Raw genomic sequence first — 72089 nt, forward strand, 5'->3', positions numbered from 1 at the left:
GATACATATCATACTATCTTTCTCACCGCCTTTAAAAATACTAATCTAACTACTAATCTTGATAAAACTATGCGATTATTCTACAACTGTATTTACCCAATTATGTTGTATAAGAACTCTAACATTACTTGTTAACTTCTAACTTAACTTTATTAAACATTCCCCGCACTAGAAGGTCATTGTATTACAATAACTCGACAACAAACATCATTAGCCCCTCAAGAGTCCTTCACACAGAACAAAGCTGTTCAAATCATCTGTTTAATAACAACAGACGTTCGCAGAAACAGATCACGTATTGAACACGAAATTCATAATCGCCGATTGAACGCAACCCCAAGGAATTTGTAAGGGATAACGCGAAACCAGGAGGTGTTTATGATTTTATGATGCTACTTCATTCTCGAATATGGTCGTACAATAACGATAAAGTGTTACGACCTATCCGTGGGAGAAAAAATGTCGCACTCCTTTATAAAGGCAGGCTAATGATATTTCAGTTTAATAATGTGAGACGTCAATTTAATAAAGTTATTTGAATGTTTCTAAGTTAACTATGGCATTAAGCTTGTAGAAAAAAAAGGGTAAGGCCAAAATTATTGTCTTTGTGGCAATAATAATGACAAAAATATAGTTTTGAGTCCTCACCAGTTTCCAAATTTATTACGTTTAGAGGTAATGCAAGAATAATTTAATATTATTTATTAAAATTTAAAAAAAATGACGCCTGTTACTATGAATCAAACTTATACTTACTAGTGAAACGATAATTGTAATTGTATGATTTAAAAAATATATATGAATTTAAATTTTAGCATAACTTGCCTGCCCCAAAGAGCATGCTATTGGAATTAACATTGAATTGGAACTGAAGTGGCGATTTATATCACACTTAGGTATCGAAGGTACTAGGCACATGCCATTATCTCGCCATCGCATTAAAAAAACAGCAACAAAAGGTGTTCTCATAAAAGACTTGTCAAATATAATTCAAAGGCAATTCATATTTAAATAAATAGAGGCAAGAAAAAATTACATAGATGACTATCTAGAATAAATTAGTAATTTTAAGCAATGACTACACTGTACAGATAAATGACCAACGAACGATATCTGAAATTAGATCTTATATGATTTTTTGGAACATCTACGAAAATAAAAAAATACTTGTAACAAAAACATATTCAGAATTTTGAAGATAAAATTTTTCTAGTTGTTTTTATAATATAAAACTTTTGTCTTTTGTATATTCAGACCGAATATAAAAAGTGTAAAACTAAAACCGATTCTTTACCATTTATTACAGTTCTGAGGCGCCTATAGCCAGTTGCGCTCTCCGGTCGGTAAACGATCTGTGGGTTAAGCAACCATTGGCGGGGTCATTCCATAGATGGGTGACCGCATAGTGGTATTTGAACTGGGCGTCTCCGTGCTTCGGAGGGCACGTTAAAAGTCGGTCCCGGTGGTTGTCTACTAAGATAACAGTCGTTAAGCCACGTCAAAGGCCTCTGGGGCGGCTTGAACAACTTTGACACTAGGTTGACCACTAACCATACGACAAACAACAACAACAACAGTTCTATTAAGATACTAGTTGACATGAAGTTCAGGATAACCTAGACTTTTGCCTGGATATATTTATCACCTTGTCAGGCTTGCACTATAATTCTACAGTACACGTGGAAGAGTATACACACAAATTTATTTTCAAATTAAATTCTATAAAATATTGCAACGATATGCAATATTATGGACACGGGACAAGTGTACCTCAGCTGGGATGATCATAAAAAACTGCGTCTTAATTGCATAGCGACCGCCAACGTTACGAAAGAAATCCTGGAAACACGAAAATAACTCGAAATTTCAGGAATTATTTGCAAAAAATTACATCTCTATATGTACACTTATAATAAATTTAACTTAAAGCAATTGGTTGGTAGCATTACTACAGTTCCCTTAAATGCTCGAAGAATAAGTGAAATTTAAACCAATGCACCTGCAGTCAAATGTATTCACATGGCATCTCTGTCGATTCATCCGAAACGTTGACGTAATAGACGTAATCAACCGCATCTAGTTAAATTGGAAGCTATGCTCCAGACAATGGTGCACTATAGTTAGATGCTAATATTACATCCGGCATGCAAAGTACTCCGAATATGATACACTTCAACAGTTCACAATACCGAATATCAAGACTCACCTTACATATTTATTACTAGCTAGAACAAAATTTACTATGAGTGTAATTATAAGTTACGCAAAGTACCAACAAGATATATTTCACTAGAAGACTAGAAGTTACTGAAAATTGGTACCTGTCACCACCACTGAAACCACTAATAACATGTTCTCGACTTACTAAATCTATTAGTCATATTTATTAGTAAAAGCGATTATCGACTTGCCCCATAAGGTCACGAAAATTGTAAGCGGTGACCCCAGATGGGCGAGGGGCGAGCGAGTGCGAACGCGGCCGAACAAACCAGGGAACTCTCTTCAGTTGTGTGACAGCCGCCAACGACGCCGGTCGTCCGCGCCGCGACGCGACTTCAACATTACGTATCTTCATAACTCGACATCTCGACTCAACTCGCCGATTGAAATGTTAATTGAAACCGTGTGTGAGTAAAGTGCTTACGGCAATATATGGAAGGATAAAAGCTCTGTGATATGTGATGGAACTGTTTGTTTAAAAACTTAATGAGGATGTATGTCTTATTGGCAGCTGTACTCAGTTTACTTATAAAAGGTAATGTCTATGGGAATGAAGTGTTGCTAATTACAGATACAACATATAAATGGATTGTTCGGGCAATTATTCGCGATTGTTTTTCGCTATCAAATGAACAAAATAAACTTTTTTTTATCATGTTGCAAATTATTACCGACGATGAACCAACAATAAAATAAAATTTCAAGCTGCGTACTACTCTCAAATTCCTAACTAAATTAACCATAATTTATTCATGAACTGATGCAGAGTCGGGTTAATATAAAAGGACTAAGGCTATTCATCTTTTAGCGACATCATAAGAAAGCAGCTGTTTTCATAGCTATGAAAAATAAGCAAACAAAACAAGAATAGGCTCACTTTAATAATTCCGTGTTTGACTACCCTCAGACTGGCTGACGGCTGTAATAGCTTAAACGACGTTAAAGAACTAGGGCATCCGTTTAACGTCTTCAATATCCGAGATTGGAAAATAAATTTTAGATTAAAGTTTTGTGATTACGGTAGCTACAATAACCCTTTCTGTAATGGAATAGGCTGAAAAACAAAGTCCATCAATGAAATCATCTCTGTATCTTTTATCTAGAGGTCCTCTAAAAGATTTATTCAGGCCAGGCCTCGGGCCCGGGTCGCTAAAAGCAAATTGAGCCTTAAAAATACAAAGTGTATTTCTTTTTTAATTTTATTATGGAAATCACTAAGAAGTCTGTACCATAATCGATATTCAATTTATTGCGACCCGTTTCCTAACTATAACGTAAGTACGAACTTGTTAAAAAATACTTAGGTCTACTTCTTGATCAATTTACATAGTTGGCGACAGGGAAACAAAGTTAACTCATATTTATTCCGTTGTCGTCCATAGTTTTTCTTTGAGCGAAATATTCTGAACAAAATCTTAAGTAAAGGAACTTTCAAATTCCTTTTACAGTTCATCTTATTTACTGGCTATTTAAAACCTATAATATGGCCAATGTTTATTAATTATTTTTATAAACTTTTTAGTCTGTGAATGGGGTAATAGGCAACGATTTACCTGTCTTTTCTTAAACCTGGGCGTTGAACAAAAAAGTTCTTGTTGAAACATCAAGCTGTTTTCAAGTCGCTCAAACTTCGTCCCTGACAAAGCCAACTTTTGGCGGTTTGTATACGTCTCATCGATAGAGGTTTTTTTACATTTAGCTAGTTTTATGGCTTACGACTAAATAGTCTGATAGATTATCGAATTGATTAAGTTACATCAAATGTATGAAAATATGTAATTGTCAAAGTTCCACCTACTATGCTAACTGACTGATCAGAAAGGTGAAACTGGCAATTATCCTTATTTTCAAACTTATTTGTTTTTTTTAACACATAACTGTCCCACTGCTGGGCCACTGAGGGTTTCCTTCCGAACGAAGAAGGGATTAACAAATACTCGTTTAAATTCTTTTTTTTTTGGAGTTTCAGTAATTTTGTATTTGCAATACGTTATTGAGTATACTATAGTTTTGTTTTATTATTTTCTTCCGTCCTGAAAAGCTAGTTGTAATAATACTTTAAAATATTTAGTAGAAACATATGACATCCATATTTCACTTGCGATGTAAGGGTCCATGTAATAAGGAGGCGAGCCAACTGCCACACCGGGCACGGTTCCAAGTAACGCTAGAGGTTTTCTGACAGTTATACGAAGATAGCTTTGCCTGCTCCGAGAATCAAACCCGAGACTTAACTTTACGAGCTACTAAGGACATTAGAGTCAGTCTGTTTTGTCTTATTCGGCTTAACTGTTTAACTATTGCCTGTTATTTGCACTGATATAAGAATAGTGAATTCATTTTAAGAATCTATTAAAAGGTCTACCTTTTAGAAATCATTGCAATTTTGATGTTTAATGTTTTATATTTATTTATTTACTTACTAAAATCAAAAGGTTCTGTACTCAATGTTTGGTATCATAATGAACACATACGAAAATCTTAACTTAACTCATGGTAGTGAACAGAGACCAAAGAACGTTTATAAAGACTCCACAACGTGTGTCATTATTATGATATAAATGTTTTAAGACTAAATAACTTAACAAAACAATTTTAGAGAAAGCTTCTTTGGAAGAGACTGGAGACAATACTAGTGAATCCCTGTGTTACTAGGATTCACAATAGTGTCAATAATTTAAACAGTTAGCCTTTCAAAACAAAGCAAGAAAGAACATGAACTTACATAAAATAAAATATATAACAAAATTCATAAACATTCATGTCATAATATCACGGATTTAAATTACAATTTTTATGTTTATTTCTAACTAGCTGACCCGCGCAACTTCGCTTGCGTCACATAAGAGAGAATAGTTCATAATTTTCCCCGTTTTTGTAACATTTTCCGTTGCTACTCCGCTCCTAATGGCCGTAGCGTGATGTTATATAGCCTATAACCTTCTTCGATAAATGGACTATCTAACACTGAAAGAATTTTTCAAATCGGACTTGTAGTTCCTGAGATTAGCGCGTTCAAACAAACAAACAAACAAACAAACTCTTCAGTTTTATAATATTAGTATAGATTATTATTTACTTTTTATTAATACAATAGATCAGGCATTTCCTGAGTTAGCAAATTTTCAAGACTCTTCTACGAGTATATCTCGATCCTGTTTAGAATTTTAATGTTGTCAAAAGCAAGCAAGTTAAAGTAACGTGACGTCACGTCGCTTTGCTTTAAAATAGCCAGATAACCCATTGCTCGGGATCGTCGCTCCCAACTCGAGCGAGATAACAAGCGATTCGAGTTCCAATAGTATTATCATATTTTTATATCCGGTATCAAATTGAAGTCGCATGATTGTGTTCTGCATTTGATTTAGTATTTGTTATATGATACGGTTTACGCAAGGTATATTGTTAAATTTTATAGATTTTGTCTTAAACAATCACGTCGCATAATTTTTTTTAATATCATTATTAATTAATAAGCATAACTAACGAACTAAAAATTGTGTGCTGAGAATGTTCAAGACAACTTTTTTATAACTTAAAAAAACAACTAGCAATCATTATTCTTTTCTCTATATTACATTTTCATCAAATAATATTTCGACGTGGCGCCAAATATAATAAAGGTAGTTTTCCATCACCTTTCCTTAACAGTAGTATAATAGCAATTCCTTGAAAGTGTGATAATCAGACTGACAAATCTTCCATTTACAGTATCAACATAGGATGTATCATGTTTTATATCGGCATCTAAAAATAAATGGCTGCCAGCTTGGCTGTGTGGTCTCGATTAAGAATAGATGACCCGACTCGGGCGATATGAACGCAAACTAATAGATTATGTCAGGTCTAGGAAATGCAGTTTAAAAGCCTTTTGCAATCACCCACTCTCGTATAATTGTTATGATATGGTTTATTGTTCTCGCTATATTATGTTCAATGATTTACGTATAACGATTTTTCCAAGCTTCTCATGGTACATAAATTGTATTCTGCTTTTTGTGTTAGTTGTGCGGTTTGAGGATATAAATATTGCGTATAAGTTCCTAGAGCTAGTTTTGTTATTATAAATATTTTCAGTGTTATCTTTACGAAAGCGTTAACTAATTAAAACTAATTTTTTGATCACGTTAATGTACCTGTGTTTGATAATATTCAAAAACTTATTCTTTATTAATTCTATTAAAATTATTATAATTAATATTTCGACTCCCTATAATACGGTACGGTACTTATTACCCCGCGAAATCGTTTTACGCGATCTAACGTTTAAAATGATATTTAAAGTGTACAGTATACTATATTTAGCAACTTTAAATACCAACACTGGTAAATTACCATTTTACAATCTAATTATATTAAAAAATATATTTGATATAAAAATATTCTTCAACTTTAATACTCGTGTGTTTAAAAATATTGAATTGATGTCTCGTTTGTTATTTTGTTAAATAACAAGATATGACATTATTATTATAATGTTATAATATAATGTTTAAGAGAGATAACCTTTACGCAAAGGTTAATTATAAATAAACTTGTACTGAGTAAAGGGTATTTAACAACATTATACTTCAACAGAATATATTTTATATAATACTAGCTGACCCCCGCAACTTCGCTTGCGTCACGTAAGAGAATTGGTCAAAATTTTCCCCGTTTTTATAGCATTTTTTACTGTTACTCTGCTTCTATTGGTCTTAGCGTGATGATATATAGCCTATAGCCTTTCTCGATAAATGGGCTATCTAACATCTAAAAGAATTTTTCAAATCGGACCAGTAGTTCCTGAGATTAGCGCGTTCAAACGAACAAACTCTTCAGCTTTATAATATTAGTATAGATATTAAAATGAACTATTTCAATTCGAGGCAATAATGTTACATATTATTTTATATAACAATTAGCTTATACCCTCGACTCCATATGCCGAAAAAACCCTCCTTTGCGTTGCATAGTTACGTATTAATGTAAAAGTAAGATATATCGTAACCTGAGAAACAAGCTTTCACATTACCAAATTATATCGAATACCGTTCAGCTGTTTTCGTGCAAAAGAAAAATAAACCAACTTTAACATCAACAAAAATTGTTTTGACGAGGTCTTACGTGTTTTTGTTCTACGTTCCACGCTACTCATAAACCATCATACATAAAAAAAACTTATAACTAATTGCTATCAACACTAGCTAAATATGAAAGTCAACAGTATGGTCAAGTAAAATGATGTAAGAAAACTAGCGCGCATTCGAAATCTTGAATAGTAGCCAAGTGGGCTAGCACGTGACCAATGTGATGGACTATAAAACTCAAGTAAACGAGATAAATGTATAATAGGCTAATAAGGCTATCTATTCAATTCAAATTCAAAATATCCTTTATTTCGTAAACTTCGTGCAAAGCTAATAGTAATATGTAACATCTTATTTGACCGTTTTGGAAATGCTGGTTGCTGGTGAGAAGAAACGGCAAAAAACTCACGCCTTGCTCTCTATTTTAATGTCAATGTATTTCATGCAATTTTATATTGATGATTTACTGTTTGCAGTTTTGACAATAGCCAAAAAAGTGCCAGAAATATTATATATTTTTATGAAGTGAAAACATAATAAGCCCTACATACATATGTACACATATAAAATTAATTTCATTAAGTACTTCACAGCGAAAAGGCAAGACAACATCAAAAGATTTACCCGAGTAACTTAATCTGTATATTCGTCTCAGAGTTTGTACGATATTTCTTTACATGATCTTTGAAACTTCAAAAGCTTTGAATGTAACATTTAGTAAGAGTCTGCAACTAGACAAGTCAAGCGAGAACGTTCCGAATTACCTCAGGATATTACAGGGCGGCTTTAAACTGTTACAAAGCATTTTAATGTTGATTATACTAGCTTCACTGAATTGACGTCTTTGTTAAATTACCTTTGGCGGATAAATAGGACGGTATTTTCGAGAAATTGTAAGAAACATTTATTTGTTTTTTCAATTCTTCTTTCACGCAGTGTAAATAATGAACTTTGTAGGGTTTTAATACCCAGTTGAGTTTGTTATCGTTACATGCCGTAATGCGACTTATAAATATCCTACTTAAATGCTGCATAAATAAATAGCTTACCTTTTTAATTAATACAGAGTAAAATATAAATAACGCATATTCTGAAAAGCATGCCACAATGTGATTCACTACGAGTGCATACTTGATAACTTAATGTCTACCAGATTGCATCGCTACGTAGCAGTCGTGCATTTGCTACGAGCTACGTGCGTAGCGCATTGAATATTCTACGCGTAGACAAATCCGCTACGCTTCGCGTAGCATGAGACACGAATTTTGTATTACATAAAAATATCGTCAAAATAAAAGGTAGCGAATCTGGTTTCGCAATTAAGAACTTTTCTTTCGCTTTTATAGCGACGAAGAAAGAAATACGACTGCAAGGCGTTTTTATTTACATCATGAATTAATAATGATTTGGTGTTTATTCAGAGAGACAACATTCAAACAACTAAAAGTGCCGTGAAGTCACGGTGTTTAACAATAAACCACAAAAACTTATGACGCTCGGTCTCTCCCTTGAAAGTTAGCTTGTCTTCGAACTTACGACGAACTTAATTAGAGGAAAAATAGGAGGCGAGGGACTAACCTTTTTGTTTAAACTAGAAAATGTTTAAAATCTCTACGATTGTTTTAGTTAGATAAACTAATTTAATACGTTTGAGTTTTTTAAATATCATTACAAGTTTTACAATAAAATGTGTCTTGATGCTGTTCAAAAAAGTTTTAAGGTGAGAATTGCAGACCAACAAAAATTGTATAATATCAAGAGGGATGAATTTCTTGTAAGATTTTCAAATTGAGACTAAAACAGTTGAAATGACAAGTCCGTGACGTAGTACAAAGCTCGTAACACAATAATTGTGGTGCAGTGCAGACGTAGGCGTACCTTAAGTGGAGCTAAAAGTATGAAGGAACTAGCGAACGAGCACGACAACTCGCTACACCTCCCACTAATTAACCGACTTTAAACAATAAAGTTACCTTCGTGACGTCTTCGTATCACCAAGTTGAAGGCGAGAGTTTCAAAGATTAAACAGCATAAGTTTGTTAAGGTTTAACAAGGTTTCGCTTCTGTTACTCCCGAATGATTGTTGTAAAGTCCAGTTTGCTCACCTCCAGGGAAATAAAACGAGATGGATATATTTGCAAAACGAATCTCTCTTTCGTCCTCTACAAAATTACAATATTTTATTAAAGCCCCCACAGTTCGTTGTTTGGTTCTCGAATTAATCTTTCAGACGTCTAACTTTTAGATTTTCTACATGACTTACTTTCCAAGTTGCAGTTTTTCTCATTTCTTCTTGTTATATCTCGTGTTAATACTTGATAAGATTGTTATAAATTGCTCTGGTTTAAATTATATATAATATTTTATGCGTGTGATGTATTAAACAATTTATTTCATGTACTCTATGATATTTTATTCAGTCTTAACTAAACAACAACAATCAAGAGCAAAATTTAATAAACATGGAAGCTATTTTACTCCATGATAAAAGGTAGTGATAGAATGCACTTACCTTTTTGTTCATAGTAAAAGCGTTGGGATTTTTCACATGATGGAATTCATCGTTAACGCTTGTCAGAGTGGTAAAGGCAGCTTGAAAAATCTGACACAAGGTGGAGAATTCTAGGAGAATAAGTTATGATTTTGATGCTCCGTGACAAATCTTCTGTGGGTAATACCGACGTGAGAATATGTCTGGGATAAAGCCGAGTAAAAACCAGATGGATAGGTTTTCTTAAACTTTGACACTATTTGCGCACTGAGCTGAGAAATGTCCCGGTTGTTGTCTACGAGTGCATATTTGAAATCTATTACAATCACGGGCACAACACAGTTTGTACAGATTATGTCATGTTTGAAGGTTGATATGTGAAATACTATTATTTGTGCTATGGAGCTGCCTATTCGTTTATTAATTATCGTCACTGGTGGACTCGAGTTCTCCAAAAAAAGTTTAGTTACAGTTTCTTATATTACTAGTAAAACGCGGACTATGACATGAGTTAAATATCAGCAAAAAATCTAATAATCAAGAAAATTTCTAAAGTCATTAGATCTAAAAAAACACGTTAAAAACATTGCAAAACTAAACTAAACGTAGAAACAAAACAGATTAGATCCAAATTACAAGAGCGCTCGTACTCGAAAAACAATCACCGAACACATTTTCACTTACACACACTGAGCCATTGTAATTGAAAACTACTAAAGCAAACACACCACAGACACGAACAAATCAAATCGTTAGTAATTTAACGGCAGACGACAGGTAATTTATAAATCAAAGGTGAGGCAGAAACAGTTGGGAACAAGTTAAAAGCGAACTTCACTAAGTAAGTTAGGGCAAGGTGTGACTTGTGCGTGTTGTGCTTGTTCTACGACGGACTATTTATATTTATTTACCAGTCTGTTGTTTGCAAGCTTGCTGTTCTTGTGTACTAACTTAATGGTTTTGTTACTGTTGGTTTATGCTGCAATTTAGTACAGATTTTTTGACTTGATGTTTTTGACAACTTCCGCAATAAGAATTGCTCTTGTGTCGCGGGGACTTTCACAAACATACAAACAACTTGCACAAAGTACAAGCAGATCCGAAACAATTAATTGCTTCGTGTGAGAATCAAACCCACGATTTCCCGTAACCTTAACGTTGTGCTTTACGTACCATATTTTGCACGTTTTTAGTATAGCTTACCGAGATGAAGTCGCTTGCATGAAATATAATTTTATTTTCTATTTATTTATTCTATTTCTTTTTATTTATTGGCTTTGACCGTAAATTAAAAATATTTTTTAAGTAACTGTTGATTTAATTTATGACTAATGGATTTTAGGTTTACCTATCAGATAAATAGAGTGTAATTCCGCTTTTTATAATGTTCGATACTTGTTCAGAAGAGATGAAACCATAAATATTTTGCGTATCGAGAGTTAAGTACTTAGGCATTACTGTACGACATCTTTAGTAAGTAGTAGAACTTAAAATCTGATTCAAATTGAGTAACAAGTGGTTTGTAATCGTCTCTTGAACAGTGCATTTTGTGACAACGCATGACTAAAGACAAAATACTTTGACCCCAACTTGTTCCCTTGAAAGATACATTCAAATATGTATTTATTTCATAAAATAAAATGTCTTCTATGACAGACGTCGATTTAACACAAAATCTTTATAGATTTACGATATAAATGGTTTATGTTTGAATGTCGAAATGTATTTGCTATTTGATTTAGTATCGGTATCGAAATTGAACGACTTAGTATTTGCATACAAAGACATGTTTAGAACTATGTTAGAATATGACATGTTTGATTGCTTTGTACAACAGCTAAAAGGTCTATTACGGCCATACACGATCAAGTTTACTACAAGTTTGGGGTGAACACGTAGTACCAGTTAGTTTGCTTAACGTTGTATTGCTAACACTATTAATGATAATATACTATTTGTCTATTATACAAGAAAGCTTATTTTCGTAAAAATGTCTTGATAAAATAAACTAATTAGATTCTTTGCAACAGCAGTTATCACAATGACATAGTAATACTGTGGTACGAAACGTTATATCACAATCTACGAATTATTGTTACAGGTATGTTACCCATAATACCAATTGATAGCTTTTTATAAAAAATACAAAATGAATTTTTAGTGCGGCGGTTGGTAAAAAAGTCGTTAAACAGTACCTCGATTCTGTACCACTATCGATTACCGACAACCGGCTAGCTATCGAATTTTGACATTTAGAATGTACTGCCAAAATGTTTCCTACGACACCCGTCAGAGGCGCTGATCAGATTTTCATACAAAATTTCTCGATGACAGCTCGTTTGTCGGTAGTCGATAGTAGTAGAGAATCGGGCTACAGATTCTGTGAGTTGCCACAGACTATCATGTACAAAAGTTAAAATCGATGTTATTTTACAACAACGTACAATATTAACGACAGATGACAAAGTTGCACAATGAAGTAACAGGTTACCAGTCTGTCCACTTGTCCAATACAGTGATATCCCATAGCCGACACAGTTTACAACTTGCGTGAAATGACAGCCAGCTTATGCCAATAGTTTGTTCGCGTTTTCTGCTGTCTAGTACTTTTGTTGTGATCAATGTTGCTCTTTAACGGCAAAGGAAAACTTTGTTGGGTGTCTTGTGTTACTTGAGAGCTCTTGAAGGTTTAGGAATTTCAGTAACAGTACAAATGGTATTATGTTATTATCATTTTAAAGAATCAGGGTGGTGATTAAACTTTCATTGGATTAAGTATTCGGCAATTAACTTAGTTTATATTTTCACCTCATAAAAAATAGTAAAAATACATAAACTGGTAATTAAAAAACAATAAAAAATTATCGCAACTCGTGAGTGTGTTGTACCTTAAGCAATACGGTGACTCTAAACATCACAATTTAATATATGTATATCTACAACTTATAAGCAAACCTACAAATCGGCACCCGTATAAAAAAAATGTTATAAACCAGGGGCAAACTGCTCAGAAATTATTGTCCCCTGAGAGAATCGAATCCTTTACCCCAACCTCGAAGAATAGACCATTCGGTCTCCCCTTCATCTGATTTCTGGCTATGTAAAATAAACTAATATTTTGTCATCCCAAGAGAAAATATTTTGGAATCCAAATATACAATGAATCCTAAAATCCGGCAGTCCGTCGTACTAAGTTTATTTAAACATTTGAATTCTAAAACTGTTTACTTTTGCAAACAACGCTTAACACATTTGAAAGTACAACACATTCGAGTGGGATTAATTCTAAACAAATTCTACCCAGACATCTTGTTTAAGCTCTTTAGAATATAAAAAAAACTACTAGAAAAATACTCCACTTGGTAATTTTCTTGCATTTGTAAGACATAGAAGTAATATTATTACGCGAACATTTTAAACTCATTAAGTAAACACCGTCTGTTATAAAATTATCTTGATATTCTATGTATTTAATTTCTAAACCAGCCAGTATGTTTATTGGTCTTCAAAAAAACTATAATGGCAATAGATCTGCAACCTATTCTACAGTAATTTCTCATGTCTAAAAAGTCAAAAGTCATTAGTCATATTTAATTCCATGAATTATTTTACAACCGTGATTTTCAAGGGAGTGAATCAAGCAAAACTCATTATTCAGAAATTGTTCCTCGAATTGTTCGTGTGCATTTAATGTATTCTGTGATTCTGGACTCTGCAGCTAGCGAGTCCACTCATCTAATATTCTAAGTTATCTACAGAGTGAATTACAGAACGTACGAATACTAGGTACTGTACCTTTGTACAAATTTATTATGTATAAAACTGACATGACGTATTTACAATACCTGTATTCTTAGAACCTTCTGATGTTATATTTATTTTACTTTTTTATAACGCACTATATTTATTTTGTTTCGAAAATAAATACGACGTATGCAGTTACGAGTATTGAAATGTATACCGTGTCATATTTTCCCATTTTATGAATTACATTTTTAAAACAACTCTCGACGTGAAAAGTTAATTTATATATGAGCATTCTGACTATTTAATGTAAAGTTCAACCCATCTATAGCATTAAATATGTATCTCTGGACGTCTTTATGCATACTAATAGTTGTTCAAGTATTTAATTTTTTTTTTACTAAAGTAATCGGATGATAAATTGGCAAGCAGATCAATTCGTTTAGCTTGACACGTATATACTTTATAAACTTAAATATCTTTCCTCTCCAATAAAAATTTATAACAAAACTGTCGATAAAAGGATTAGGAATAAATACAAACTTTCATATACATTGAAGCTTCAAACACTTTTCAGTGTTCGTGTAACCGTGTGACGGATATCGGATGCGATTGTCAGTCGTATCGGCAGAAGAGCGTAAACATTTCAAATGTAGGTTGCACAAAATGTTTTAGCTTGGAAACAGAATATTTGCGTGTTTGTATTAAATATACGAAGGCTATTTAGTGGACCATTGCTGCGTATTGATATATCTGATACCATCGCTGTACGACACAATCGAAATAATGTATCTCGTATGTTTCTATGTATCAATGTTATATTAATTGGAAAGCTCATATCATAGACATTACTGACCATGATAAGTTAGTGCATCATACTTTCATATTTAATGTAATTTAATTGATAAGTGGTTGCTTGTGGTTATTTCAGCTGAACGTCTAGATTTTGCATAACCAACAGTAGTGCGATTCTCTACAGTCGGTACCATCGCACATCGAGAGTTTCACTTTTTAAATGCATTGAAAATATATACAAATAATTCGTACGGCACCCACTAGAGGCGCTGATTAGAATTGCACTCAAAATTTCTCGATCGCTAGCCGGTTGTCGGTAGTCGATAGTAATAAGAATCGCGCTACAGAACTACAATGTTAATTAATTGATTAGATAGTCAAATATTATTATAAGATAAAAATAATAAGAAAGATAAACATTAATTTATACAAATGTTCCTTTTACAAATAATATCTGTATATATATTTTATCTCTACAAAACATAAAAGTTAAAACCGTCAGTTCGATTTACGTAACACTAGTAGCTACAGAGCCAACGTAATTCTAACAATTTGTCCAGCCTTGGCATGTCGATAACAGATACGCTAAGCCAACAACTAGTGCACGTCTTATCGTCTTAGCGTACCTGGAACACGACGCTAGGCCATGTGGCAATCACTTCTAGGAAATACTCCATTAGCCACGTATAATATTACACTGCTAATTTCAGTAGTTTCGAGTTCAAAGCTTTATGTGGAAGATATATGACTACTGTTATTAAACTGATTATAATGGACTTCTTTGTTTATAATACTGTTATACATATAGAGCGAGAATTTTGTAAGTTTGTGTTGGGTGTAACCCTACCTAAATGAGCGTATTTTAAAAAACCTATAACAGTTTGAAAAACTGTTCTACATGGACATAAGCTATATATTTTTACATATAAAAATGAGTCGCTAAGCGCCAAACTTAAATACGGATCAACCAATTTGACTTATTGTTTTTGTATAATTGTCTATAAGAAACAGGGAAGGTCATTATGGATAGAAAAAATGCAATGAAAAATCGTGAGTGAAGCTGCGCGGGTCAGCTAGTGCTTGTATATTTGTGCACGTGGGGTGTTAGTCAGACTAACGCCGGAGTGATTCGCTTGTTAACGATAAATGTTACGCTTTGTTATAAGTCTAAGTTTATTTAGTACTTTAAGGTTTACGCTATTCCTAAACCGTTTATCGAACTTAAACTGAATTATAAAACATAATATTGATGTTCGAGTATTACTAACGATTACGAGCTTACCTTCGTGTTTAGTTATTGACAACTTTAGTTTGAAGAAAAAGTTTTTGTGACCATTCTATGTAATAATTATAGGTCGTGGAACAGGACAATTCACTAGAATTAGGTCAGTGGGTCGTTCTTGTTTGGAAAAATTAATTTAGCCTAAATTCTGGCCTTTTTGATTACTGATTGACTACTATTTGACTGTACTTTTTCTATAAAAACAAACACGATCAATCATCACACTGTTTCCCATTCGTTGTACCATAGTAGTTAACAGTGAGATACGATTACAGATCAAGCGACTCAACTTGTCAAAGGAACTAATTTAAGTGTGGTGCAAGTATCAACACTACTCAGTATTTGGCATTTCGACGAGAGAAGCTCTATTTTCGAGTTTATGTTGCTGGGTTAGTCTGTTCATGAAAACAGGAGTGAACACAATTATAAACTTAAATTCTAATAAGTAAAATAGTAAAAAAGGTACAGAGAGAAGAGTAGTAGTGTCACAGAGGCAGGTAGAGCCTTAATAACGCCACTTGCTACAAACTCCCTTACTTCATTTACAGTCATAAAAAATATCCCATGCGTACTTTTTAGTTTTCTATCTATGAACACGATACTTAAAAACGTTACCTTTGAGTAGAAATAATATGTTAAAAGTAAATAAGTACATATATATTAGGTCTATTATATAAAATGGCTGAAACAACGACAGTTTTATTCTGTATCCCTAGAGTAAGCTCGCGGTTTAAGAAATTGTCTATAAAATCCAGCTTTTCATTATACCAAGTCAAATTATAAAACGTAGTAGATAGCCGGGGATTGTATATTTCTATGTGAAATATAAAATAAACTTACGACTCGAGTTCTTTTATTTGCAACAGGTTTATGCTGATCTTTCTGAATACTTCCATTTTTTGTTTATGTTTGTATGTATTTATTTAAGTAACTAAACTAATCTCTTAAGGAATAACGCAAAGAATTAGGTCTTGCTTCTAACCCGGTTATATCATTATAATGTTTGAACCTTCCTGTAATGTAATTGGAATGCCCTTGGGTTGCTAACGCTATGACACTATTACTTCGCTGTTTTACTGACATTCCAACATCCAGGTCTAAGTAAAGCTTAAGTATTTAAGTTGTGTCGTTTCACTCGTTTTATTAGACGTGCCTGGATAGACAATAGTATCCGTTAAAGTCACATTAAACAGTATGTACCGGATAACTATTATGCTCGAAGCAATGGACTGGCAGCTTGCCACTACATAACCGTTACAACTTTCAAACAACGCGATACAATTCTCGTATATGTCCAACTTGCAATCGTATTAAGTTCCCTGAAGGGGAAAATTTATGCAAGAATAATGTCGGTTTATGTTGAATAAAGAAGCAATACGTTCTACTTTGTTAAAGTATTATTTATTAACCGGCTTGGGTATACCACTGCGGGGCGCAGGCCTCCCATGTTCTCGTTCCACGCACTCCTCTCTTGTTATCCAACATTTTTGGCTTCCTTGCCGAGTCCGAGTATTTTTGAGTTGCCTATCTGTACATTAAGTACATGACTAGGGACCAAAAATGACAATTAAAATTATAATAAGTCTTATGTCGACTGGAAATTTGTGGTACGACCGTTAACTTTTTATGTTATACAACTAAGTGCTTCCAGAATTAAACAATTTGTCACCAACAAAACAATTTAGATACCATGAGAGAACTAGTTTGGCTACATACAGAGCTCACGGTGGTCCATTTTGTACCGGCTCACACAGCTATCCAATCATGTAGAACAAGCTTTGTACGTGTTTTTCAATTAAGCTCCCTGTATCCAATAGCACTGACCTATATTTCTATTGATATGTAAACCTAGTAGAACTGCGAAACTTTGCGAGACTCGAAATAGCAAGGCTTTGAAATCCAAAAATAATCGCGTCCGTCTCCAAATGTCTTTGAAAACAGAAATTCGGTACCAACAAGACGTCATAAAAGTCTTGCTTCACGACGCTACGAAACGTTTTTATTTTATATGAGCCTTTGTACCAATTCGGAAGTAACTTGTACATGTTTAAAGTCTTAGAGAGTTTATACGTTGAGTCGGTTGAGTTGTTACTTACGAAACTAGGACGATTCATGAAAGATGTGGTACTAAGGAAATTCATTCTGTTTGTTTTGTTTATGAAACGACTGTTGTTTTGTATTACGAATATACAAAATATACACTAGCTTAGTGCATATTACCCGACATAATATTATAATAAAGCACATTAAAGCAACTATTTTAGCAATTCTAACTAATAATCAACAAATTAACAATATTGGCAATTTGCTCTCGAAAATGTATTCAAACAAATAATATAGTTTTGCGGTATATTATAATTGTGTATAATGTGTATACGGTTTATATTTACAATACACGTTTCTATAAATAGCTGTTTTCATTGTTTCAGAGTCATTACTATTGAAAATCGTTCGGGTGTCAGTGCCTACATACAGGGTGAGGGGGCAGCCAGCACAGTTCGAATGCGACTACGAACTAGGCGAAGATACCCTGTACTCAGTAAAATGGTACAGGGACAACGAAGAGTTTTATCGCTACATGCCCAAGTTCGAGTCACCGAAACACGCGTACAAATTAGAAGGGATCAAAGTTGATGTGAGTAGATACGAAGTTGTAAGACTATAAGACAGCGGCCATTCCTGTTCTTAATCACTTGACATTGTGTCAATTGCGAGGACCAACTGATGTAATTTGTGTTTTTGTTGACTTAAGATACCGACGGCAACAATCGTTTCTAAAGAAAATAACATTCTCAAGTCCATAAATTATTATATGTTCGATTTGCAATTAATACTAAAAAATCTGAGCTCTTTTGAGTTAAGTACTCATAAAGTGCTTAATTAAATTTTCAACGAATATGATTCTGACACACGTAGTTACACTATTAAATATTATGTATAAACTGACATAACATTTTAATGTGTTTAATTAAATAATAACTGTACATTTTATTTGTCCAACAATATTTTGTTAGTCAGCAGACTCCCTAGCCGCATCTAAATATGACACATTGTTTGGTTAAAATATTACAATTTAAAGTTTCACTCGGTACATAACGTAGTTTACTTTAGAAAATTAACGCTCTGTAACCGATGCCACCATATTTTGATGAGGTTAACCGCATCGTCTGTATACTCTGTTCTATCTTGTGAATTCCCTTTGTAACAATGAGAAGTCGACCAAAATGCGCCTACTTTAATATTCCCTTATTCTGTTATAGGTATTGCAAGTCATTCTACTCCCCTTAGTTTACGTAAGCAATATTTGAACAATGTCTAACTCAACCATCTTTTTTGTTTAACAAATAAGATTTATTGTTCCGTGTAAGTAAATTTATGAGTAAGTCAATACGAAATATTACCGATGTCAGCCCTAACAAGACGGAATATAAATTGTACATACAATGAAACTATCGAACGTTATGAAAGGCTATAAGGCAAATTATCGTATAATTTGAAAGGTTTTCTTTGAATCTCATTCTTTAAAGAGGTTATGTAGTCCGGTTATCTATTCGGGGAGCACAATAGGGTACGCCGACGAACACTGACAAAAGATCGGGATAGAAATGAGCCGAAGCCACACAATCCATACGAGACCATTGAGGAGAACTATCGTCTAAGCTAGTGGAAACGTGCTCAACAAAATTACTTGTACTGATTTAGCAAGTATTCCATTTTCCTTATTGATCAAGATATATGTATATTGTCATTTTGTTTGCCTGTTTCTAAGTTATTAAAGTTACCATAAAATACTTTGTTGTAAACAAAATATATTGAAGCACAACTTTATTAATATTCGTTAAAGATTACAATCGCAAATTATAGCCTACATGTTAATGCCTACGGCTTCGGAAGCAAGCCTATTATTCGAATTTCCGGAGAACAACTTTTAGCTTGACTTAATTCAAGGTGATATTAACGATTCTAAAACTTAATCCTGAACATTCCAATATATAGTACAGTGATGGAATAAGACTGTCGTGTGGAGGAATGGAATAAATAAAGTTTGAGAGTCAGAAGCATTTTAAGTGAGTCTTAAAAATCTCAGCGCTGAACAGTTTCGTCTCAGCAACGAGGTCATTCGTTAAATGGCACAACTTTTCTACGACTTCTAGCAATTAGCTCATTACACAATTTTTAATAGAAATATATTTTTCTCTGCCATTCTCAGTATAAAAAAAGGAAATTTTCTTAGCAATTCCATTTTCTATATAATTGAGAAATTCTGTGTGGGCTTATATAATAACGTCCATAATAATTTTAATGTACCTTTACCTCTTTGGAAAAAGTTGCTCTTTTATAAAGATAATTACTTATTTTGTCTAACCAGTTTGATGCAGTGTATAATTTTGTATAAAATCCAAACCTATGAATAAATCTCTTTTACCTACATGAAAGCGATATGAAAACCCGTTCAGTATTTTTTAAGTTTATCACGAAATAACTAACACACACATGCCGTCTTTGTTTGACTGCTTCCGTGGCGCAGTAGTTTAGGTCACCACACCTCTACCATTACGTTGGGAGGTCGTTGGTTCGATTCCCATACGGAACAAATATTTGTGGAATCACTGTTCCATGTTCGGGTCTGGTTGTACTTTGTGTCCGTTGTTTATATGTTTGTAAAAGTCCCCGCGGCACAAGAGCAATTTCTTACAACGGGAGTTGTCCTATTTAAAAAAAAAAAATCTGTAATTTGTATATTATTTGTTCATAGTTACAAAAGTCAGACGACCGAAGAGTAATCTTGCATCAGGTGACGCTAAAGTCAAGTGGCTTATATCGATGCGAGGTGTCGGCAGAAGCGCCGAGTTTTGCGTCAGCAGCCGGCGAGGGTAGAATGGATGTTATATGTAAGTATTATACACTAAAAACTAGCTTAAGAACAATACTTTAGAGACATTTGGTGAACTAGTTGATAGTTCTGGAAAAAAATATCTAAATCGGATCATCTGTTTGGCTACGACTTACGGCTACGGCTCACTAGGAATAACACACATGCAGACTTGGTTTAAAATTGTTTTCTATTACTTTAGTTTTATAATCATTTACATGAAGTAAGTCTCGACTCGTAAGTCAGATTAGAAAAGTTGATGTTTTATTTGACAAATAAATATGCTCATTAGTTTTGTGTAAAATCAATAATAAGTACAATGAGATGTATGCCTGATATTTGTCAAGTCATTGTATATTATCATAATAACGTTTATTAATGATGTTTAAATAATATTGATAATATTATTTGACTATTGGTCGTTATAACAATCGTCAACACCGAAAATAAATTGAATAAATGACCAAGTTTAATACAAAAGTCTTCCTTTTTATTTTGTATTCGTGTCTTTGTTAACTAAAGTAACTACATTCCTTTATTTATTAAATTTTCGAGTACAAACTCAATTTGTCTCTTTGACTCCAGACAACAAAAGGAAACCATTATTTCAATTTGGATTTTGTATTACAAACGCAGTAGTTTTATTCTGGGATCTAGCTTTAAGCAAAGCATTGTTGATATTATATTATTATGATTATAAGGGGCGCTATTTTAAACGGCTATTAAATTGCCGGCTATTTAATTGTTGTTTGTCATTCTTATTATTTATGTACAGACACACCATTTATACTGTTTTATTATATGTATAGATAATTATTGAACCTGTAAATAAAACTAATAATCTTGTCATACTTGAATAATATCAAGCAAGCAAATACATATTTTTGAATAAAATGCCGAACCATTATAAAAGAAAAAACGACAACAGAATTATTACGTAAAATGCTTCAACAACAATAACAAACGTAAGATCATACAGTTTATCAACGTCTATTCAGAACGATCAAATCCAAAGCTGACAGTTATGATTGCAATAAACGTTTGTATTTTTACACAGATTTACCGAGAGAGGGTCCAAGAATAACAGGCAACGAACAAGAGAACAGAAGAGGGGACTCCTTGTTCCTTAACTGTACGTCGGGCCGGTCATACCCCGCGGCGATACTCAGTTGGGATATTGATGGAGAGAAGGTACTATTAACATTGTTAATGTAAACATGGAAATATGTTTTTTTGTCAATATACTTAGGCTCTGTTATTGTTGAGGAAGTTTGATGAATATTAGGGTGATCGATGTTAAACATAACAATTTTGGATATTAATTTACGATCGTGGTTGGAATAATGTGATCTTTTGATAAACGATTATTTATTATTTGCAAGATAAATTAGTTTGGAAACAAGTTGATTTGAAAAACTTTAGAGTTGAGTTAGTTGAGCTATTAATTGTTTGTCATTTTAACAATCGTAGATCGAATGTATTCGAGAGATAGGAGGATAATAGAACTAGATTAGATTAGGGGGATTTAAGTAATATTAAAACGTTTATCGTCTTCGTCAACTAAAGGTCAAAGATACACAGTCATCAATTTTAACATGAATGGTCATATAAATATAACTTTATGCTATTTATTATAAAAATGAAATAAAAGAATAAAATTTTAACGAACATTCAGTAAGTGCCAATAAAAGTCCGTTCACGTTACGAAATTAAGCAATTTATTTGTTTAATTTACGACCAAGCTTTTTTAGATATTTAATGACGGACTTTAATATTTTTGATGATAAAATTATAATGCGCATCTTTAATTTACTGTGCAAGTTAATTAACTTGGTTTTCATTTTGCGCTGGTCGAAATACAGTACGGCGTGTAATAGATTTCATTACAGGCCAGAGATCGTTATTAATATAATTATTAGCTCGAACGCCGAGCTTCATCCTGATATTTGACCCTTTAAACGAGTTTCGGTAATTCGACCTCTTCTTTTATCCTAAGGTTTTTTCAAATTTTAACTTTGTTTGAATCCCTACACAGCCTTATTAAACTGCCGGGTCGTATTTATCTTTTTTAATTTCGCTGTAATTTGCGATTTTAGCAGGGCTCATTTTGTTTTTACTTAGAAATATGTGATTGGTAAAATGGTTCTATTTGTAGGTTCAAAGAAAATTTCCAAGAACGTAAAATACAAGGGTATTGCAAAGATTTGGCTATAGCAGATGTTGATCTTGAGTTTGACTTTTACCCCTAATAATTATTGTACAGCCCGAATTTCACTACACAGGAAATTCACCGATATAAAGGATTAAACTGTTGAGAATTCGACTCTGAATTGGTATTATTTTAGTAGATGAATCCATTTACAAGGTCCCTGCTCACAATGGTTAGTTAGCATGAAATTTATGAACAATTATCGCGTCAAATGTTCCGAATCGAAGGGTCTTGCACGCTCCGGACTGGAGTTCGCTCTGAACTACTATTTGTGGGCATCCCGACGTTGCTGTTAAACTCGAACCCGACTAATTACTGTTGACGTAAATACCGAAAATTTGAATGTATTGCACTATTAATGGTTTTGGCTTTGTTAAATTAATTACATTGTTTTTAGGCGATGTTAATATTTAAGTAAGAGTTTCCCTTTTATTAGTGGACACTCTAGCTACACTAATTAAAGGCTAAAGATAAGTTTGTACAAAGAGTATAGTGCCTCGATTCTCTACTACTATCGACTACCGACAACCGAACTGTCATCAAGAAATTTTGTATGAAAATCGGATCAACGCCTCTGACGGGTGTCGTAGGAAACATTTTGGCAGTACATTCTAAATGTCAAAATTTCGATAGCTAGCCGGTTGTCGGTAGTCGATAGTGGTAGAGAATCGAGGTACTGTTAGCATCATTCAGTTGAAATAAACAGGCAAATCTAGTAAAAGTTAAAATGGATTTGTTTAAGTATTTAATTCACAAGTATTAAAGGTTAAGGTTCAAGTATAATAAAAATCTATTTGCAAAATTAAGTAGAGAGTCATTCAAATAATAACTAAAACGAGGCTTAAAAGCACAACACTCCATTCCGTCCTTCTCAAAAATTGATCCATACTAATTGCCGTCCCAAAATCACAAAAATTGACCGATTCCCTTTAACCTCTACCGTCCGTTCATAAAGTCTAATTAAAACAGATTTCACAGATTACCAATGTCGGCACTCTAATTGGTTACGGCGAATCAATTGACCGAGGTTTATTATAACGAATTTATCATATCAATAGAAATAGATTCACTTTGAATGGGGCTCTCGGCGCCCCGTAGACGGCTTGCCCGCTTTGTATGCCTGTCAAGCCCAGCACAGGATGGGGGAAATTGTTATAATTACAGAGCTTGTTAGGCAGCTTTATGATCACAATAATGCAATGCTATAGGCACAAAGGCTGGTTGTCTAGTATTGCAAGTTTTTGTTTTGTAAAACTGATATATTGTATAATACTGTCTGAGAATAGTATCAAATGTTCGTCTTGTTTGCTTTTCTTGTCTAAGACTAAACAGGAAGAAAATTTAAACAAGTAAGAACAATTTACAACAGACTTATATTACTATTATGATAAACTTTAATAAAATTTGTATATTTGCAATTCTACCTGGTTTCAGTTAATGACACAACGTGACAGATATGCAAATACAAACACTAAGTTAATAACTATTAAACTTGTTACAATACCTATTATTATAAACTATGTAATAGCCAAAAAAAATAGTATGTAAGAGCAAGTGATAATTATTTCTAATACACATATACACATATTATTAGAAAAGTCATTGGTACATTGCCTCGGGTTCGTGCCAACTTAAACTGGCGGTTCTATGTAACATAAATTTTAATAAATCTTGTTTTTCGTAGGTCACGGACCCAGAGCTACTCGTAGAATACCCTCCAACGCAGCACGCACACGGGCTACTGTCAACAGCGTTAGGGCTCCGAGTACCGGTCGGGAAGACCATGCAAGTGCGGTGTACGGCAAGAGTCGCACCAGCCTGGCGGGAAGGCAGCGAGGCTGTTGTCGGGAACAGCCAGCTTGCTGACAGCAAAGAAGCTATGCTATTAGGTAAGTTACTATTTAGCTTACGTAATATATTATTCTCTTAAGAGTAAGTTGGGGGAAAATGCCATTTGTTACGTTTCCAAGCAATTCACTGTAAATTAATTTATTTGAATTTATAGTATCCAAGGAAATATTATATTTGTTTGTTTGTTACGTCTTCAAACCTCCAAGTCCGAACCAAATTTCAGTTTATGACTTAAAAAGAACGTTACGATAAAAAACAGCCTATTTATTTCCGCAATCAACGTTATTACTAATGTTTTGAATCACGTACATTAACGAATATTTTTTTAAACTCTCGCGACTTGTGCACATAATATTTAATGCAACAGGTTTTAAACGCGATTAAAAATTAAAGGTTATGATACCTTATTGACCACGGTCGATGCAATCCGATCGAAACGTCGAGTAAACAAATAAGGTATCTTAATCTTAATTTTCAATCGCGTTTAAGACCCGTTGCATTATAATATTCTTATACTACAACTATTATTCATTTATTTATTAAACATTACAAGCTTACAGTGTTCACCAAAGCGCTTATATGTTATTCTAAGTTACATACAACAGTTTATAATATACTATACTAAGTAGCACAAACAATAACAAATCAAAAATAACAATTATGTACAATAAAATTCTACCTTATCAACAATACACACACAATAAATCTTAATTATACTACTTTGACGTGGCTTGACGACTGTTATCTTAATTGACAACAGCCGGGACCGACATTTTACGTGCCCTCGAAAGCACGGGGACGCCCAGCTCAAATACCACGCGGTCACACATCTATGGAATGACCGCGCCAAAGTTTGCTTAACCCACAGATCGTTTACCGACTGGTGAGTGCAACTAGCTACGGACATTCAGTATAACGTCTTGAGTTTGTTGTCAGTTGTGAAATAATCAGTTAACTCCCCACGTTCTGAAGACGATTAAGCTCTCAAGAAAGCTTTCAGTAGCACATTCCTGACTAGACACTTTTAAGACACCTCTCGCGCATTTCAATTGCATCTCGGAAAGAAATGTGTTAAAATGTATCAATATTTGTTGATATTTCTACGTGAGTTATTTATTAATATTTTTATGAAGTGTTTTTGTTGTTGGGACAGGTAGTTTTTTTGGTTATAAGAAAGAGGTATATTTCTGCCAAACTATCCCTTTTCCAACTGGCAGTATTATTTATTAATTATTTCGATAAAAATATCATATTCTGATAATATAATAGTTCACAAATATTATTTGTTGCATTACATTGTTATTGTCCACTGTTACTCTACGTAGGTTAATTTCCATACTACATTAATCTCTATACAATGAATTAAATATTTACGGTGTTAAATTATATCTATATTAGTACTTAACTAAATCCCATTGCAACCAATGTTAGTTTTGTTTCATTTTAGTATATAAAATGATTTTAATCAATCATACGAATTAATGATTTTTCATCACGTACATAAATGTTTTTTACTGAAAAGCTATCATTAAAACTGGCTAACCATAAACTTAAAATCTCAATTAACCTTTCGAAACTTGATCACTAAGAATTGGAAGGGTTAAATTATAGGTAGAAACTTTATTCACTTGTTAGAACTTTGAAAGAGCGAAAATTCCTTTGAACAACATATCAATTGAAGGTGCAATTTAGAAAGGACACAAGTCATATGACTGTTCAATGAGATAAGCCCTTTTAACTCTGCATGTGAAATTTAGCTGAAAGAGCGCCTTTTAAAATGACTACGTCAAAAGTCTACTGTAAAATGTAAATATATATTTTTAATTCCAAGACGAGATTTTGTTTGCTTTGTTGTTTCCAATAGATACTTTATATCGTTATTGAATAAATTGGAATCTGAACTTTGCAATTGTCTAGCGTATGTCTCTGACAAGTCTATACTGCAGTTGTCATTTATTTCAAGTTTTTAATTTATTCGTACGATACAATTTATTTCTATGCAGTTATATGCCAGATGTTACTGATACAGTTATTACCAAAGACTGGTTTGACAGTATCGTATTTATGCGACCAACTGTGAACAACAAATAAAAAAGACAAACCTTTGCAATAAAACAATTTGAGCTTATAATAAACGAGGATAATTTTATAGAAAACCTTGAAATATCAAGCTTCTCAAATTCAGTACCAATTCACTGTCACCAGTCTGTTTAATTTTAATACCTAAAAAATAATAACTGATAAATCGATGTGACATGCTGTTATAAATAAAAAAAATAAAAATGGTAAATGTTTAACTAATTCATTTTGTTCAACTGATTATTAGTCAATACAAGCAGAAGTGGTACTACAATGAAATAAAAAGAAACATTTTTTTGTAAATAATGTAGTACTTACTTCAGTGAAACTTTTTTGTAAAAAAGGTAATACTTTTGTTCAGTAAAAATTTTCTCCCAAGCCCAACATAAATAAAAGTTTTTCCCGTCAGCTGTATCAACAGATGTTATCAGTAAAATACACTACTTCAATCACCTGTCTTTCCCACATCAATCAACTCATTACTGTCCTATTGGAGACAAGGGCAGTACCAACACATACTAAAACGATCCACGTTCCACAATGAGAAAAGGACAGCGCTATATAGTGTGGATAGCGTTATCCCTTTCCAACTAAATTTGAATCGCGATAGCACAAACGGTTCCAGATGTCTTTGAAAGAGAATTGGCGTCAATAGGTAAATGACAATACAAGCTTCTTCCACCATCGTTTGTTTCGCGTCAAATGTAAACGATTGTCGCGTCAACTACGACGCCAAAGTCTGCATTGATTCTAAAAGGTATGATAGATGTGTTAGTTACAGTAAAACCGTATCTTTACAGGAAGATTTTAATTTAACTACCCCCGCTTAAGCGCTAGTTTAGTTCATAGCAAATACTGCGTAGCAGTGCAAAAGTAATTTTATCTTTTGTAACATAACATTTTCAAACACACTACTCCCAAAAGCGGATATAAGGGTTGGTAAAATAATTTCATTTTTAATTTTCATTCGTTTTCATTACAAAGTTTCCACAATATGGATTGTGGTGCGATGCAGCACTAATTAGAGCGAGCAAGCAAATACCAGACGTACGGTGTGGGTATCTCTTTAATTAGGAACGAAGAAACGCCGTATTCTGGTTCGGAAGGTGTTTTTTAACTACGGAATCAAAATAAATTCATTGTATTTTACAAGTAAAATTTAACAAATCAGACATTGAAAATTTAGACTTCGATATTTGCTCTTTTTTCATTTCCATTTATTTGCATTTGTATAAGATAAAACAAGACAATAATATCCTGTTATATTTAATCCACACAGGAATAATTGCGCCGAGAAAACCATAACCGTAAGGCGTCCTAATTCCCTTTACCCCATAAAGACGAAACGTACACACAGCAACACAAACAAACATCCTTGTACGAGGGTAAACATAATAGAGACACAAAAACCTCAACTCACAATCGCAAATCCCGAGTTATAACAATTTAATATCAACGACTTTCATAACAATGTAGGAAACTGATGTCGAGAATCTCACAGCTCAATGCACTATTATCTCGATCGTAACACGACTATTATATCGATTGTATTGATAATGTCTTAGTAATGTCGATCCCATTTGTAATTACTAATGTTACAATTAATTTACTATTAGTTACTTGATACGTCATTGATTTCGAACGTGATTGACATACATAATCTTACAAATTAATAGTACCCATCTACTAGCTTTTGTACTCGATTATTGATTCAAAACATAAAACGCTTCCGCGGTTATTCAGGGCATTGTTTGTAATGTTCAACTCTGACATTGCGAGGCAATTATGCTATTGTTACGTCCTGTTTGTACAGGGAAGAATAGAAAATCATGACATCGACTACACTATGATTGTTGCTTGTTAATTTTACCAACGATGACAGCTATACTTATGTTAGCAAAAACTAAACGGATGTCATATTTAATTAATCTATTCTAAAGTTTCTTAGTGAATTTCGTTTGCACAAAGATTAAACGCTGTTTCGATGTCAGTTGCAATGTTGAATGGCTAGCACGCGATTCACAAGACAATTGCGCTAAACATGGAAGTTAAAAAGTTGGCAATAGAACATTAAAGTAGTGGCGCGGTGGACGGTACAAAGCGATAAATTGCTTTTTTAAAGTAAATGCTTGTACATTATTGTAATGTCCAAGTTTTTACTAGTCCCCGGGGAGACTCATCATTTAACTCGAATAACAAAGCTTGTTTGTTTCAGTGAGGAGTTCAAGCGAGGCGTCTGCGCTAAGTGTAATGCTGTTAACACTTTCCCTCGCCCTCTCCTTCAGATCCCTAATGCAATCAGAGACGTGATAAATTATCTCAACTCTTTTATTAACAAAACGTGATTTAGACGCAGGCACGGCACCGGTGTATTCCTCCCGAACGTGGAATATTCCTTCAACAAACTTCTTAGACGTAATTAAGCGATTACTTTAACTATTTTGTAACTTGGTAATTTATTTATCAGACGATATTTGTTTATAATATGATAATGTACAATTCAGGTAGTTAGTAAATATTTTTAATGTTTTATAGTAAAATATTTAATTAAGTCTTCGATACATATCTCGGTCATTGCTAGTGTATAAATACTTTTGTTGGTATCTCTCAAAAGGAACGTGTTATCATTAGGTACAAATTTTATATTTTTGCAGCAAAGGCTATCGTATTAAAGTTTTTAATTTGGTGAACCTATCTTTAGAGTTTAAAATTATATTGTAAATAAAAATTTAGAATCGCCTTCTTAGATATTATCTACTGATGTATATAAAGTAAATATTAGTCGAGATCTTTTTTGTAAGATTATTATAAAAGAATCGAGAACTTATACTACGTCCTGAGGAAATGTTGACGTTATATAAATAACATTGGACGGTTAATGTCTCGGATAAATTACTTTTAAAACAAATTAGTGATACGAAATGCTTTTAAGAAACATTAATTTTGGAACCAAGTTTTCGTACCCGCGTACAATGTGATTTTGTAAAATGAATCCACTGCTGTACTATAATATAAGTTGTTCGATTGCATACATATTTATACTGCGCAGTTTTGTATAGAATCATTTTAAAGCGAACTATTTGTCAGTACATATCCTGAATTGCTATATATCACAGTTCCCGTTGTACATATTGATCTAGAACACATATGCTTTCGTTGTTAATGTGTACTGTAATTAGTAATTTTACTGGCATGATTTTGTTGAAATAAAGAACAATTTGTTACAAGTTGTATTTCTTATTTTGAAGTTTTTTACGTCTAACCCTTCATCCAAAAAAAATATCGAAAATTACGGAACTTTATCTTTAGTATTGTGCCGTTTTTTAGATTGTCTAAAGAGAAACACTATTTTACAGATAAGAATCCTTATAAATGATAAAACAATTTCCAGTGCTTCAATAACTACAATGAACAGAAAATCATATTTCGTAGAATAATATGAACATTGTAAACTATAGAATTTATTAGATCTCACTTTCAAGTTAACAATTTACTCACATTTCCGAGAGAAAAGTATTATATTGTTTTTAATACTTCTTTAAAATATTAGAGATATATGTATCAAACAGAATCGTTTTATTTTATACTATCTATAGTGGAACCAATCACCATATCAAAGGACCAATTATTATATTTCCATGGATTTCTTTTTCGAATAGCAAATCAACGAAACAAAAAAAAAACAAATACAAAAAAGCGAAAAAATCGTCATCATCGCTTTCGTATTTAGTGAATAAAATCACTGGACAACGGTAAAACCCTAGGTTTTATGGCAATTATGAATATTTTTATAAAAAATCATACAAATTATTGATAGTGATTCAATGATGCGCCCGTTCGTCATTAGTCGTAATTGCCTGGCAGTTTTGCAGCCTTCTATTTCAAATAAATAGCCTGTTTTGAAAAGCAGAGCGATATTGGTCTGAGTGCTATAAAATTAAGTATTTATACACAGGCGCGCTAAACGAACAACGGTACCATAATAAATAAGCCATACATTTTAACTAATATGTAGAATTTGTGAAGTTAGGGTCGGTAGTTTGTTTAAAAGACAACTCCCGCCTCACTATTCTTGTGTCGACACAAGTTGACACAACGTACAACCAGACCGAATCAATTATTTGTGGATCGCACAAATAATTGTCCCGTGTGGGAATCGAACCTACGACCTCCCGACACAATGGTATTGGTGTGGCGATCTAAACCACTGCGCCATGGAGGTAGTCAATTTAGGCTGCGTAGATCCAGAAGCTTGGCTGGACATTAAATCTGACATCTTTTTCACAGGGCATACCTTATGTGGGCGCCTTGGCTACTCTTTACATAAAATGTTTTTGGTGGTATAGGTATTATTTTGACTACGACAGTACTTACATCACGTATCGACATTTCAACCCCGACATATGGCAGTCGACACTTTATGTTCTCACACAGACGTTAAATGTCAAACTTGTCAATACGTTGTCAACAACAGTCTCGCTGGCACTTAAGCCATTGATCTCTCTATTCCTTGCATTGATTTCCAATGGCATTATTTTAAAAGATACTTCTCTCTATATTACTGGTGTTTTCTACACGCAATTTAAGGTTAAATATTAAATAAAATGTATAACGAATAAAACGAAGAAAACCTGTGTTTTCTTCAAAATACCTTTTCGTTGCTTTTCTTCAATTATTATATATAGAATATTAAATATAGAATTTGTGTCGACATAATAACAATTCACAGAGATTTCCAAAGTGGGCAAGTTGCAGCTACCGAGAAGACATCAGAATTTTAAGAGAACCGTACCCTTTATTTTAAATCGCCAATACTAAACCTCGGCGCTAATGCGAATATACCTGTAACATTGAAGCACACGTTTTAAAAGAATAAATCCTACTCTAGAGGTCTCAAAAGCAGGTCTTTATCCTGGCTATCTCGTACAAATCGCCTGAGCTCCCAAACTCTTTTGTCAGCTCTCACTACACTTGTCTACGAGCACTTTATTATATTTTGTTCGTAAATTGAGCTTCCACTCAAATAAATAATACGATATATCGATGACAAACTGAAGTAAATTGAGGCAGATATAGTTTCACAAATTGGTACCATTTTTGTAACATTTGTAGGAAATGTTCACGATATTAGAATGATTGCATTGAATGTTTTCGTTTTGTTATTCTGATTTATCTTTGTTGACTACAACGTGGCCTTAGCGTATTTTGTAATCACTATTATACTGAGATCAATCGCGACGTTGTCCTCCCTATTTCTTTTTTAATATTAACGTGCGTGTCAATTCATCTCTACAGTTAGATGATATAAGTACGAAAAACTGAATTTACCGTTTTATTTCTTCTTATTGCTAACTTATCTAAGAAATAAATATCAAGCTTTAAACTAAATCAATATAATCACTGTAGGTAGATAGATGAAATAGACCTATTGATAACACTCGCAAGGACGATTGGTGTCAACGTAGTAAACATTAGTGAAGGATTGCGTGTTTTAAAGTCCTAAACACGACTTCTACCCAAGACTTGAGCCGATAAAGCTTCCACAAAGAAATGCTTACGCTAAAATAAAGATTATCTTTAAAACTCATTAACCCGGCAATTGCTGCGGAAATTAGAGTCAAAACAATTTGCTTTGTTATTCCCGAACAAACGATAGCTTAATACAATAATAGCTATCAGTGATTATAAGTATTGAGTCGACAACGTTTAATGTTTGTTGTTGCGTCTCCTTAGAAAAGTTCCAACAAGCAAGTGACACTTCGGCTTCAAAACCCGTCCTTCATCCTTTTAATGTCTCCGAGACAGTCTGGATGGAATTAATACAACAATGGCTTATGATTTCCTGTCAACTGGATAGAAGACAACACTTTAATGAAAACGTCACAGTTACTGAGACGTCAGGGAATTTTCGCTCATCAAAGAAAGTACGATGTGACAGCGGAAATCCATTTTATACGCAAAACGGATAAAAAACTTTCTTGGAAAATAAAAACTCTGCTAAACATATTACAAGAAAGTTGCTCAGCGATATTGTTTCACCTTGCTTTATAATGTGCGATACAAGAATTCTAATATTTTCATACCATTTAGGATATGTATATCTTAAATGAGATGTAAGGAACAGCTAATGAAATTAGAAGCGCCAACTTTCAAGAACTTTCCTCAAGTTTCTAATTTAAAGATTTAATGTTGAATAAATGTAAAAACTTCAAGCAAAGGAAAAACAACTAGTCCCGTAAAATGATATGTAGTTGTTACATAATTTTTATGTGTTTCGATTCTATTTTTATTCATTCTCGGCCCTTATTCCTGGTCTGTTGATGCGTAAAAAGTGCCTACACGCTTGGCACGAAGTCTTGATAAAATCGGGAACCGATTAGGGTGTCCTTACACTACACTTTTTTATTCGTACTTTATTCAAATTGACGCGAGGGAACCGACAGAGTGTAAAAGCTGATAGGCGAATAGTTTAGTGGCCGAAGTGGCGGTGATAGCCGACCGGTGGCCGAGTACGAATAGTCAGATCTGATTACAGTGTACTTGTATTTTGTCACGCAATAGTACAGATAAGTTTTAACACAGTTGTTAACCTACTCACAACACCTTATCTATTTACCTACGCGTGGACAATCGTTAACTCTACAGGAAGGACGCAATGGGCTATTCAAATATTCCGGTAATTACAAGCTCTTCCGTGAAATAATACGGTATCATTTCAATACATTTTCATACATTTATAATGGTATGAAACACCCTCGCCTAAAAGATAATTATATTCTAGTGTCACGAGTAAAACTTACGAGTATACAACCAACTTTTTATTATTTTGTTTTGCGGTATAAGTGGTGAAGTTTATTCCAACTGTAAAAGTTTTATGCGGTTCTCTAGTAAAGTCGTGGGTTTTGCGTTTAATGGACGCAATATACATGTTTACCAAAAAGCTAAATGTGAGTGTACTAAACATTACTATTATTACTATGTCTGTAAGACAAGCCTTAAACATAAAAATGAAAAGAGTTCGAAATCTCATCGAGCATCAATTCGCTGATTCGAACATCGGGTAAACATTCGTTTATACGGCGATACTTAGGTACAGAAACCGATTTTCGCACATTCTAAAAAGATATTTGCTCAGCGCTCGAAACACAATGCGAGCCCAGCAGGGTATCCACAAAGAACGTAATTCGTCGCAGCTGGCGGCGCCACAAAGAAGTGAATATTATCGGAGAGTACGTCCTCGGATAGCCGGCGAGATTACAATATGCGACATTTTGTGTTACATCTTCACTTACGTAATACTAATTTTGTAATATTACTAGCACAATTATTGACATCCCCATTTTATCGACTAACTAATTGTTTCATGTTTTTGTTAGTTACTTGAGGAAAATATACGAAATTCTATTTTTAATCAGTGACAGAGCTTGAGTCAATCTTTTGTTATTTTTTCAATGTTATCGTTAGACAATATTCAATCTAAACTCTCCGAAAACTTGAGTAAGCCACAAACTATTATAATCTTAACTTTTGAACTGAGTTATTTATATTTCAAGTCTTACATAAATATATCTTAGGTCGGAACACTGTCAAACTTGAACACGGGGAACGTAAATATTAAATTATACGAAAGAATCCTAATATACGTTCATAACTTGTCAAGTACTTCAAGGAAAGTTAAAAGTTTCGTACTTACTAAAATATTTTCGCTCTTCACCATCCAATTTTAGTTTTCGTTATATTATCTGTAACATATTATGTTATAGGGATGCCGACTTTATGTTTTTAAAAACTCACTTTACTTATTGTTTATGCAGTTTAAGCTCAGGGTATCAAGTGTCAAAAAAGTAGTGAAGTGAAAAAATAAACGAAGAATAGGTATGCGTGGAAATACTTTTTCTGTGTATATAAAAATGATATTTTGAGTAATGAAAGCACAAATTCATTGAAGGCGTTATTTATTCACATAAATATGCTCCCAAGATCGCAAAGAACTTGGCAGAATGTACTGTACGAATGAGGCTTTTGTTCGACAGAGTAAAGGCTGGGGTACATTAATGAATGAACATGTTTCGTAGAATGTCCTTGACTGTCGTATGAGTTATATCCGAGAGGATCGCACAAAAAATACACGGTGAAATGTCTCTGAATTTGGAGTCGTATTGCGTGCGAGTCAATTATTGTATTGTCTCCGTTTCATATTACTTTTGAACAATTCGCTTTATTTTATATACTTTGTTATCTTGAATCGTAACATGTTATAATATTAGATTCATGACTTACTTATATTGTGGCTTACAAACCAAAATAAGTCGGTTTTGAAATGCTTGTAATGACTACATAGGAAAAACGAATAAGTAGCTATTTTAAAGAATTCCAATTTTTCACAGAACAAGTACGCCACTCAGCTTTGGTGGACAAAGGTGACCGTTTCAAAGCCTTTCTCCGATCTCACAGCTTTGTGTACAGCCAGTATAAGTACAACAAAATGAACAAGTTTATATCAAAGTAACAAGTGAAGCTACTTGAAACCTGCAAAAAACAACTGTGAATGACATTGTTTTTATTCATTTTGTTTATATAATCCGTTGAATTAATCTATAGTCCCAACGCTGCCCCAGATTGACTATAAATGAATCCCTCCGGTATTGGTACAACCACATTCATAATCCATCAATAAATTCAATTATATAAAACAATTTGGAACACATTAAACATAATTTTTGACATAATATACTTTATAAACTAACCAAAAATAATTAATTGCAATTGAATTTTATTCAAACTACTTCTGATAAGGCTGCCACAGTAAAATATTAAATCTCTAATTTACGATAAAACTCGGGAGTCTACTACGAAAACAAATCACATAAAGTTTTGATTCTCTCAAGTTTCTTTGTTATTTTCAACATCGACCTGGAACTTCATAAGCGCGGAACTCGCTATCTCGAATATTATATATCGAATTTGACAAACGTAGTAGACCTCTAAAAATATACTAAGCATGATAGACGCACATGAAAAGTAGGTAAAAGTCTCGTAAACCGTTAGCTTATTTCAAGGTGGGAGTTTCGTGTGAAAAAAAGTGTCCTTCGTGTCGTATTTCTTAAGACCAGTGATCAATGGGCAATGGTCACGCAGTAGCGGCGCACGCGATGTTCGTCCGACTCATACCTCAGTCCGCCTTCTGACACCTCGTTTTCTAGATTACAAACATAAAAATACCAGCCGTGCCTCTTCATTACCGACTACTTAATTTAATAGGACGTACCTTTTCATTGCGCCGGTGGATCGTACGTAATTGAAAGCCTCATTTGTATGTATTTCTGGGGTTGATATAATAGACTTAGGCCTCGTCTGCAGTGCCGTGGAGCGAAGCGGGTTTTGCGTACATTTTCCGGTTTTAAATAAGACATTTTTAGTCCTTTTTTGGGAGAACAAAGGGTATTTTAAGCTCACGTTTTGTTTCTGTATAGTGGAGTGAATGTAATTTTCATGCACATTGTTATTAATTTGGAAGCCTTATTATGTTTTTCTGTTTAATGAATACTTTCCCTATTTTTGTTTTTGGTTTTCACTTACCTGTACTGTTACCTAAATAATACAACTTATGCAAACTACTATAGAAATGTGAACTTTCGTCCAAAATGAACAACTCAATGCAAGTTTTACCTAAGGTACCTGAATTGGAATTAGGTGAATATAATTAAAACTAAAGAGCGATTGAATTTGAAATTTAGTTTTGCAAATTCATACGATGCAGAAAAGACACGCAAGGTAAAAACTAAAATCGAAAATCCTACCCATATTCAATAATTATTTGATTATATTAAGCTACGTCCGAAAACGTATAGAATACAAAACTTACATTAATATGCAAACTGGAAAATTTGCACACATATGCAAAACATCGTGCGCTCTCTAAAATTCAATCTACCATTTTGAACAAAACAAAATCTTCTCCCGAAGTCGCACCGCTGCCGGTGGGTACAAAGCGTATTCACCTCCCTGTTCTCATTAAAAATGTCAACAGAGCAAGCGTCGTGTCTCATACAAATGCATAGTGTCATGTGAAGTCATTAGCCAGTAATCACGTCACGGGAATGCAGCAGTCTTTTGTTTGTACCCCATCCACCCGTATACACGTTAAACTTTTGCACCGCACCGCGCACCGCCGTAATCCCGGGAAATACATATCCTATTCATTGTTGACAACGCTTTCATGTTCTGAATCAATTGTAAACTTCCCATCAATTTATAACGAGTACAACATAATGTGTACAAATATAAAATTTGAATATGACCAAGCAATTTGTTACCGCTATCTTTGAATGACGCGACACTGATGAATTATTACCCTTAATGTACTGCAAAAATGTTCAACCTTTCTTATAAAAAATGGGTAATTATGTTTTGCGCTAATTTTTTCAGTGCTAGCTTTGATGTTCCGAACAAATTGTAAGTTTTTTCTTCAGAATATCATGACGTAATAGTACAGTATGCCATTTTTACCTTGTATGGAACACATAAAAAGAAACATAGAAATGTGTATTAATCCTACATGGACGAATAAATTTTAAAAGTAATGTGCACGTTTTGACCCTCAATAAAAAGGCAGTCTTACGAATTAAAACAATTAAACACACTACTCATAGTATTGCACGTTCGTGAAACGATTTTAATAGCCCATTCGTTTGAGATCACCAATGATAAAAGACTTAGTAATAAAAAACGCGACAAGTTTTATAGCCACTTTGTAATCAACAATTAATTATGACGTTGACGTTCTGAAAGTGGGGCTTCCGGGTGTAATGAAAGGAAACAGATGAGTTTATTGAACCTCGTAGTAAAATCAATAAGACATCGCTCGCTTTGTGTGTAAAGTAGTACACGTATTAGGCGGGAGGTATTCAACCCGCCTAGTAAATTTCGTCGAGTGCGCAAATCTCTCGCGAGTGCGGATCACACGATCATTAAGATATCTAAGCCGAATCCACGTGACAGTGCTTACAGTGCGAGTCTTTTGTGATCTCTCTTAATTAATAGGCTTAATATTTCATACACTTCCTGAGGATTTTCGCTAATTTTCTCCGTCGGCGATACGTTTAGGTAGATTACCGTGCGCTAAGCGTAGACACCATCAGTCAAGATTAAGAAGAAGTGGGAATAACTGCCCCTCTTTAAAAGCTTCGCCTTGTTCCGCCGCTCATTAAGGTAACTTCGTTAACATAATAAAAGTCATTTCAAACTACGTTATAGTTAGACAAACGTATTAGTTTACGAATAACTCATGTAATTTTATTTACTGTTTATTATAAGCATCATAAAATATTTGTTTTCATATTTTGCGTGAATGTAGGTAACTATGATAAAACCGATAATGGAAAATTAATATCAAATATTCAATTCCAATTATCGCGATACTTGTAAAATGTTTCGACGTTGTCAATTTATTAAATGTCACTCTGTAATATCACTCCATAACGTCCTTAAAAATGCAGCTGACAAGGACCCTTTATTAATTTTAATAGTTATTTTATTATAGAAGGTTTTTTATTTTGTTAATATTAATTTAAAAAGGTTTAGTTACTAGTTATTATAATATCTTAATGATACATGTTTGGAGAATAACTGCTGTATTCTTGGACTGAAAGTTACATCTGGGTGGTTTCCTAAGACAACTGTAAACTGCAGACAGGAAATATATTCCCTACCACTTCACTTTAGTAAAATCAATAAATCAAGTGAAAATCAAAATTGTTTCTTTGTTCAACAAATTATATGATATGAATATGGTTATCGCAGTTATTACAGTTTGCGGTCAACTACGCTATCCTATGTAAAAAAATATATTATTTAGTTATCTGTCAACATACGTTTGTTTGCTTAAGATCATTCCGATGACAGTTTACTTGCAAATTATGATTATAACCTCTCCTATATTTGTAATCATGTTTATGCCGGCTGAGCAAAGTGAGAATCGTTCATCTTTAAAGACAACAGCCAAAGGTTTTTCGTGGCTACGACACAAGACGAAGAAAACTGACATTTAGGGGTTAATTTTACATTCGACACATTTATCATGCAACGCAATCTATAAACAATGCCTGTATTTATACAGCTTAGTTTACTTCAGAGAAAAATGTTTCACTGAATCACAATATTATTTAGTCACTTGACCTTTGTTGTATTACGTCAATGACGTCACAGTTACTTGAACAATAATAGCCTACTCAATATTACTGAACGCTAATTACATTTATTTGTTTGACGAGTAGTCTTCACTTTACGTGGGTGTGTTATATAATACCTATCATCGCTGGAAAGAGTAGCTTGTTATTATTAGTTTTATTGTTATTTACAAGGACGTATTGAGAATTATAGCCTAGCCGAAAATACAACGGTGTAACAAAAGACGTCAGACAACAGACTATTTTGGTATCATGAGCATCTTCTGCCTTTGGAACTCAACACAAGAACTTTCGGAACCCATACAATATTAAATATGCTATAGACCAGCTCACTGCCGTTTTTTGTGTCTTAGGACTTGTCCAGAAGAGGTGGATCCGTCGTGATTCTTTCGCAAGGAGGTATTTCACGCGACCGTTCCGGAGCGTGAGCTTTGCGCGTATTTCAAACACGCGCGAAGCTTGTGGACGCGATGTATGAGCGCCTAGTATTTCAGTAATACACGTACAAATTCGCTTCTTCTGGATACGGTACAGACCGATGTGAGCTAAAATTATTAAAATCTTACTTTTCTTTAGGACCCTTTCCAGTTGTTTGAAGTTGTCCAACTAATAAGCTTGATAAACTGTTAATTCAGGCTTCCGAAATAACTATGAACTTGAAACTATTAGTCTATTGTGCCGCCGTCACCGGGACGTCAAAGAGAACGTGATCGTGACGACGTAACGACAAATACATTTACTGTGACGCTGACATGACGCTCGCTGCATTGGACAGGCGGCTAAAGTAAATGTACGCCTTAACACGATATGTCCAACGCTGCCGTCACGGGAACTTCAACGGGAACGAGATATACGACACTGACGTGAGTAGTAACTGTACGTTATAGAAAAACCTTAGTGTTGCAGCTCAAAATGCGAACAGCGAAGAGAAGGTTTGACCATTACAATTTTGTCCGCTTCGTTTAGCCACCTCTATATATGTATGCCAGAAACATGACCTAAATCAAATACATGGTTTTCTAGCCATTTAACAGTCACAACAATTAAATAACACATACATATGCAAATGGTATCCCAATTCACAATAATTGCGAATCAAACATTAAACTATTGACTTGTGATATCGGCACCTAATTAATTTGCGAAACTAGTACAAAAGCTGACATGATAATTTGAGTGTACTGTTGAAATAACGAATATTAATATTACAATACGCTTTATCTGTTCTTTGTATAGTTTAACGAGCGATCCAACTGTCATGTTATGATTATTGGCTTTCAAATGAATTGCTATTGAATTGAATGCATGTGAGTCTACCGTGAATGTACAGTGGGCAATAGAATTTATGAATACGATTTATACATCACTGTGATGAGATTTCATACCAATTTGCGAAAGTATGACCATTTGCTGCTTGCTTATTTGTTTGTTTATTATAACTCACGTATATTACATACGTACGTATAATATTACTTTACTTAACTTATTACTTACTTATAATTGCTCTCGCTACAAAAATAGACCGGCAAAATCAATCGAACTACTAACTTTCTCACTAAATAAACGTATTTTATCTTTCTTAAGAAAACATAGTGATTTATACAAAACCATTAAACCAAAATGAAAGGCTATTCACTCCCAAAATTTTCACTTTCTTCGTCGGCTTGAACCGTTATCTGTCCCTTGAATTTATCTCAATAACAGAAACTAAACGGCGCGGTGGCGAGGGCGGCTCGTCGCTGTCCAACACGACACGCAATGTGACAGAACCAATGATAAGATAACGCGAATTAAAACCGGGATATTCGGCTTTGACATGAAAAGGACGGGCTGTTCAACTTCCTTGAATACTTTCAGTGTAAGAAAATATCAAGTAACAAACAGATAAAGACGATTGGCGAATAATTCCTACTAAAATGCCTCACTATTTGTATATTTTTTCTTCTATGAAATAATTAAAAATAATTACGTATGTAAAACATAAAGCTATTTTTATATTAAATAATAAACAAGCTGGAAAGACGAACAAGCGGATCTAGTTTTGGTTACCCAATAGCGTGTCTGCGGCTGAAAGGATTTGGACGAAAATGGATAGATAGACTAGGATTTGCAGGGTTTTATTCTGAAAATGCATGAACGCTGTTTTTGACAGAAAGGGAAACTAATCTATGACAGACCGTGCTAAAATCTATATTAAAAGACTATATTTTTACTATACTGATGAACCGTTTTAATAATAAACGCTGACTAAGCTTTAATAACTTAAATAACGTTGTGTCACTTTCAGATAAATTTGGAACTGTATATGAGTGAAAAAGACAAAACACTATATAACAAATAAGATCATACATGACATTTAATAGTAAAATAATCAGAATATAAAAAGTAGACTACCAAGAATACATTTTATTTGCCATATTAAATTTAAAAAATGTATTACGTCAAAAATACCAATTTAACAAGTCCATTAAACCTCGTTCAAAGTTTCCTAGTTTATCAGAAGTCTAAAACACATTCTTGGTTGTGAATAAAACAGTTGAACCACTTTGCCAACCAATAGCGTTTTTTGATTGCTTGTTTTAGGCACAAATACGGCTCAGAAAGCTGTTGTTTCGAACTACTTTAAGCATGAATAGTTTCAACCACGAGGTGAACAATGGATAAATGGGTTTTTTAATTGGAGTAAAATCCAACAACTGGGGGTAAAACTGGGAGTGAAAGTAAAGCAATTGGCGTACTTTCTAGCGTTTCTAAGCTGAAATTCGCGACTGCCGTTTTTAGGACACGAACCGAAATTCCTAAGAATAACATTTTTTAAGTTTACGTTGAAAATTATCTTCTCACGCATTGGCAGTTTATTTGTAGGTAGCAAGTTAATTAATGAAACTTAAAACTTGATATACCTTCTAGTCGTGAAGATGACTGTAGTCTTTGAAATAAGATTTAAGAAATTATCTAGAAATTATTGGAGGTACGTAAGGTATTTTATTAAACAGTCTTTAATAATTAGTTCCTTTGTAGTGAAATAGTTCACAGAAAAATACAACAAACATTGTGCCTACGAAACACCAAAATATTTGACATTACGTTAGCGTTTTCAGCGAGTTATTCTTTGCAAAAAATGTATATTTAGCAAAATTTAAATAGGTGATACGGGTACAATAAAGGAAGAAATAGGTTGGTATTTTTAAAGGTTGTAATGCTACAAGAATAGAAGTAACGCGTACAGCCAATTATACTCGCTATAAACAGGTAACTAAGTAATAAAAAAGGAAGCCGACGAGAATAATAATAGAGCTACCATTAGTTCAATGGACTACTATAAGTAAAGAAAAAATCTAAACAACATAACGATGTTAGAAGCGCATCCTTTTATACTTTTATAATGATATTGATAAAAATAAAGTGTACAGAATCAAGTGTACTTCTCATCGTATGGTTAGCGGTCAACCTAGTGTCAAAGTTGTTCAAGCCGCCCGAAAGGCCTTTGGCTTAACGACTGTTATCCTAATTGACAACAACCGAGACCGACTTTTTACGTGCCTTCGAAGCGCGGAGACGCCCAGTTCAAATACTAATATGCGGTTACCCATCTATGGAACGACCGCTACAAGGTTTGCTTAACCCACAGATCGTTTACCGACCCGTGGGCGTAACTGGCTATGGGCGCCTTATAGAGTCAATGGAGTGTAAATATAGTAAATCTAAAATATTCTTGTAACAAGTTTCTTGAAAGTTGTTCTACGATTTATTACTGAGTTTCGACTAAGGTGGACCGTGTGCTAACTTTAGTGGCGAGACAAGAATACACTATCGAAGAATGTTGTGATAACTTGAAGAGCTTTGTCACCCGAAGAACATTGTTTTTAACTATCGAGCACAGTATCGGTTTAAAGCATGCTCGACAGTGTTTGTAGTCAGTTATTTATCTCAATCATAATAAACTAACTATTTTATGCTTTATTTGTATGTAGTAAATTAGTATCTAATTAAATAATCTAATATTATTAGCATATGATCTGACTGATGCAAACTCCCTGGCATACCAAATAAGTATACCAGGGAGTTTGAAACAGTGATTTTACTCTCTAAAATACTTTGTATGTAAGGGTAGACCGATTACAGTCTAGTGTTGCCTGTCTGTTGCCCTCAATGTAATTAATTATTCCCTCTTCCGTTTCCCCACTCTATTTCTCTGCTTGGAATTTTTCTTTTTATACCGTTCCTTGATTAAGCTTCACATGTAAAAGATACTTAAGTTTAATGAATGTTTATTAAACCTTAAATAAATGGTGATGGGTTTTTCGCACGTTCTGTGTAAATACAATGAATCATTTAATGTTAAAAATTCCTAGAAATTTATCAATAAATATCTTCCTAGTATTGAATTTGTTTATATTTCACTGTACTTTCAATTAATATAATAATAAAAATTCTGGGAAAATGGATTAAATACACTATATTTTTATTAAAAGTGTATAATAATATTTCAATCGTAAAAGATCCACAAAATTATTTTCTAAAACAATACCTTTTAAAATGTATTCTAATATAGTCATGGTTTAAGACGAACACGGTTCAAAGCTTTACTATCGAAATTCACGAATATCGGAACTCGCAAAGAACACTTGTAAGACTCAGGTTGACACATCATACCTAGACAGGGAAGCCTTCATACATTATTTAGGGATAGGCAGTCACGTATTTTTCGAGTAGTTTCAGTCCGCTTTGGTCTATGAATAAATGAAGGGAAAAATGTCCGTAGCAATTGCCGAGTGATTCCAACACGGGTTTCTTTAAATACTGGTTTATGAAGCTTGTTATAAAAGTTATGTGGAATGTGACATTTTGTGGACAGAGCTTATAATACGCTCCGTGGCTGCCAACAGTTGTCGTATATAAAAAAGTATTTTCTTTATATAATTAATTAAATAATAAAAGATTTCATATTTATTATTTACTCTAAGTATAAGTAGGTTCGTATAAAGTTATTATAGGGCCCTCTTCTACCATAGTCAATATTAATCATTAAAATAAAAAGCATATCTAAACTATGACGTATAAATACATTTTCTGAAGCGTGTTCAAAATTGTAAAATGGCACATTGTACTAAAAAATATGGAACACAATTATATTTATTTGATTTCAGTATTAATTGAAGGTAAATTCAATATAGAAGCTTATTCATCATTTCATGGTACCTATTTCGTATGACTTAGAGCTTACAGGTTTCCATGACAATGAAGACTTAACAGAAACTGAACGCAGTACAGTAGCTGAATAATAAAAATATCATTTACAAAAGTAAACAACATTATTCGTTCATTGGAACGGAATTCTTGTAAACTAGAATTACTGATATATGTATATTTGGCTTGCTAAGTGTGAGCTTTGCAGAAATCCAGTAAAGACCCCTGCATAAAACCGGCAATAATTCAATGGGGGTTTATTACTTAATAAGGAAAAACCTGAACCGTAACTTTTCTTACTTTTCTTACCCGCAGCCGAAGAATTTTAATTCTAAAGATTTTTTTATTTAAATATTTTAGTATGCATCATTCCTTCCATCGTTTGGTCCTTTTCTTTATGGACCAAGATCCCAGAGCTGCCAGACCTACGTCATTTTAGCAAAGCTGAAATTTTGAGGATTGTTAGTATAAAGGGTCTGTTAAGAGGTATGCACATCCACTACCTTGAAAGCGGGGCCGTTTCTGAGGTAGCGCGGAGTGAAGGTGCGTAAAAAACGACCCAACCTACGTTATAGTAGCAAAGTTGGTTTTCAGATATGTTATTAATGATATTATGTAGAATTAAAATTGACTATTGCCAGACCGTTTCCCGGGGCCATTACTTCTGCCAGACGCCTTAAATGTTGTTAAAAAATGAGGTCAACTACGTCATAGTAGCAAGCCTAAATTTTATATATGTTATTAAAGGTACAATTTTAAGACCCCCTGTATGCGGACAGACCATTCCGCAGGGCCCTTTGTCCCCTAGACGCCATTAAACTTTCCCTATGAGTGCGAGAGTAAGAGCATTATTCATATGCATAAATGAAAAACAATTGAATTAAAAAAATAAAAATTTAAAAATTATTGAATACTAGCTGACCCGCGCATCTTTGCTTGCGTCACTTAAGAGAGATAGGTCAAAATGTTACATAAACGGGTTATGTAACATTTTTCACTGGTACTCTGCTCCTATTGGTCGTAGCGTGGTGATATATAGCTTATAGCTTTTCTCAATAAATAGGCTATCCAACAGTAAAATATTTTTTTATTCGCACCAGTAGTTCCTGAGATTAGCGCGTTCACACAAACAAACAAACTTCTCAGCTTTATAAAATTAGTATAGATTAAAAGTACTTGGAGTGTTTAGGAAGATGCTGCACGGCTACAACTTTTCATTAACACGTATACAGTCGGCGATGTGAATGAGAAATTCCACCGGCAAAATGTTAAAAAATTCGACGCAAATAATTTACCTCCTTGTAAATCTGAATTGCTTCAACAATTTCGACGAGCAAATTATATTGCGGGTGTCTGGAGTAATGCTCATATAAAGCGTCCTAGCATTTTAAGCCCAGCAAATAAAGGGTGGGTTCTAAACGATAACCATTATCATTTTAAGTGGTTTGATGGTGACCAATTGCCAAGTATCGTAAGCGAATCACTTGAAAACGAATTAGGTATTTTATTTTAACTATAAATTATTTCAATATACCTACTTGTAACTGTTTTCAAAATCATTACCTACATTTTTTTTACAGAGAATTCAAGTAACAATGAAGACGATGGTGGAGATGATTTAAATATTCAATTTGATGAGGGAAGTAAGAGCACAGATAATGATGATGATGAATGACTACAATTTTTTTTTCATAATTTTTGTGAATAGTGTAAACCATATCTATTTTTAAAATAATTCCCAGAATAATGTTACTTATCTTCCTAAACACTCCAAGTGCTTTTAATCTATACTAATTTTATAAAGCTGAGAAGTTTGTTTGTTTGTGTGAACGCGCTAATCTCAGGAACTACTGGTGCGAATAAAAAAATATTTTACTGTTGGATAGCCTATTTATTGAGAAAAGCTATAAGCTATATATCATCACGCTACGACCAATAGGAGCAGAGTACCAGTGAAAAATGTTACATAACCCGTTTATGTAACATTTTGACCTATCTCTCTTAAGTGACGCAAGCAAAGATGCGCGGGTCAGCTAGTATTCAATAATTTTTAAATTTTTATTTTTTTAATTCAATTGTTTTTCATTTATGCATATGAATAATGCTCTTACTCTCGCACTCATAGGGAAAGTTTAATGGCGTCTAGGGGACAAAGGGCCCTGCGGAATGGTCTGTCCGCATACAGGGGGTCTTAAAATTGTACCTTTAATAACATATATAAAATTTAGGCTTGCTACTATGACGTAGTTGACCTCATTTTTTAACAACATTTAAGGCGTCTGGCAGAAGTAATGGCCCCGGGAAACGGTCTGGCAATAGTCAATTTTAATTCTACATAATATCATTAATAACATATCTGAAAACCAACTTTGCTACTATAACGTAGGTTGGGTCGTTTTTTACGCACCTTCACTCCGCGCTACCTCAGAAACGGCCCCGCTTTCAAGGTAGTGGATGTGCATACCTCTTAACAGACCCTTTATACTAACAATCCTCAAAATTTCAGCTTTGCTAAAATGACGTAGGTCTGGCAGCTCTGGGATCTTACTCTATTACTTTAAATAATAGTTTGTCACTTTCGTTAATAGAGAAAAAGAGTTGGTTATATATTTTTAACATAACAATGGAAATAATATTATGATAAATATTTTTTATTTTATTTACATTAGTACCGATTTCAAAAACAAATATAAAATCTTGACACACAGAATAATTATGCATTTCAGTTCCAATGGTTCTCGGAAACAAAGATTGTGAAGCACTGTAGTAAATATAATGAACGTATAATAAAATATAAATTATGCAAATAGCCAAAGCTTATTCACTAAAGTATAAATATTTTCAGTATAAAGCAGCACAAAATGCAAGGCTACATTGAAACAAATCTTCCTTTTTATTAGAGCCATGAACGTTGAGATGAATTTTATTGCAACATTGAAATATGCCAGCCATTTCGGTTGAAGTTTCCAGAAACTAAATTATCTTCTTATTTTAAATAATAAAAAATAACGAGTTTAAATTTCCTTTAATTCAAAATTATAACACAGCTTTAATTACATTTGATTTTGATGATGGATTTGATTGTGTTTGTTTACAGAAGTTGAGTATAGCAAAAAGTAAATTATTAGCAAAATTATAAATATTTATTTTTAATACAGAATGTACAAAATGTATGTGAAATAAATAATTTTGATAAATTATCTTCTCTAATTAATTAAATTTAAATTATAAACTAAAAAAAAAAAGTTTTTAAAAAGGTTCTTTCAAAAACGCCGCTGCTTCTGATAATATTTGTTTTGGTATCAAAAAATATTAATAAGATTCTGTTACCACCCAAATTTAATAATTTACTATTGCAGCAACGCTTTCGAAAAATGTATTTTTTTACGCGAAAAGTATTAACTGTTTAGATGAATAGAATGTATTTACAAACAGTATTGTTTGAAACGATAACCACAGAATTTGTGTGTGCCGTATATAAACTATATCTCACTGATATAAACTACTAACTAGCATAAATACAAGTAACGGCTAAGTGGAAAACAGTTGAAATGGAAACAACAAGGTTCTACTGTTTTTCCACTCGGCATACACGAACTTTCTCCAATTTTTGGAAATTATATTACGCTCACTGCACGTTCATTTAGTTGCAACTAAATAAAGCATGATAAAAGATTTTCTGTTCGTTAATCCTATACAAATGGAAAGGCTTTGGGTATACTGTAACAATATAGGACATGGGCCACTAACAAAACAAAAAAAAACAAATGAACCCTTTGTGTTTTTGTGATATCCATATATAGCTGTGATATGACGTATTAGGTGCGTTCAACAATGCACCCTAACTAATGTCATCCAATTTGACAAGCTCGTGTTGCCAATATAACAAAAAATCTACGACATCGAGTCGTAAATCGGAGCACAAAATTGCTCAAGGGTGCCCCCACGTCATTCGTATGTCGAATTTTCGCGGTCGTATTATTAATGGATGGCAATTTTTCAATGGCGTTGCGGCTTTCATTTAATTATTTATTTGTATTACTCAACATTTCGTTTCGATTATCCAGGCAGCGGAACCTCAGATGAATTACGTTGGATTACAATTACACAAAATATAATTAAAGACCTACTGTATAATCACACGATAAATTACTTTTTACGTATTAAACGTACTTGATACAAGCAAAACGTAGTCGTTCAATAAAATATAGTAACAACGGGTAATTAATATGACCCATATATATAGTAACAAAAATCAGGTAGCTTATTCATCAACAATATACTAAAAAAATCCTTTAGACCTAAAAATACAATAACAAGGCTCATTCGCTGTAAATCAAACGTCAAATTACTGAACCATTTTTTTTCCAAAACAACATCCATTTTCCAAACCTCACACGTCAGTTCGCGTACAACACTTCGTACTCTATAAACAAATAGGAACATCAATCATTCTTATACCTCTTTATACTCTAGAGGAATCGGTAGCATTTGTAGTTGGTACGTAATAACAATCGGAAACGGGTAGTCTGTTGAATTACTGGGGCGGGCGAGGCTCTATTGCCTTCCAAGCAAACAAAGATGCAATAAAACCGGCCAAGACGGCTGTAACGCTTCTTCTATCTTAATAGCGCTTTTATCCATCGGGTGGGTTACACATGTCGCTTTGTGAATGTCCTGAGACGTTGTCTACTTCGCTGCATTTTATTTTCAGTTTATCTCTTTCAGATATCGGCGAAGCTATTAGTTTCCTGAGTGATCTAGTTTAAGATCTGTTTTATTTTTAATTTGAGTAACATTTCTTTTCCATTTTTTAAGTCGAATGATTTTTATATTCGTCTTCTACTATATTTCATGAACATATTTTACTAGGTACAAAATTCCTAGCGGAGATAAGAAGCTCACAAAATGTTTCAAATGAAATAATAAGTGAGTTTACTTTGAACATTTCGAAGAACTTCGTATTTAAGTGTGAAAAACTTATCACAAGGGATTTAAAACTAATTTCAGTAATACCAAGTTTTGTTTGGGCTTCGAATAAATTATTTATGTTATTCTAATTAGATATTCTCACAACGATACTATGTCTGGAGATGATCTTTAAAATGTGTGCTATTTTTCAAAATTATTACGCTTACATAGTTTATTTTAGTCATTGTAATTGATATTTAAACTCTGCCTAGAGTATTTATATAACATCAAACAAATAACTTGTATTGTAAAATTAATCAGTTTACCTAAATTAAAGGTATTATACTCCGAGACGTTTAAAATCAAATAAACATGACACCGTCCAATCTGTGTCAAGTATTAAATAATTAATATTCAATGCTTATAAAGCTCTCTGAGCCTACAAATACAAAATTCTGATATGAAAATTTGACACTGAGCCCTCCTCCGCCTTAGAGGGGTGACTTATGGAGCTAAATCCGTGTTTGATTCACCGTGACGATGCATAACATATGCTACTAAAGTAACAAGACAGAATATAAATAAAAGTTTAACATGTGTCTCGGGATACAAGGGGTTTTATACAAAGAAGATGAGAAAACAATGGATTTTCGTAACACAGCTACTCGACTACAAATATACGAGATCTTACACATGTTTAGTATTAGCTTACAATGTGATTATGTCTACAGAAAGGATCTTACAGTATAAAATGTTGTGCTATTTTTAAGACTATTACTTATGGCATATAGCTGACAGTTTATTATCATTATTTATTTCACGAGAATTACCAGTAGATTGCTACATGGCTGATTACCCATTGTAATAACTCGCCCACACAACACAACGTATACAGTACTATTACTGTAAGGGTGCAAAAAGGAAAACGGAAAATTTTCTCTTCTTAACCACACGGTTTATTTGTTTTAGATGGCGCGTGTACTCCCCCGCTGTGTAGTTCATAGAACTACTAAACTTTTCCCCACAAACAATTATTTTAAACTTTACATTCGATACAAATCGCATGAGCTGCTTTTGTTTGCACCAACTTTTAAATGTGTGTTCGATTTTGTTTTGTTTCTGTTCGGCCAGTGCGGCTACGAGGAAACTCGAACAAAAAGTAGGTTTTAAATATTTAAAAGAGATTTAGGTCGGATCCTCTCGTGGTTAGGCAAAGATTTTCAAAATGTAGATGCATGTGGAGATCGGAATTTCTGACGTGCATGTTTTTAACTATTTAACTGTTTAGGTGTGTGGTGGAATATTCAACTTGGTCTGGTTTTTAATACAACCTAGCCGTTTCTTACAATAACTTGTGTTGCGTGCTATTTGTGTTGGTGAGGAATTTATTATTATCCTTCACTTCTTACGGTATATTGTACTGTTGGATTATATTGTATTGTAATAAAAGTCCTTACCTTATAAAACCTTCATATCGACCTGATTTATGATTTAGCGTATATTAGTTTTTTTACTTTTTCCTACACCAGCCGAAATATATAGCTAGATTATGTCAACAGTCTGCAGTCTAATGGAACTTAAAAAAGATGCTGATAATAGAGTTGTTCATCTATATACTTTCCAATAATGTTCATAATACGAAAAACTGTATTTTAAAGTTGGCTACAAACTTCAGTAAAAGAGCCGCGCTATCTTATATAATTTATATAGGACAATTCGTATCAAATAAATTACCGTAAGCGAACGTCCGACAAGTGTTAGGCGGGACAGTTTTTCTTACTGTATATTAATGAAGCCGAGGCTATACAATCTCAGGCGATATCTAAATAATTTATAGCTACACCAGGTGTCGCACTGAAGACGAATTTACATACCGTACAGCGGAGAATAGGGTGTAATTTATCGCGACGTATTTTGTTCACAAGAAAACGATGAGTTCCCGATAATAAGGTCAAAGTTTGTAGAGACTGTACTTGTGAATTTGCGTCGCAAATTAGATACTGTTTGTTGTATGGTACGAGCGGAATTGTGTGTAACTCTCGTATCTTTTGTACGTGTGTATAACTATGCGTCGTGCTACTAACATTTAATTGAGTTACACTGCCGTCTATATTTTGTAGAGATTATATTATCTAGTTATGAATAATTGTGTATGTAATTTAGAATAATCTATTACTATCTATAATAATGTAATTAATTCCAGTATATTTTATATAGTTTTTACATTTTTTTGTCAAAACAAGTTGTTTATTCAGTAGAATATTCAACATCCAAATTTATTTTAAATAGGTATAGTCACACTTAAATAGGATATTATAAAAAATATGTTTTTAAAGATTTTTTTAAGAACTTTATCTATATTGGTACCACACGGCTCAAACTAATAAGATACATAAAGTTTGTCTTGACATCTCTCATACGCACAAATATTAATAATATTCAAATCAAAAACAAGTACAGCCCACATTTACAAACGCAAGTATGTCGCAAACAGAAACTTCAAGAGTCAATAAATTATCTTGTATAAACACAATCAATGTTAGTTACATCAACAAACTACTGCAAATAGAATACGTGTATGAGACACAAGTTGCTCAACTAAATAATTTAGTACTGTTTTGTCTAGTTCACTTCTGGGCCTCGGAGTAACTTGTGTGCCACTCCCTCAGGAGCGAAGGGTCTGTCTCAGTAAAATATGACTACGTTGACAATATATTTTGTTTAAAAGATGACTGCCGCGCCTTTTGGGCTTGACTTACAATACAGTCCCTTATTATTGCATGTACCTTTAGTTTATATTTTTCTATGTACCTAACGCTTGCCTTAGCCGAACATTCATCCCAAATGCGATTATTCAAAACCGAGGCAACATACATGATAAAAAAATAAATGTTTTACAATTTACCAATTTTAATTTCAACTGTTATTCTAAGGTTATTATTTGTAGAAATATCATATCGATTGTCCTAGTATTTTCCAAGATAAACGGGATTTATCACAAGATATAATTCTACTTATTTGTTTATACTACATTCTAACTAGCCCGCATTTTATACAATCAAGTAAGGTAAGAACTTTGTATATCTTTTATTTCGAACTAATTTAAAAGTTTACCATTGTAGACCTCTTTAGCATTAACAATTTGTTTCCTTAAAGTATTGTATCAATTACGAAGTGGTACTTCGGAGAAAACTGGGAAGATGAAAAGTTTGCGCAAAGTTTAGATTTACCAACCACTTTACATTTTCTTCAACTATTTTATTTGTTTTATGAAACAATCTTACTCACAGTTTTCTGGTTTCAACAAGCTTCCTTAAAAAGTTAGAATGACAGAAGTGGGCAGGTAGAGAATGGTCCTTAAAAGCTAAAAATTAAACTACTACATTTTCTCACTATAAATGTACATAATGACATTTTTAAAAGTAGCCATAAAATTTTATTTATCCAAGTTTATCGCAAACAGTATATATCAAAATATAAATTGCATTATAATCTATATTGCCTATCTACTAAAAGACTAATGGGTAATATAATCCTTACAATCGTCAATTTATGAAAAAAACATTTTATTTTAGCAAATAAATAGGTATGTACCCAACAAAAAAGATAATTCGGACCTAGCATCAAACGATAACAAAATAATAAATTGTAATGAAACCAGAAATTACAATTCAGTTATCGGTACGTGTCTCCGCAATTTCAATGAAATCCAGAACAAAACAAGATAATGTACCTGAAATGACATAATAGATAGTCAATCGACTCGTATCTTTAGCCCCTATACCAAACAATGACCGTAATTTTTCCTTTGTTATCGTATTATTTACATTATTATAATTGAAAGCACGTCAATGATAAACAAACGGTATAATTAATTGACGATGTCGTAAACGGGAGAATTGAAAAGTTAATTGGCGATATCTCGTAAACCGTAATGATCTGAATCTGAATAATTGTTGAGCATTACACGAGCTTATCGCGTCACGTATTTCTTTGTTAGCGATAAAATGACAACAGTCACGTTTGTTTATTTCAAAAAGGAAAAGACCGGTTATTGAATGTTACAGGGTATTATATCGTAATGGATTTTTCAATATATATTGCAAGTTATTTCTCAATAGCTCTTGTCCGAATTTCTGTCCGAGTAGTATTCTATGTCGTTTTAGCGTCTCAAACTATAGTTGCACTAAACTACATCAGAATCGGATCAATAGCTTAGCATGAAAAAAAACACCAAAAGACAGAGTTACATTTGCATATACATGTTTATTTCGAGTTTGATAAAAGCAAATTTATAAAAAACCATTATATGATAGCTACGGGCCATATAATCGTTCTCGTAGGATGAAACACAGGTAGTAGAAACTAATGAACTCATGCTGTACATCGCAGCTGAGTTAATCGCAGCCCATTATTATCGGAAGAGCGTGATCAGTGCTGCACTATACCGGCTACCTGCACGGCCACCGTATTGATAACGATATTTAGCTAACGTTAGCAGAAAATTATGAACCGTATCGATTTCAAAATTGACACATTTATATTATCCTTAATAATTTTCAGTGCTGTTTTCTCAAGTTACGGGGTGCAGAAACAATTGAGACGCTTTATGATTGATTTAATAGGATGTTTTTCTGTCTCTTAAAAAACTCTAACACGATTCTCTACTATTGGAACTATCGAGTATGGAGAGTTTGACATTTAAAAAATACTGCAAAAATACGGCTTCCGCTAGAGGCATTGACCAGTTTTTCATCCAAAAATTCTCGATAGCCACCCGGTTATTGATATTATAATCGATAACACAAAGAAATTATCTAATAACAATCTGCTCGAATAATACTGAAAAGTACTCTATAAAATCATTTTATACGTGTATCCTAACAATAGATTTTGTTGTACTCGAACAAGTGAGTACAAAGTATACGCTCGAAGCGGTCCACAGCTAAATACTTATTAGAAATTCCGATAGATTTCATAAACAAAACTACTGCAACATGGAGGGCATATTCTTAGCTGCACTATGTACCTACAATATTTACTCACAAGGTTTTAGTTTTCATGCCAGAATCGTTGAGTACTACAATCCTGACTATAGAATATGAGAAGCAAAATTCATAGTGTTTGATAATACTTTGCATATCCAAGTTTGAAACGTATCCAAGCTTAAGCTAATAATGAAACCACAGAAAATAAAGTGGATTTTAATAAAGTTTGTGTTTTTAGTAGCGTTGGTCATATTCATTTCGTTCAACTTTGTGCTCAAATGTCATTGACTTTTAAAAGTTAACATATACGGTCATTAAAAACCACATGCAGTACTATTATTGAGGTGCTTGGAACTTTTCAAGATAAACTTTGTTTAATAAATAAATATGTAAAGTTTAATAAATTTATGTAATACAGAACTTAAACATTAAAATTACAATATCTATAGTAATCTGATCTCTGTTACGATTTTTTCGATATGCTGTTTGCTATAACATAATATCACAAAACAACAATAAAAGTACCACCGTACTTCGTAAAGTTAAATCAATAAAAATGTAGATTTCACGAGAAATAAATACAATAAATTAATTATAACAACGTAGCAACCGAAAACTTTCATACACTCATCAAATCTGAACACGTGTTACAATCAAGTCTGTAATCCGTTTCCTAATCAGCAACATAATTACCAAACTTCGCAACATGAACAGTATTCACATATCTCGTATAATTTATATAAAAAGTCTCCACTCAAACAAGTCCCCAACTGTCTGAGCCGGTGCGTCGCGAAACTCCTCAAGCACCACTCTTAAAGACGTAAGGGCCATTTTACTCGTCTCAAACTCCCGGTAAATAATGTTTCCACGTATTCCCCGGTTTGTTTTACAATATACTGCTACTGAAACGATTTTGCATGAACCCGTGAATAATATTCGTCATATATGTTTTATATTTTCATTAAGATCGATAATGTATGCAGTAAACTCTCGCGACTTGTACACATAATATTATAATGTCAGGTCTTAAACGCGATTGAAAATTAAAGGTTAGTAGGTATACCTTATTTGTTCACCCGACGTTTCGATCGAATTACATCGACCGTGGTCACGGTTAAACTATGTATAATATTATGTGTCCAAATGTCACAGTAATTTTTAGTAGTCAATAGTCGTATTCGATTATTTTTTAGATTCTTCGGATTACTTTTAAATCATTCTAAAATACTTTGATGACTTCTCATGATTTCAAAATTATTTATATTACAAACCAGTTAAATGTGTTCTTCGCTTTGTATATTTAAGATCAGACACGGGACTATAAGGCAGATAGCCTAATAATATTATTGAATATAAGACCAATTAAGCTTGTTCATAATATCAATAGTCATAGCGGTATTGACAACGATCAAAATTGCGTATCCAAGCCACCGCAAAAGCTAGTTCACAAATGAACCCATGCCCTCAAATTGAATGGCTTTTGTTGAATTTGTGCGTTACCGAGATAATAGCTGAACTATGTTTTCGAATTTAATTTATACAAAACTATAATCGTATTAAAATAATCCATCCGTTTATTATTTTCCTATTTGTTACTGTGCTAATCTTTTAAACGGATTAGTACATTTTCAATAATTGAAAACGCAGGTAACAAGAGTCGGGTATTATCAAAATGGCCCCGGGATTACAATAGTTGCAGGTTATAGTATTTTGTTAGCGGTGAAACATATGTGTGATTTTTACATTATAATGGTAAAGTAAAAAAAAAGCGTATCTACTTTTATATGTACACAAACGGATCCAATAATATCACTATAAGTATATACAGAGTATGAATACATAAAAGAGTAATGACAGCTTATTTTTGAGGTCGGGAAATTGTGACGTCACATTTTATCTGAATAAAGCGCCACTTAAAATAAATATCTGAAAAACTGAAGTTGCGGCTTTTGATATTATAATGATGCACAGAAATAAACATCAAGTTCGCAAACAGAATAAATGCATAAATTATCGCTTAAGTATAACAAAATATTTTATCAGAAAAACGCATACTTTTTCCAGAAACCCTGACCTCGGCTCACGTCCGTACTATGTTACCCAAATGCAGATTTGATTCACGAATTATATTTCCATTTTTAGGAACGACAGATATTATATGCGAATTTCAAGCACGACTTTGTCAAATAAGTTGTAATCTTTATTTCTATTTATAGATTAGCCGCGTAAAAACTGTAATATAAGATTTAGAATGCCAATAATATCTTTAATAAAGATTGACTACTAAACCAAAAAATACGATAAAATCACAAAACATACAAAAAGTCTTATAAATCTCGAAGTTATATTTAGTAAGAAAATGTTTAACCATCGGAATGATTCATAAGTTAGAAATAAGAATGACTTATATAACATCCAAGTACATTAAATATCCAGTTCCTGGAAAGCAACTCTATACTTAATTTAAGTCACTAACCTGCTAAAAGGTGCTCTTTTTATAGAATTTTCTAGAACACATTTAATGCTTTCAACAAGTTAATACGCACTAAGCGGCCCCTTCCATTCATTTCTTAAATTGAGTAGCTCACTCGCCGCTTCCACCGGAATAATATTAAAACGTAACGCCGGGGTACATCTCCAATTAGGTTGGAAGCCAGTCAGTCCTGCACTGAATTTGTTTGCGAACACAATAACCCAAGCCTTAAAAAGGTGTGTCAATATTTCATAATTACTTTGTCTTGTTTGCGCATTTGTTGGGTTCGTATTTACGAGAGAAAAGTGGAAAAAATGTATTTTGTTAAGCATTTTACTGATTTATTTATTTAGATGACCATGGAATGTGGACCATGAAAGTACACTGATACCTGACAGATTTGTTTGTTAATATACTAAGAAATTATACAGATCATAAAATTCCGTAGTTAGACTGTGTCACATATCCAGGAAATAATATTTTAATCAAGTCCATTTCTCAACAACCTTCTCTACGAAGACGCTCAACTCTAGTAACATAATTTATCGCAAGACACAACAAAAAACTTTTCAAAACCTGAATCTACCAAAGTCATTGAAATGAAAAAGGACTGCCAAGATCTGATTCGTTTCTTCAGTCGGTCGAGTTTCTCCCAGCGGTACTTAGATTTTCTTAGCTAGTTTGCACCGGCCACTCTTAGAATCTGTGTTAAGTATGTACTCATGATAGCGCAGTTTTGCACCTTACTTCTTAATTAAACAGTATTTTGCTGGGAGCTCGAGTAAAGTTTCATATTGATAAATTTACTTAGTAATTCAAAAATGCTTAGATGCATTTTTTTGAGAGACTAGATGGTATTTTACGAGTTAGTTTCGACGTTGGTAAAACTGTATGTCGGAAACTGTGAAGTTAAGATTTTGTTTTTATTGAAAGGTAACGTTTCGAAAGTTTCCATAATGGTGCAACTGTCGAAGATTTTTCTGTTTTAAAATCAGCTTGAAATTATTATAGTACTTTGTATAAAGATATGAAGTCGTCGTAACGTTCTTTACGTTTAAGCATTGAGAAAAAGGCTATAAATTCATGCACCATTCAGTACTGAATTGTGACAGCACAATCCTTTCTCTTCATCAACAAATATCCAAAGTCAATTTGAAAATCAATTACGTTATGGGTTAGCAAATATATGTATGTATATAATTTAATATGTCAGTCATAATATTTATGTTACTCATGTTGACCCAAGGGAGTTCAAGGAAAAGGGTATGAAGTAAATACACAGAATCATGCACACAATATGTTCCAAGTTCGTATTTTGTAACACATAACAATTGTGTAAAGTATTACAAGAAATTCTGTAATTCGAATATATATAGCTTCTTGCCTAACTAGAAATGTCGGTAAAATATTATACAAAAAACTAATAACTACGTTTCAAAAATACATTTTAACAGCAATAAATTGACAACATTAATAAACAAAATAAAAATATTTTGTAAACCTTAAAATGCTAATAGATCAAAATAAAATGGTTGAAAACATCTGCAACGGTATCATTAAGATACACGAAAAGAGACATCACCCCATCGCTTACATTACGTCAAAACACGCCCGACCCTTATTTTAGTATTATTTGCTAACCAGACAGCTTACATAAAGTAATAAATAAACCACTCGCATGCATAAAAATGTAATTTTCAGTGATTTAAGTGAACCATGATAAATGGGCATACATAAATTGTGACACGGGCGTAAACTTAATTAACGTAATGCAGCTGTATGAATAATGAAGGAAAAATAACGTTGTGTTGGTTAAAATGATAGTAAATAGTGCTACGCGAATAATGCTACTAGTCCATAGTTATAGAAGAATATTCAAAATTCAATGTCGCTATCGAATATTGTAGAATGAAACGTCACTTTAATAAACACACAAACTGCCACAATCGAAATGATTTCACTAAGTAGGGAAAGTACCAGTGGCGAAGGCTCCATACAACTCGATTCCTATCGGCTTCCCTTTCTGGACAGACTTAATATTAGTGTTAAATTAATTGTTTACTATTGCCAAATAAAACACAATTAATTAATAACCATCAATATTTAAACCGAAATCTTTAACTAGAAACATTAATCTAATCGAAACAGTACGAAAACGCCTACCCTTCAAAAATTACGCTCCGCTAAAAACGCAACGTGAAGTAATAATAATGAAATAAGCCGGAGGCGCTGATCGAGAATCGCGTACAATAAAAACTATGGCGGCGATGTCGCTTACGACCTTTTGGATCGCGCTTCGCACCGCGCTGCATAGTGGCGAGCAAGCCGGAGGAAGAGCGGGTTGCCTCGCGCTACAGCGCTCGCGCCGCGGCGGACACATGATCTTACGCATGTTTCTGTCGCGGCGCGAGCCGCGTGCAAGAGCGAGATGGAAAATATAAGCTAAGCATCCTGCATAAGTATTACTGGTTTTTGTCCAGTTTGACATTAGGTCATGTTTGTTTACTGTTTACATCTTTCGCGCGCTCTATAACAAATTAGAATATTTGTGTTTATTACTACATTATTCCTTGATAATTGTGTTTGTGCATAATTGTGAATGTATCAGTATATTAAACAGTAATTGTTTTGCATGTTTCTATTAGAGTAAATTTTCATTTTGTCAGATTTATAGGTTAACCTCATTACAATAAAAGTGTTCTGCGTTTATCCATAATGTGTTTGATATTTTATTGTTGATGAATACATTCTAAATTGCTTGTATAATAAGTTATTAAACAACCAGTGCGAGACAATCATCAATCGTTCGATTTACGTTATCTTAAATATGTGCTGTTGTGTTACCTACGTGTTACTACTGAAGATATTGTAACTTAATACAACACAAGCATGATTAGGTAGCATGGTAAGTACCTACGTATTATTAGTCTGTAGAGAGAAATAAGATACTGTAGTCGTATGTAGATAATACTCTCATATTGTTATTATGCAGTAATACGCTACTTTTACGTCGGCATTCTTACGATGTACATAATATGTAGGTAGGGTAAAGCACCCAGTAGTCAGCCCCCAACCAGTAGTCAGCCTTTACAGGCTTTATATCCATATAATTAGTGTAGAAAATAATAAAGACCAATAAAATAATCATTAATCGAATCTGTATAATCTTATTGACTAATATGCACAATTACGATTCGATAGCATGGCAGGTTGACGTGTTACACTCATTCTTATGAACTGCCATCAAAGACATGGGCAAAAACGTCGCCATTGCTATTTTTTTGTTAAGGATTCGTGTTTTAGTTTTTGGCATGTTTTTAAATGAATTTGATGCAATATGGAACGAATTGATATTTTATGCTAGCATTTAATAGTTTATCTTCGATAAAATCATGCATTGCAGGCGTTTTATTTGTCTTTTGTATTATAAATTAACGTGGCCGACTATTGGGTTTGCAAAATATGAGGTTGATCCAGTACTCGGCCATGTGTGGCTGACTACTGGTTTTTTTGCAATTCTCATATATGTGGTTGAAATTAACAGGGCGAATACTTCTCAACATAACTATTGCGTTGAGCTAAACTCTTCTAAGACAAAAATAGTATTTTACCAGTAGTCGGCCGCATATAAAGTCAGTGAATTTCATGAGGCCGACCATTGGACCTACATATCCCATAGTCGGCCGTCAGTTTTGCTAAATGAAATTGGGTCTTAAATCCTTTCATTAAGGTTCAAATTTGTGGACGGCTATGTTGGCACAAAACTTAGTTACTTGTTTTCGAATAGTATCATATCAAAAAGACCAAAAGATCTGTATAAAGAGGAATAATTGTCATGTGCTATGGTGGCGATCAAAAATGTTATGAAAATCATGGTAACGAGTCGAGTACTTGGCATTTCACAAATTATTATGACACTACCAGTCCGAAATCTTTTAATAGTCGCATAAATGCCCCGTACCATTAAGCTAGACTAAGTGCACTCCCAAAAACAAATGACTGCTCTAAGAAACTGGTCACGATATGCTCGAATCAGCTTCCAGTTTCACCGGATGCAGCTGAATACCAGTGTTTTACATGGAGCAACTGCCTATATGACCTCCACAACCCAGTTACCTGGGCTATACCACGACTACCATAAGACTAGTTATCAGATTTTCAAGCTTCTGACTAATGGCAACGATTGCCAGAGATCCTTGAATGCCCGCCGGGACCTACAATTTACCATGCCTTCCGAAACACGAAGGAATTTTGGGAAATGAGAAAAGGAAGGAATGATACCAGTTACTTCTATCATCTACGTTCTATTTCCTCGCCTACCATTGACTTATGTTTCAACACATCAAGAAAGCTAAAATAGTTTTATAGAAGAGAGCATCTTTTGTAGATTGGGGAGAGTTGAGAAACAGAAGGAATAAAGGAACAGAAAATAAACTTTTATCGCTGTGAACCGTGTGAAGAAAGATTGACTAGAAAACATTTAGAAATCAATTACCTAAGTGCTAATAACTATAAATTAAAATCTTGAAAACCCCCGATTTCACAATAATTTTTTTTATTTCATACTTTTTATAGGTTGGTGGTTAAGTTAAGCCATTCTGACTTTCCCACCACCAGCTTTCTCAGCATGCGAAGCCATTTGAGACCCCGTCCGAGTAAATTTGCAGACATTCGGTTAATCTCCCCACTTTAACCCACTACAACTTTTAAACGGCTCCACCGATTTTCATCAAACATGTCTAAAAACACTCGCACATATGTCACCTTTAATTTTAAAAAAACCAAATTGAAATCACTGCATCCTTTCGGGAGTTATGATGCCATAGACAGACAGACACACAGACAGACACGTCGAACCTTATAACACCCCTCTTTTTGCGTCGGGGGTTAAAAATTAATGGATGTATAAATTGTACTGCATGGTATTATTGCAAATGTGCTTTATTTCCTGGAGATTTCAATAAAAATATATTTAAAATTGAACATTTGTATTGAGTAAGTAAGAGGCTGACTACTGGGTAGGACATGGCTGACTACTGGCGAAATGGGGCTGACTACTGGTAAAAAGTGCCATATTTTGTTTAATGTGGATTTTTTCCATAATAATCTTATGAATATGATATTTTGTTATTTTTTTCTTAAAGTTTAATAAATTACCTTTCATACAATGACTAATGATTTTACATCTACTTGTAAATGTTAAAAATATGGCTAAATCAAATTGACATTTTCACTAAAAGGCTGACTACTGGGTGGTTTACCCTACTATACCTAGACAATGACTTATAGCTCCGGCTTACCTTTTGTAAAAAATGACCCTTCGCCACTGGAAAGTACGTAATATAAAAGAAGAAGAAAACCTTTTTGTGAGTGTTAACTTATCATATAGGTACATGGGATGTCACGGACCCTGCGAGAATTATGGTAATATTTTCAGGTCGTTAAAGAAAATTAAAAAACCTTAATTTAATAATGTTAAAATCAAATAATGTATATTTGCGATTATAATATTTTTATGAAGTTATTGTCTGATAAAACCCTTAAAATAAAACATCCAAATAGAAACCTATTTACAATTTTATTCTCGTTTGAAGCTCGTAAATACGCGACCGCATTTGAACAAAGCTCGCAAATCAAACACTAGAACACATAATTAGTATATTTGACAGGAACAAGTCTTATCTCACATTGAACGTACATGAAAGCCAAATCCTTATTTACCAACAAAATAGAACGAGACGTAATTTAAATTAAAACCAGATTGGAGTTTACACACACGACGGGTACAAGTAATACTACTCGGGGCACGATTTTTCTCGGCTCTACTATGCTAGGTAAGTGCCTATTGTAATGTACATACGATTTGTTGACATAAGAAAACCCATTACCGAAGCGCCACATCAGATTTACGACTGTTTGCTACTGGGGGACTCTCCTAACTTATATGTTTTTCCTTTATACGAACGTGAATTCGGGTTTTTAATTAAGGGTGGCTGTCGCGTTTTATGTACACACTTGGGGCTCGTAACACACTTCATTTACGACTTTTCGTAGCTTTTTTTCGTGCGTATCTAATTTGTTTCATTCGAACGCCGTGTGAGAAATTTGTAATGATGAGTAATGGTCGTCTTTATTCTTATTTAGTAACAAATTGCACAATATGAGCGTGGAAATTACAAATTATGCTCATTTTTCTCATTTGTAACGCATTTAAAATGGAATTTATATTCGCATTTCGATAACTGCTGTGAAACCAAATAATGTCTACTAAAAAGTAAAAACGTCGAGTTAAAATGCTTCCATTAAATTCTGCTTTAAAAATGAATAGTTTTAAATACGAATCCATTTGATAAGGAAAAAGGCGCAGTTGTTACTAATTGATCACGAATTATTCAACGCTGTGCATTTTGTACTGCCGCAAATTATAATCTCGTATTTTATCTTAGACAAAATTGGTATTTGTAGACATTATTGCATCAGTGTAATTGGGACTACATAACACAGGGACGGGTAACTATAGCTTCGTTATATTATAATCTATTTAGTTTTGTGAAATCTAAGTAAAGGAGACTGACTCAACGCCCCTAACAGATCATTCATTTGTCGTGCTCACATTTTTTTCGCAAAGCCTCTAGGCATGCAAATATTTGATCGGAGTCTGTGTTCTCGCGTGTATATAAACGACAGCTATGATTTATAGCGCAACTAAAAGAACTATGATAAAAAATATTTTAAAATATTACATTATTACGTCACTGACATTGAGGGATGTACGCACCAGATGTTGCTATTTGGACACAGGCTATGAGCGAAATTCTCCGAAATATGTTCTACGAAATGTTTGACGTTAGAAATAACAAATACATGAGATTCGATCTCCGGACTTATGTTACCCTAATAAATCGAATCGCGTGTTGAAATAATATAAAATGTAACACCTCCAACCGCATTTATTTTCGTTACCAACACTTCTTATTAGCGAAGATAGAAGGTAGACACGCCAGCTAATAAAATGTTAATAGGGAAATAGTGCTTCTTGATAAATAAACAAAGTTTGTTTATTACGAAGCAATTTATTGTTAACGGTTTGTTAGGCACGCCCAGCGAGTTTGATTTCATTATGAATATCTAATTCACTTACATCTAATATACTTGTAGTTCGCTGACTTCCGCCCACGGCTTTGCTTGTTTAATTTCTAGCTAAAACATTATGACCCCAATTTTTGGACTGCCTTTTTAAATGTTATTTAGCATGATGGATTTATTAATAGAATTTTCAAATAAAATACTATATTTTAAGCAAAAATAACAAATCATTTATAATACAAACAAAGCGGATAAGTAAAGAGTACATATTAATATTCTGATTTGTTCATGCAAAAATCTGGGGGCACGGAAGTGCCCCCGCAAGTCGAGCAAAAAAAAAAGCGGCACGGCCGTAACATCCTTTTCTCGAAGCAATTCGGGCTATTTTTGACACCCCTATAATTTCGTAGTGGATAAAACAAGAAGCCTGGATTTTCAGCAACTAATCAGTCATTGTATAAACACGGTATATTTAAAATTTCAGTCAATTTGAACCAGTAGTTTAAGAATGACAACTTGTTAAAATTTTGAATTTTGTCACTCACTGATTCACTGACTCACTGACTCACCAATCATCAAAAGTCTAAGGTACTTCTAGCAGACTTAGAAACTTAAAATTTAGAATACAAATAGGGTTTAGTGTCTTAATCACGGGAAAAATTCAATATTTTCTAATTTCGGTCAAGTTTTCTAAATACACTAACTGCAACAATAACTTTGTAATCCCATATAAATGTATAAGATTACAAGGTTACATTTGCAGTTAATGAATTAAATTATTATTTCTGTAGAAAATAAAATAAATAGGTGTAAATATGTATCTACTATATGAGACATAACGGGAGGGGGTATAGGGTGGGTAAGGGTGTTTAGCCCATGAAACTGAACAACATTCCCATAGGAAAATATGTTGAATTATGAAAAAAATACGGCTTTCCATACAAATTTGACTTATGTTTGCTCTATTCGCTCTACAAAAAGAAGTGAGATGCCATCAAAAACATTCTGTAAAAACCTCAAGTCTCGCCGTAAAAAGTTGTGAGATCTATATAATACCAAGTCGATTAATCTATTTAGTCTCTACTTAAAGGACCTTCTGTCTTAAGTTATTACGTATGTTATTATCATGCCAATTTAAAAAAAAATACCTTTAAAACAAATAGATCGACTTGGTCATCGCAAGAAAACACAAATTCGCCATTAACATTTCAGGAGCATTAACTTCTCGTCGTGCTGTGTAGTGTGATACATACTAATAATCAACTCATGCGATGGCCAGGTCGGTCTATTTGTTTTAGAGGTATTTTTTTTAAATTGGCATGATAATAACATACGTAATAACTTAAGACAGAAGGTCCTTTAAGTAGAGACTAAATAGATTAATCGACTTGGTATTATATAGATCTCACAACTTTTTACGGCGAGACTTGAGGTTTTTACAGAATGTTTTTGATGGCATAATAATTTCCGTAATATATTTTGCTTGGAAACAATATAAAGTTATGATAAAATCGGAACATATCCTACAATATTTGAAGGAGTAAATGTAAATATGGCTGATTACTGTTTGGAATGTCTTACGTCCAAAAAATTTTTCGTTTGTTACTCAGAATTTTGGACAACTGATACATGTATATCAAATAATTTAGAATAAATCCGGGATTTTGATCAAATATTTGATAATTAATAAACGTTTCACGCAATTGTTTAAAATTTAGGCACACCAATGACTGTTTAAAATTATGAATGTATTAGAAGCAACTAACACATTGGTTTATGCGATAAGGAAACCTTAAGAGTTTTAAAAATTATCTAGTTTTCAACTCTAATTTCGTCATGACGGGCTCAAACGCCAAGGTTTGCCCCGCGAGCACACGCGCTATGAGCATTTCCCTCACGGTGAATTTAAAATTCCCAACATTTATTGATTTATTTGTCTACGATTGTCATTTTCCCAATAGCTGAGTTTTATACTTCCCCCGTCCCATGCATAACGGTTTTTTTATGTTAGTGTGCATCCATCGGTCAGTAGAGGTGGTTTGTCTCGGCGAGTCTCGTCGCGCGGCATTTTGCTCATCGCGCGACTAACAGCGTAAGTATTAATTTTTAGTACCTTTTTTTTTCCTTATAGTATTATACCTTATTTAAAGTCTTTATTTTTATTTTATTGTTAAATACTGGTGAAATATGGGTTTATTAAGCAGTTTAAATACAAATATCAGATATTTTTTACAGATAGATCGAAAAACAACAAATTTATTGAAAGTGATGGAGAGAGTGAGCACAGCGATCACAACACTGATACTGAGCAGTCATCTTTCTCATCCTCTTCAACAAATTATCAAAAGATTCACAAATTAACCTGGCTTTTCAGAGGATATGAAACCTGACGGTGTGCGATCTGCGGGATCTGTCCATGGCGTAAAAATAGCAAGACAAAAAAGACATGTATGACATGTAAAAAAAAAAATGCACTGAACATGCTTTTACTTTGTGTGACATGTGTAAAGCTCGTGCATTTGATGAACATAAATGATTTATTGTTAACTCCTTAATTTTTTGGATAAAAGTTTATTTTTTTTAGTTTATACCAAAAGTGCACTTAAGAAATGCCAATTTAGTTCCTGTTTTTGTAATTCAAATATTATAGTATAACTAATGTTGAATATTAAAAATAAATATTTAATTTGATTAACACTTTCTTTTTATTATAATTAAGCAGTAAAATATATAAAATACTATAAATTGTGTATTTTTTGGTTATTTGTAAACGTGAGCAAAATGCTCTATACGCGAGTGGTCGTGTAAGTTTTAAAGGCGCGAGTGCTCCCGGGTTAACTCACAGATCGTTTACCGACTGCCGAGCACAACTGGCTATGGGCGCCATATACTACTTCTAATGAGTTTCATAAACTATTTTTACTACTTTTATTTAAAAACCCAACAAAGTAATTACACTAAAGAACAATAGTACAGCTACACTGTTAACATGCGTGATTGTGTATTTAGTGGCATAACTTATTGAAACTTGTGGAGTACGACATTTTAAATAATTACACACCATGACAGAACGTAGGCAGACCCCAACAAAACGGTCCAATGACCCAAGGAGCAATTAGAAGTAACTTACGACCTTACAAACAAGTAATTACAGTAGATATTTGTATGTAAGCTCGAACTAAGTTAGTTAGGTATGAATAAATGTCAAACTTTTAAGCAATTGGTATTTGGAAGGTATTTTTTTTTTGTAAGTCTGTTATCGCGTATCGATCACCACTAAATTAATGCAAACAGACCTCTTAGATGGTCTATTATGTGAAAATCATTACTTTTTCTTTCAGTAGACTAAGGTTTTCTTAATTATGATAGATTTAATAAGTTGTTATTTACTACAAACAGACTGCAAACCAAAAATATTCTCATTTTCAATATAGTAGAATAGTGTCGCCAATAACCCATAAGTTTGCTCATAAATATTCATAAACTTCAGCTTAGTTCCTGAATTTCAACTAAACACAGTTGCTACCGATAAGCCGGTCTTGCGTCGAATTAAAATGATCTAGTAGGCGTCCATAGTTCTCAATTAGTAATGCATATCGTGTATAGGTGAGTGTTTGATTCCTTGCACGTGAACTCGATCTAAATTCCAATTATGTGCGTTCGCTCCCTCTATCCAAGAGAAATCGATCTTGCGTTTGTTACGGGAGGTCGATTCACCGCCAAATTACGACTATTACCGACCGATACTCCATTTGATTATACCTCGCTAACCGACAATTTCACTATTTTAGCGGTATGCTACGTGCTTGAGAGATTTTAGAAATACTAAGTTGAGGTTGTTAAATTTTCTTTGCTGTTCGATAAATCAGCTCAGTGAACAATTCCCCAAAAGAACACTGTTTATTATGTTTCGTTCTTTCCCGCCAAAAGCTATGGCCAAATGCAAACAAAATGAAACTTGGTGCAATTCAGATGAATTATATTGACATGCCGACTTTGAGAACGAGATCATAAAAAATGAAAAGAGTCCGTCACAGGAAAGGATTATTCCGTCATTGTATACTGCTGTATAACCAACACTCTCAAAAATATTTTTAAAAATATTTGACACTGTTATAATGAAACCGTGGAAAATAAAACATGAATACAACTTGCATTTGGCCGCAATTTCAACTTTAACTACTATGGAAAAATATTTTAGCACCAGGAGAGAGGACGCCTCCGAAAATATTTTCCACCTCAGCGCCCTGCATCATAACTCTAAACTTTCATATATTTTAGTGTAAATGACAGACATACAAAAAAAAATCAACGCATATCGTTTTGTGTACAGTTCACAAATAAATCAGTGGAACAGGAGCCAAATTTCAAAAGTTTGTGATTTATCATAATCCGGATTTCCATTTGGCGAACGGGTGGTCCATTACTCTATGTCACAGACACGGGAAGGGTGCGTGCTTGCCGAAAAAATAAAGGCATTTATCGCTCCCAGCGTTATTTATAAACAATAAAAAAGCACTCCAATTTATTGATCAAGAAAGACGTGAAACATGAAGGATTCGAGGAGAAAATTACGAAAAAGATTTGTATCGGGTTACTGTTGTACAAAACGTATTTTCCTCGACATTGACTTATACAGATGTTGCTGCAAAGTGGCTGCTCTGGTTTACTTCATTCTATTTAACATTTTTGCTGAAGATACGCCAGTATTACAAACTCTATGCCGTGAAGTTCGTTTTGTTTCGATGTTCTATCCAAAAACTCACTTTAATTACAGGTCCTAATATTACTACACAAAAATTACACAATTAAAGTACGGACCTCTTACATTCATTAGCAACCGCGAACCTTCAAACAAAGAGCAGAAAAGTGTTATTGAGGTGAGATATCACGCTCTGACATAGACGTCATAATAAAAGAGCAGCCACTTAAATTACAAAGCGTATAAAATATGCGTTACCTCCGGGAAATCTTCTCGTACCAGAATGTAGTCGCCTCGTAAAACCATCTAGTAACGAAGCCCTCATGGGAGAACACGCTGTATTTTATTCTCGTCAAAAAAGGACATCTACATATCGTATCCAGCTGTGACTGTGTCTATGTACTCCGCCTGTATAATTTGTTTGATTTTATCTTAGTATACTATTTTGGAGCTTCCTTTACGAAAGTATTTTTCAAATTGAATTTACAATTCGCGAATGCTAAGATCTGATTCTGCAAAAGTAGGTTACAGCGGTAGCTTTCACTTGAAAATTTAATGGTATCATGTAAAGATTTGTTTAGAAAGTTGATGTAAATAAAAAACATTGGCTACGTAACAAAATTCCTAAAAGTAAAAGAGTTACTTTGTAAGACAGGTTTTAATTATTATGTAGTACTCAGTAGCAACTATGGGTACAGATAAAAACCGCTCTTAAACCGTCGACCAAAACCATTTTCAAACTAAACGACCCTTGTTCAAAACTTAAACGCTCACTCAGAATTTCTATCTTCCGCTATTAAAACAAAATTGTACAAGAAAAAGTTAAAGGAATGCTTACTTAAAAAGTGCAGGCAATTTCTCAACCTTTCATGCGAACAATAAGAGAATTCTTAATCAACTAATTATAAAAGGTGGAGCAGTTAAAACAAACTTAACAAACGTCATGAATAATATCACCAGCTGTTTATTGCAGAAATTTATCGTTTAACTTTGTGCCTCAAAAACTCTTAACTGAAAGCATAAACAAGGGATTATAGCCTAAATAAAATAATTAATTTCTCTTCACAATTTTGGGTTGATGTAAAACCAAAATGATTTCCGAAATTTTATGGTACACATTGAAATGATATTTGAATGAATAGTTAACAAAAATAGTGAAGTTTTTAAACTTTAATATTTTTGTTATATTATTCAATCGTTTAGGAGATACTTTATTTTTGAAGGACGCATTTAATATATTAAGTTGAGAGTAAAGTTTGAATTGATGTCACTTTACGATGACGTTAACGTGAAACTTCAGACATGAGTTCATCATAACTTTGATATATAGTTTTCACCTTTGTAAAACTTGAAATGTTTTCTAATTTATTGTTCTGAATCTTGTTTGATGTTTAAACATTACGAGATTTATATTACAAAAGTTACACTGTTGATGAATTGATTTATTTATACATATAATTAAGCTTGACCTACATATGAAATCTACTGACATTTATTTGAATTTGAACAACTCGATTCATGTGGCTTTCATGTCATAGTTATACGTCGAAATGAATATTAATTTCACCGTATATTTGAAAATGTTTCAGCGCTTTAAACTAAAGTATGACTTATAAATAGCATTATATAATATCATCACGCATTGCAAGTGAGTGACATTATTTGACAACTTTTTTGTACAGTACTATTAATCTTGGAAATTTTAGTAAGAGGCCAGCAGCTTTATCATTAATTTTCTGCAATTAATCAGCACAATTAAAATTGATCAAGTAATCAGGATTTACAATTGCTATGGATTTTGTATCAAGCTACACAAAGCAGGTAACACAAAGCAGGTAACTTTTGCGTAATGCTCAATGAATTGTTTTTCTCAAAACATCTCACAGCGTAACGCTAGCTTTAATAATAGACTTGACACGTTGCAGAACGAATCTCATTATAGTTTCAAAGAATTATCTTCCAGAACTCATCAATAATAAATTTGATTCAATACTGAGGCACTTTACTCTGATATTTTTAGTTAGGGTAACTATCAACCGACCCTGGATTGCTCTATTCTTGAATTATCATTAGGGCAATCTATTTCCAAGTGGTCACAATACCTCTGCAGTGAGAGGCGCTTCCGGCGATATTCCGTTCTATTTCCGTTTCCGCAAATGGCCGGAAATGAATTCAAAACACCCTATAGTGGCATCCGATCTCTTGTAGGATCTGTATTCACGGGTATTCGTGTCTGTCCGTCTAGCACCTATTACGTACCTTACTATTCGTACGCCGTACTACCTCGGGATGTACTGAAAAATTGGAGTATTGCGAAATACGAGAAAAATTCCCAGCATTTTTTTACGGAGTAATGGGGAAACCCTTTTGTCACCTTTGGATTATAAAAGGTTTATATGCTTATATGTATATTTGTCACCTGTGTCAAAAATGTAATGATGAGTCCCTTTTTAGTACGCAATAAGCACATGAAAAGAGTAGTAGTCATTATCGTAATCACGTTTCATAAAAAAGTATCTAATAATATTATGAGACTGCATACATAGTAGATATTAAGTGCGGTTTGAACAGTAGCGCTTAAGTTGAGATTTGCACGCCGGTTATGCGCTGCAGTGCTAGTTAAATTTGACATGTGACAGACACGTAACAGGCATATTTTTATATGAATTCAATCTTATTTCTGTATGCGCTATTTTTGCTATAAGTAATCCGGGCTTTGCGACCAACTCGTTTTTGACAGCCGACATGCAACAAATACTCGGAACGGGAAGACCGTCTGCGTTACGGAGTGTTAATTTTTTATGAACAATTAATGTGTTTTATGACATTCTACGCTATTGCTGGTTTTAAATATACTTATTTTGTTTTAAACTTACTGTGACTCTGAATAATGAAATATCCGAGTGAATATTCTATTCTGAAACAAGTAGTAACGTGGAGCCGCGAGCTTTATTTTTAGAATCAGTCCAAACTTTTTGATGAGATACTTTTGAATTCTGTGTGTTTCACGTCTGGCTGTAAAACATTGATAACACACACCATTAACAACTTTTATGATAAGAATCAAACTTAATGAAATCCGACGTGATTCATTGAAGTTGGGTAAACAAAATTTGTTTGAGTATTTGATTAATCCGCCGCATCGGGTTTAACTGAAAGCTGACCTAAAAACATACTTAGGAAATGATATGATTATAAAGTGACTGCTGCCTGACCTCTGCAACCCAACTTGAGTATATTAGATTCTTGGATCTCGGGGTGTGAGATGTGAATTGAGTAGTTAAATAAAACACTGGACCTAGAAAATAAAGACATTAACTAAAAAAGTGTCGTTTCAAAAAATATTTACAAGCCAGCTTGTATGATGAGAATGTCTTGAACACATCAATATCGGCGAATAACTTATACAACATTGTCGCCACATCCTCACGAAACTAAACGTCAAAACTCAACATCGTCTTACCAAAAAGGTAGTGAGTAACTTTGCACTTTGTACTTGATCATCTTACTTAACTGAACGAACGTTTTCGGAAGTAAAGTCTTTAGCGACATTAACTTGGTCCACGGGACAAAGCCGCCGCTAATCTAGGCTTACTCGACCAAACTTTGGTTTTCTATTAGACGGAATCGATTTCTGTCTTCGTATTTAAGACATCAATTCGTCACAAGGGCGTTCGGGCCAAAGATGAACGTTGTACAGTTTAAGGAGGAAATTTGTGGGAGCACTGGGGGTTTTAATAATGTGAAAATTTAATTTATTTGTTAGATTCATTAAGTTTATAGATGTTTATAGATATTAAACTAAACACATTAGAAATTATATTTCGTAACCCAAAATCAGTAAAGCACGTTTTTAACCTAAATCTGACTATTACGCAAACTGAATCCCATTTATTACTCGTATATCCTCGTACATAAACTTTCCTGAACACTAAAGA

The 72089-nt window shown here is 33.5% G+C and overlaps 1 protein-coding gene across 1 annotated transcript; it reads left to right on the plus strand.

Annotated features, from left to right (window-relative positions):
• Positions 1–2516: 2516 nt before the first annotated feature.
• On the plus strand, positions 2517–29834 carry LOC142973337 (uncharacterized). Its single transcript, XM_076114988.1, has 6 exons — positions 2517–2755; positions 18031–18236; positions 20358–20493; positions 21532–21665; positions 24368–24572; positions 28829–29834. Exons 1-6 carry the CDS (start codon positions 2707–2709, stop codon positions 28921–28923), a joined length of 825 nt encoding a protein of 274 aa, XP_075971103.1. The 5' UTR covers positions 2517–2706; the 3' UTR covers positions 28924–29834.
• The last annotated feature ends 42255 nt before the right edge of the window (positions 29835–72089 follow it).

This window comes from Anticarsia gemmatalis, chromosome 5 (assembly GCF_050436995.1).
Source record: "Anticarsia gemmatalis isolate Benzon Research Colony breed Stoneville strain chromosome 5, ilAntGemm2 primary, whole genome shotgun sequence".
Classification (NCBI taxonomy): domain Eukaryota; kingdom Metazoa; phylum Arthropoda; class Insecta; order Lepidoptera; family Erebidae; genus Anticarsia; species Anticarsia gemmatalis.

Coding starts and splice junctions, on each gene's coding strand:
- LOC142973337 (XM_076114988.1), top strand. CDS start 2,707: ATGAGGATGTATGTCTTATTGGCAGCTGTACTCAGTTTACTTATAAAA. Junction 18,237..20,357: donor TAGAAGGGATCAAAGTTGAT/GTGAGTAGATAC, acceptor ATTTGTTCATAG/TTACAAAAGTCAGACGACCG. Junction 20,494..21,531: donor GGGTAGAATGGATGTTATAT/GTAAGTATTATA, acceptor ATTTTTACACAG/ATTTACCGAGAGAGGGTCCA.